This window comes from Anser brachyrhynchus (genome assembly GCF_964034855.1).
Source record: "Anser brachyrhynchus genome assembly, chromosome: 1".
Taxonomy (NCBI): domain Eukaryota; kingdom Metazoa; phylum Chordata; class Aves; order Anseriformes; family Anatidae; genus Anser; species Anser brachyrhynchus.
Window position 1 is genome coordinate 30,773,568 of NC_137694.1, and position 72,089 is coordinate 30,845,656.

Consider the following 72,089-nt stretch of genomic DNA (forward strand, 5'->3'; position numbering starts at 1 on the left):
GTGATCTTTTAATAATACTGAAAAAAAAATATTATTTACTGGGTCACAGTAGCTATGTCTCGCAAAATATAAATACAGAAAAATTCCTATGCTAATGAAAATAACATATAAGTAAAGAAGTATTTAATCTTCATCTGGATATTAGTCTGTTACTGCAAATTGTCTGGGCTCATCTGATTTCATTTTGTCACAGACTGTTTTTTAAGAAACAAATATAATCTTGTCCCCCTGACTGTTAGGGTGAGTTAATTCTAAAAACCCAGACACGGGCTTCTTGGAAACTTTCAATTCCAGAGAATGTGCAGAATAGTTGAGAACCATATTTGGTCTTCAAAAACCTACAGAGCAACCTTAAAATCAGATAATCATCAGTGAAAATGTAAATAATGGCTTTTATTTCATTTCACTGGGTTTTATGTAATTTTGGCTGCTGCTTGCATACTGCTGTGCTTCCACAGGCAAGCAGCTATATTTTTCTCATTGCAGTGACAATTTAATATGAATTCATGGTTCTTCTGCTGGACATCCTGCAAAGAAATGCTCTTCATGATGAATCCCAGTCATTTTTGACCCTCAGCTTTCCTCAGAGAGCCATATCAACAATATTGATAAGACTTCATATTACCATCTCAGGAGTAAAACAAGGTTAAGACAATTGCTGTGTCAGCAAGATGCTGAGCTTTTGATTCATGCCTTTATAACAACAAGGTTGGATTATAGCAATTTATTGTTGGCAGCTCTCCCAGACTGTTCACTGTGTAGGCTGTACTTCACACAAAACTCAGTAGCCTAAATGTTCAAAAGCTAATACAAAAATAACCAAACATGACTAGTAGTAACATCACCACCAGACACGTTATGGTGAAACCCTGATTTGGTATCAAAAAACTGAGAAACAACTACTTGCTGAGAAACTTGTGAATAACCAGGAACTATTTTGTCTGTATTACCTACTTGTTATTTTAGAAAGCAACATACTATTGCAACTGCTATGTCTCTGGCAATACTTTGTCTCTTTCTTTCATCCATTTTCTGTGGAATATCTTATGCTGAGCTCAAAGTTTCTCTTTTATTTCATTTTAGATTTGAATAAAACAATAGCTTGGGTGGATTGGTCATTAGAATAGCCTAATGCTTATTATGCTTTGTAATTTTAGATAAGATTTTTAAAAGAACAGTAATAAAAGGATGTGTAAGTTGCAAACTGTTTTTTAAGTAGATCACCTCTCACTTGAACAACATTAGATTTACAAATATTAACTCAGTGATATCTGAAATAGTTTAAATATATGTAAAACTTTTCATCTGAAGCTTTGAAAACTTTTTAAAAATTGGTATATATGTACCTACACATACTGTATATTTTTGCAAAACAGAGCCTTTAATAATTCTCTTATTGAATTATTTTAAATAGCAGAAAAATTATTAAAATCGTGAAGTTCTAAGACAAGAGCTGCAAGGTTAATAGGAAGGCAGTATTTTTCTTTGAGCAGCTTATGTAATTGGAAATGAACAAAATATTTCAGGAATACTGTCTTTTCATGGCATTTGGCATAGTAGCAAACTGAAAGCTCAGTTAAAAGAGGAGTTCTTTGGTTTTGGTTTAACCATATAACTAACACTACTAGACAATTTGGGACAGAGATAATAGCCAAGATATTTGAAGCAGAGAAAGATGTTTCCTGGGTAGAGGTGTCAGGTTCCTAATCCCTTCAGATAAGGAAGCTGTTATGCAGAGTAAGAAGTTGAGCAGCACTTGGAGTTCTCATAGTCGGTGGCCTCTTATATTAACGGATCAGCACCATCAGATATAGAGACAAAGCTGGTTCTACACAGATGTATAATAGCAATGGTATTAGCTGGAGTAGCAGAGTGTGAAACAGAAAATATATATATATTTAAAGCCTAGCTGCTCTATTTTGACTATGCTAGAGCAGGCAAAATGATGTAAGATGGCTGCTACTGCTATTATGAAGGGACACCTTAGTGCTTCCCCTTCCTGTCTAGGAACACTATCCTGAGTTCCCAGGGATCATAGAAACATGGAATAATTTAATTCAAAAAGGACCACTGGAGGTCATCTAGTCTGGCCTCTTGCATAGAGCTGGTCTAGGTGAGGTTTCTCAGAGCTTTGCCCAGTCTTGCTTTGAATATCTGTTGAGGATGGAGGTCCACAACCCCTGGGCACCCTCTTCTAGTGTTTGGCCCATCTCATGGTGAAAATATTCTCCCTTATTCATAAGCCATAATTTGCCATACTCTAACTTGTGTCCACTGTCTCTCACCTTTTCACTTTGAGAAGAGTCAAATTAGGTAGCTGAAGACAACACCAAGATTACTTCTCAGCCTTCCTTGCTTCCAGCTGGACAAACTCAGGTCTCCCGGCTTCTTCTTGTATGTCTTCTGTGCTCCATCCCCTTTTCTTGATGGATCCCCACAAGACTCACTGCAGTATGTCTATTTCTTTGTTGTACTGTAGAGTCCGAAAACAGACACAGTACTTCAGATGCAGTCTCACAAGTGCCAGACAGAGGTTCTCTTGACCTTGTGGCTATACTTGCTAACACATCCTAGGATATATTTGACTTTCTTCACACATGCTGTTTAGATCACATATTAAATCTCTGTCCTGGGGTTGCCACTTCCCACAGCCAGAGCAGAACCTGACTCCTCATGTTTGGATGACACCTTTAAATTTTGTCTGTACTCATGAGAAGCCTCAAACTGACTCTGAGTTGGGAGAAAAATAGTATACCGTAAAATTGTTCCATACATTTTAATACCTTTTAGAGTTACGACTTCTAGTTCCCAAGTTCTCCTTGCAAAGGTACTTTGTAGACTCCATAAGGATCAGGACTGGCAGTTCAGTGGTTATTTTTGAAAAGTATTCTCCTGCCAGCAGGCATCCTTTATTGACTGTCTGTGTTAGATCCATTCAGGTGCTTAGAGGCTGTATGATCTCAACTACATACTTTCCATGAGGGCATTTAGTAGAGTGGATGGAGTAGCTGATACCTAGATATAAACCCGTGTAAGACATGGATGTTAATGGTCTTGTTCTAAAAGAGCACTGGTGGTGGTGATTTCAATCCCACTGACCTGTCTGCCACAGATGCTAACGACCAATTTTCTCTCTGCCATACATCTCTAACAACCTGTTCCCTGCTGGTACCTCGCTCTGCTCCACTGGTGCTGATCGCTCCTTTTCTCTCAAGTTGTTACATCAAGGAAAAAAAAAATAAAAAAAAAATAAAGGAAAAGAAACCAGGAGCATCCAACTGTATGATGACATATATGTCCATAAAATGCGTGTTCTTGACTTTCAATAAAAAACTAACTTTCTGCTACATCATAACCTTAAAATTTGATCCTATGAATTTAGCTTGGTTGAAAGGTCAGAATATATGGCATTCTTTCATCCACTAATGCAGTCTTTCTTCAGTGAGGTAATGCTTAAACAGTTTCTGACATGGAAAATAGTTCCCTTTTAGGGAGCAGAAGACATTTGTAAAGGTTCAGGCTTGAATATTTATTTACAGAACTCTGTCTGTTCCTTATGCTCAAAGTGGTAATGATACAAAAATAAACCTCCATGGCTGGAACTGCTAATATTTCCAGGGGTTCTTATACCAGCCCAAGTGCAGAAATATAAGCTCTATACCTAAATATTCAACACCACAACTCTCTTCATCCTAAGTATACAGCGACAGCAATTTCACGTTTGAGTTATTTTAGTTAAATTCACATGAATTATCACAACACTAGAGAATAAGTACTTTTAAACCCACTTTACAATATGATGGTTTAATATTGAAGTTGTACAATGGCACCCATAGTCATTTACATGGTAGAAGCAAAATTATTGGGTAATCCTTTTATCAAAGAGATATTTATGGCATCATAAAAAATTATGGCCTTATTTTTAAAGAAAACATTATTATAGCACAAGTGAAATGATTTATATGATGAATTTCTGATGGGTAATTTATATTTTACAGAAGAAAATATGCTTGAAGATATTAGATCAGAAAGAAAGTAACAAAACCTTAAGTACTTCCACATATTTCTATATATTACTGAAATAAATTTCCTTCTTAATGACATTTATGACAACTTTTAACTTTGCAAAGAAAAATATTAGTTTTCCTGTTCCTCTGTCTTTTGTTGACTTGTGTAGATATGATAACCAAAATTTAAAATGTTGATATTTGCATTGTGCTGCATGAGTTATCAAATATCAAATAAAGATTTGACTCCAACTGAAGATTTTACTATCATCACTCTGATTTTCACTGTTGTAGGGAATTGCTGTTGTCCTGTGTCTAGCTAGTTTTCATTCAAAATATAGAAAATCAGGTGATTTATTCATTTGTCTGATATGCACAAGAGCTACTCTAGATGCTGTTAAATTGCAATGTCTCTCCTTTGCATACAAGCCACAGGGAATTCATGGCATTTTGTCTTTACCTACTTGAGGAGACAGCAATGATATTAGGATGGGTACTGGCCAAAAACTTAGATGCTACAAATAGGAAACCAGGTTACTGAAGGTAAATGTTTTTCTTTTCTTAAATAACAAGGAGAGCTCCTGATACTGAATCTTGTAACTGTTGTCCATCTTATGATAAATCCAGAGTGTACTGTAAATAAAAAGAAGTTCTCTTCACCATTTTATAACAGTGAGATTTTCTGAGATTTATAGGTGTTAGAACAAATACGTCCAGATTTCATACCCAATCTTTCTCTGACTCTGAGGTATTTAGTAGGTCTCTCAATGTCTTTCAGAGTCACCTCCTGTCATTCCTACAGCAGCTTTCTGCTTCACAAGGAACTACAAATGCCGGCTGGATGCAAGGCAAAAGTTAAGACAATTAGAATAAACTCTTTGACCATTTCTGACTCTTTTGTTAGACAAATTGCCCAGACAGTGAAATTTCAGTGTATCTTCCAATTGCCTTCTGGACAAGTTCAGAAATTTTATGTCAGTAAATCTTACTGTACCTTACCAAGCTCCAGGCAGGTTGTTGGACTTAGCAGAGATCATGTCACTGTCCAAATAAATCAGAAGTACTCACATCACAGGGGCAGACTGATGATGATATAAATTTAATAGCAATATGTGCTTTTTTGATCATTGTCAGTAGATACAAACAGTTAAAATATTAATCCCCTTCGGGTGACCAACATAAAAATAAAATAAATAAAATTTAAGTGAGATCAGATGACATGAAATTAAATGAAGTTAAACAATAAAATAAAATAAAATAAAATAAAACAAAATTTAAAAAACAGACCCTTACTAGTTCCTCAGCAGAAGATGCACTTCAGGTTCTTTCTTCAGAGCTGGAATTTCTGGAACTCTTGATTCATACAAAATGCCTAAGATAATCTGCATTCTGAAGCATGTTGTGACCTTTTAACTGAGACCATGTTTGATGATTTTATTTTAATCTTCAAGACAATTTAGTTTTATAACAGTGGCCATACAGTTAGACCAGTCAGCTGGTCTCTGAATTTATTCAATATGATCTTTTTAACCATCTGGACAAGTTCAGTTTTTATTTAATTTCTCAGTGCTAATGGGACTTTCTTTAGTGCATGCAGTTTTGGCAGGGTACCAGTGACTATATTCAAGTAGCACATTCTGTCCAGGATGCTTGGTAGCCTGTTAATCATCTCACATAATTGTTAAAGACTATCCTATGAATCCTGTTCAGAAATGATGTATGCACTCATTTGCTTATCTTCATTTGCACATTGCCCTTAACTCAAGCTCAGGGTATGTGAATGGTGGGTCTCCAGAAAGAAATTAATTTAATCCATGAAGTTCAAGACTAACTTTATATAATAATGGTGGCTGACAGTCTTATATATCAGGAAAGGGAAAAGATCTAAAATCTAAAGTCATATAAAATAAACAATATAAACACAAATCTAAATAGTGTATTTGTACTGGTTAGGTTTAAAATGTCAAGTGCATAACTTGAAAATATTTATTGTAGTTTTTAACTAACGTGTTTTAATTGCACTAATTACTTTAATCTCTTATTGAGTCTTAACACTGTGTTGCAGCTGGCATGATCTAATGGCACAACTAAAAATTTATTATGTATCATAGCCCAGCTTGGATTTAAAATACTATTAGCGGATTATAAAACTGTGGGGGGTTGGGTTTTTGCTTTTTGTTTTTTTGCTGTATCATAAATCTGCATTTTATGTATAAGAGGTGTATCTATTCCCTTTATGGTGTACTAAAATATTTAGAGTAGAACTCATGAATATGTTTATGACATTCAAAAATTTACTAGCCGACATTTATTCCTTATGTGAAATTTGTATATGATAATGGAAATATGAGAGGCATCACAGGCATTAGATGATTTACACAATGAAATTGCTAGGGCAGATTTCTTGTGTGTCTCCATGACATTTAAGAGACAATAAAAAATTGCAGGTTTTTGTCATAAATTATTCAATTTAATCTTCTGAAGTGATTTTTATTGGCAATATTTGGAAGCTGACCTTTACCTGCATGACACTTTCAACAAGAAATGTCATGAAAGTTTGCAAATTATTTTTACAGCAAATAGTTTATAAAATTTATTTTGGATCATTTAAGGAAACCAACATACTACGTAAACACCCGACTATAAAGGAACAGGTTGACCCTCTGGAGCACTACTCAACAGGAATTTGATTTCTTTTAGGACATAAAGAGATATGAGTAGTAAGGACCAAACTGTGCCACGTTACTTATTTTAAATTGAACTTAATTTCATGAATGCACAGACAATATAATGGAACAGTTGAGGGGTAAAATGCTGTGCAGCATGAGGCATCAGGTGGTGCCTCTAGGTAGTTTGTCCTCACAAGCCACTAACTACATCAAACGTTGATAACTTGGCTCAGGAAGATACTTCTGTGCATTGAGAAAAAAAAAGTCAGGTCTGTGCATTGAGAAAAAAAAAGTCAGGTTAAATGGATACAAAGCAAGGCAGCTGAGAAGGCTCTAACTCCGTGTTTCTTCTTTCAAAGTCTGACAGCTCTTCTAGAGAAGATTTGCCAGAGATTGAAGTACTGGATCTAATTTGGAGCCAGAAAGATGAATTGTATGGGATTCATCTGATCTAGCTGTGGATACTTTAGACCTCTTCAGCTGAGTGATTCATCCTTTCCTTCATTCACATTTGGCAGAAAAAAATGGACACTTAAGGCACAATTCATCTTGTCTTGAAAGAGGGAGCTAAAATAACTCGAATCGCATTCTGAAAACACCTTTTTTCAGTCCGTTGAATATAAAAGGGACCAAAGCTGACAAGATCAGATGTAGACATTTATACCTAGGTGAATGGAATCTCACTCCTCATGCTTACTTAATGGGAGAAGCACTAATGAATGCTTAGTATAAGACCTACTGCTTAGTATAAGACCTACTGGGTCATACAGTATTTTCTTTGGCAAAATAGCCGAACTGTCTGGTGTAAGAGATCTCTCAAGGTTCTCCTTTACAATACACCTTTTTTAGGTGTCCTCTTTAGTTCACTTTGAAAGAAGTTCAATTGTTGTATTGATTTAGCTATTAGGTCAATGTGATTAGATAGCATACATTTGTAGGAAATATGTCTCCTTCATGCTTTCCCTCATTTACTTCAGCACACAAGTCCTGTTTTATTGCATTTAAATAACTCTTTATAAATCTATGTTATTTCCTCTCAAGTATTGATATGACTGATAATTAGGATGAAATATTCTGAAAGAGAAGATGGCACTTATTTGGCTTAGCACAGCAACCAAAAAGTTCAAGTGTAGTAATCCCATTATTTTTTAGTATTTATAAATGGTAAAATTACATTTTTTTAATTCTAAATGATCTTCTGAAAAAAAAAAAAATAAAAGTACTGGTTGTGGTATTCCCAATGAAGAATTATTTACAAACATGTCTTAAACCTAACTTCAGTGCTCATACACCAGTCTCTCTTTGGTTTTAAAACAAAGGCTTAGTATAAAGAAGTATTTCCTTAAAATTTAATGTTACAGAGCAAATAATGGAGAACATGCTTTGAGTGAACAAATTCAGGGTGAATATTGAGCATTATAGCAGAAGCAGAATGATGCATAACTCGAATACAAGTGTGCAAAGCCTATCACCTTTGCTTGTGGAAATAGGTAATTAACTTTAAAATGCAGCTATTCCATACTGTTAACATGGAATAATAATAATAATAAAATAAAAAGCATAATAATAATAAAAAAGAGAGATTGTTATGGTGGATTTTATGGTAAAGTGAGTTTCTGCTGTGTTTGATGTTGATGTGTATGACATTTCATTTTTGGAATACTATATACAGAGGCTAAAGGTTACTCAAAACAGCTTTCAGTGTTCTCTGCTCTTAGAAATTCACTCCAGGATTATAATCAAGCATTTAGTTATAAGCCACTAAGGTTACAGTAGGATGATTTGGCATTTATAAGCAAGTCTCTTGTTTGCTCAATTTTATGTGTATATCTGAACACCCACAGAGTTTACACACGGGATATAATTTCCAGAGGTGATTTTTGGGCTGTGTAAAAAGGGAATTAATTTTGTATGGTAACTGCCTTTTCCCAGCGGCTAGCATTTCCACAGCTGGTTGCTGTTTTACTCACCCATAGTTTCCCATCACATACCATTCTTTCAGCAGCCATTTATTACAACCCGAGAGAAAGAAAATATTTAGACACCACAAATCAAAGGCACTAAAAAATTGCACTTGAAAGCGTGCTCTTGAGATTAGAGAATTTTTTTGCTCTTTGGATTTCACTGACCCAATGTTCTGGTTTTAAGACTTTCAGGATCAAAAATTTCAAATTCTGTTTACCTTAACAAATAATATCAGCACTAAATACTTTATTACAGTAAATAACAGAGAGGTTTTATTAATACAATTTAAAAAACATTGATTTAGATAATGTATCATTGTGCTTTTACTTTTTTGTTTATCACAATTTTTTAGGTATATCTGTAACTGAAGCAGCAGAGCACTGCCACTCCAGGAGAAAGATGACATTATTTCAGCAGAGAAAATGAGATTAGAAGAAGCCTGAGAAAGTGTTTTTGGGATAAAGCTCAAATATCAACACACAAAAGGGACTCTCTACCTCCTGTTGTTGACCCCTACAGAAAATATACTTTTAATAGATTTTTATAAAAAATTTTGAAAGATTGAAATGATTGACAGTTGTATTAATGTTTGAAGAAGTCTTGAATGATGAATCAGAGTAAAGAATTTGAAGCTTTTCTTCATTCTAATTAACTGATGGTAATGATAGATGTAATCTCAGGGCAATGACATCGTCCTTCAGGCAAGGACAAAAGTTGTCTTGTTTGTTCCAGTATAGGTAAAGATTTGATTTGCCTGTTTACCACAGTAGAATTGACACAAACTTTAATCATTCAGCTGATGAATGAAGAGATGCAAAGCTATAAGAGATGCATCATTTTTTTTACAAATTAATAAATGTCATAAGCATTGAAAATCACCCTGTATTAAATAGCCCATACTGCTTTCCAAACCATTTCGATCACCAAAAAAATGAAGATAACATAATGATTACTCTAACTTTTTATACAGGGGCACAGACTGAAAAGCACTCATGAAACCTGAGGTGTCAGTCCAAGGAGTCTCTTGCTCCTTCTCTCAGAAATGACTCCACCTGCAACAAAGTCAGCTGGAAGGATTTTGTGCTTGTGGTTCAGGTGTGTCTGTACAGCATCCTGTGGCTTAGCGTAAGTGGCATGCAGAGAGAGGTTTAAGATAGATGACAGTCTCTGTCTGCACATTATGGCAAACGCAAGCACAGACATTTTTTCTGTCTCTCCGCCTCAGGGAGCAATAAGAGCCAGCAGGAGAAAGGAACAAGCAGTCAAGAGTAGGTATCTCAGGAAGGCAGGTTAGATCTCCCATGGGCATCCCTTATCTTCATGCATGTGGCATGTAATACTACTTATGTTAGCAAGACATATCTTCTAAGGAAGGATGAAAGAGACAAAATGAAATTTGAGAATAATGTTAAAAACACTTGAAGGGCTGTGTTTATAGCTCTTTTAGTTTTCAGTTCTCCTTAGAGTTGCCATTTAGCATTATTTCAAGAACATCCTTTCTATGCTAATGGCTGTCATCGGTAATAACTTTCATTGGTGTTCATGCCTTTTATGGCTCAGATGAACACCACTGACATTACACTTTTCAAAGTCTGTAGTTTCTTTGATGAGAGAGTACAACGGGTCTGGCTGGGATAAAGTTAACTTTCTTCATAGTAGCTTGTATGGTGCTGTTCTGAATCTGTGGTTAAACGGTGTTGATAGTGCACCTACTTTTTAGCTATTGCTGAGCAATAGCCATCAAGGCACTCTCAGCATCTCAGCCTGCCCCCCTCGCAGCAGGTAGGCAGGGGTGGGCCAGAGTCAAGGGGACACAGCCAGTACAGCTGACCCAAATTGACCAAAGGGCTATTTCATGCCATGTAACATCATGCTCAGCAATAAAGACACCTGGGTTTTGTTCTTTCCTAACTGGCCATTGTTCAGAGGCTGGCTGGGCACCGGTCGGCTTGTGGGACGTGGTGAGTGATCACTTATTTTTTGTGTTCTGTTGTTGTTGTTTGATTGTTTTTTAATATTTCCTTCACCTATTAAACTATCTTTATTTCAGCCCACACGTTTTTCTTGTGTTTTCTCTTCCGATTCTCTCACTAATTTCACTGGGGAAAAGTGACCTAGCAGCTTGTGGATGCTTCGTTGCTGGCTGGGGTCAACCCACCAGAGACAGTCATAACCAAAGTCATTATGCTATCTCATATCCTGGCAGAGAATGCAGTACGTCATTTAGATTTACCCTGATAGCACCAATTATCTTTTCCAGCCACGTGCCAAGTGTACAAATAGGAATATGTGACTGACATGACAGGTCTCTAAAATGAGCTCCTACTCTTTAATGGAAAGCGTTAATTTTCAGTTAATTTATCTTTTCTTTATTTGTGGAATATTCTTAAAGGATAGACTGCACCAGTTCTAGATCTTTCTTTTTTTTCTTTCTTTCTTTCTTTCTTTCTTTCTTTCTTTCTTTCTTTCTTTCTTTCTTTCTTTCTTTCTTTCTTTCTTTCTTTCTTTCTTTCTTTCTTTCTTTTATTATTATTTAGTACATTTCTGACTTACTTCAGTTGTTTTGACTATGATCCAAGTCAACACTTGTTAATAAAGCTAAACTGAAAACAGCAATATGGTTAGAGAAGTAGTACTTGATTTTAACATTTCTGCTAGACTTAAAATATTAACAAGGGTTTATTAATTTGGATTACTTCAGATTTTCATTACGGTCAATAACAGAACACTTCAGACTAACTTTTTTCCATGCCTCAAATTTTCTGAAGCCTCTGCTTTGCCAGTGTTTACTTTAAGATTTAGGAGTGCAACCTTACTGTCACTTAGTAGTTGATTCCTAATAGTACTGAAATTTATTTATTTGGCACAACAGGAGATTAATCAGTGTATGCTTCAACTTTTAAAACCAGTATGGACCATGTAGTATTTTGCTCTGTTCATCTAATGGTTCCATTACAGTGTATGTGATCCTGGCACATAATTTTCAGGTTTAAGCTCCTGCTCTACATCTGTCATTTCTGTACAGAATAAAATGCTTTGAAGGTTTTTGTAATCACAATAAGTAAGGTTAAGATCATAGTCCAAATTTTACCATTCTGGTAATATATCTTCCTCATCTTAGAATATGTTATTTCATACCGTGTTCTCTGTTCTGTCATGGGAAATGAAGTCTACCTGTTAGCCTCCTAATCCCTCTATTGATGAGACAGATTCACCAGTCCTCCCCATCTTACCTATGTCAGTTCCTTAATCTTTATTTTCTCAGAGGAGAAAATCTGTACTTTTAGTATTATGTTCTCCAGCTCATAATGCTGTATTCTGACATTTTCTCCAGTCTCAAAATTACAAGCTATTTTCCCCTAACAGCTGTTTAGTACCATATTTCATAGCTCAGTTTCTCAAATTCTTTTTTTATATTTCACATTTTATTCCAGTATCACTGGCAAGGATCAACAGACATTTAATTGTTTTTCCCTATATTATTTCTTCTTTTTCCTTCAGATGTTGTGAGTCTACGCTTGACTTTTCCACATTAAAATTCTTCCCCACACTCTGCTCCTACTTTAAAGATTTGGTAACTATGCCATCCTTTTCTTTGCCTGCCAAAAAGTAACTACAAAAGTAAATTTCAAGGAACTGAAAAAGAGAGGTTAAAAAAGAAGCATCATACATATTAATAAGGCTGAAACAATATTCTACTAACAACCTACTATTATTCCTTTACATCAAAAGAAAATACAGAATATGAGCCTGAGAAACTACAAAAGTAAAGCTGAAAATTAAAAAAGGACACAAAGTTAGAAGCACACCACAGTGGTAAGTGGTATATACCTTTATACATATATATACACACACACACACATATATATATACATATATATATATTTATATATATTTATATGGGTAACAGATATATCAACCCTTAAACAACAGGTGTACAGGGTTGCTCAGCCTCTAAGCGACCATTATAATCCCATGTCAAGCTCCTTAGTTTTAACCACTTATAACAATGGGGGGGAGGGAGGAATGGATAATGACAAAGTTAGAGGAATACAGCAGGGAATGGTATCATTATTCCAAGAGCTACTTGAAAAACCAAATGCTGGCCCTTCATATATGCCAAGCCATTCTACACTTGGTTATAAAACACTACGGCATGTTACTCCACAAGAAGTTCCAGTGGATGAAGAGCATGTGTAGAAAAAAATGTGCTCTCAGTGTGGGTGATAGTATTGCAATCTGGTCCATGGTGTGTTAGCATGTATTTGGAGCAGATTGAGGACACCACCTGTTCACACTACTCAGAAGCTTAGCTAATAACAGCAGTCAATACTATCAGAGCGAAATTTAATGAAAAGTGTTAGGAATCAAATCCTTCTTTGCTTGCAGACATTTTGTAGTGTCTGTAATGTGAAGCAATGATACTGGAATTTCTGCCTAGCAAAAACACCATCACCAGGACCCTAGCACAATGCAAACTGAAATAAAGTGTAGTCATTCCTTTATTTGCAATCCTATTAGTTTAGAATCAGTATGTGACAAATGCCTAGAAGGATACAGTGGGACTGCAGCTCATCATAGAATTAGATCAGATTCTGCATTCCCTTATACCGCTGTACTGAATCACACTCAAAGAAACCTGTCTACATTGGTTTCAGCAGTTATTCTGATAAAAGACAAGAATGGCATAATGGAGAGTTGGCTGTGTAGCAACAAATAATACTGCTGAACACTGTGATCCCAAAAACTTTCGCATGTACTGTAAAAAGCTGTATTTACTTGGTTTTAGCTGAATTATCTTCTGTCCTCATGTATTTCTTTAATTTCATTAAATCACATTTGGAAGAATGAACCAAAAGCCCTTCTTGTAATAATTCTGTTATACTCTTTTCGGGTGAAACACCAGGAGTGATTTTGGAGACCACACCTGAGAAGTCTCCAGTTTAGTCCCAAAAGATCCAAAAAGTATGTTCAAGGTTACAAATTCAGAGTACTTACCTGAGTTCATGAACCATGGTCCAAGGTACTTCAATTTTCAGGGAGAAATGAAGGAAATAATCAAAGAAAAGCTAGGTGGTTTGGAAATTGTAAAATCAGTGAAATCTTTAATTATCAAACCATATTCTGCATCTATACTATTTTAATAACAGTGGGGATATAATTAATAATCACATTAGAGTGATACCAAAAGATACCAGATGACTGGATGCCTCATGAGTATCTAAACAAGAAAGAATTATTAAACCATAGAAAGTCATGTTTCTGTTATGAATACAATGTTTAATAAAAAGAGATCTAAAATTACTTATAAACTCAAAAATACTGTGCCTTTTTAAGGAGAAATACAGAACACTACCTACTGACTCCATTAAAAACAAGTCCCCTAAGGCACTACAAAACTAAATATTTTTGTACAACCCTTCACTGTCAGAACTCTTCTGTATGTGAAAATAGACCTCAGGGCAGTAACACACATCACCAAATTTCTCTCAGTGAATGCAGGTTTGAATTGTTCTTTCTGGTAGACAGATAAAAACGGAATGATTACTTATCTGTTCAGAACAGAAGCAATGTATTGTTTTCCTTTTTTTCAAAGACACATGCAACACATGGAAGTTTTTATAAATGATCAGCTAATGTCAGCATTGGTAATCTCATATCAAAAGAGCTCTGCTTGGATCTGACAATGGAAAAAGGAAAACTTGATGGAAGTAATATTTGTTGAGCGGTATGCAAAGAAATGCAGATCTTTGTTGTACTATTCCTACAGTCATCTATAAAAACAAGTCTGAAGAAGCTGCACTAACTCCAGGAGCATCATGCATATTAATCACGCTGAATCAATAGGAACCTAATCCTGCTTTTCTTTAAGTAAATGGTATAACTCCTGTTGATTTCAGTCACAGCTCAGTGTTGGCTTTCTAAACACAACAAAGTGAAGGAGCTTTAAAAATGAAGGAGAGATTTACTGTATGTCTTCTTATATAAAAAATAAGAATTTGTTTACAAACAGTATGTAGAAACAAGCTTATAGAAAAGTCAACAAGACAGAAAAGGAATTGTATATCTGTTGCAAAATACATGAACAAATTACATCTGTATGAAAATAAAGAGATTTTGTAGGTGGGATTGTTTTCTGGTTTCTTTACCAAAGGATTTTCTCTTTTGTTCTGAAGTTCCTGTTCTTTAATATTTTATGTGTCTGAAATCACCTTGAGGTCTGTAAGCTATTCTTTGCCTAGTTTCAGGAAAGAAAAAAAAAAAAAAAGCCACAGGAAAGAAATAAGGTGATTCTACATAGAGTTAGAATGAAACTTTACTTTTCACTTAGTATTCTCTATTTGGAGAAGAGCTTCATAAGAAAACAGCGTGTAAGTAATGATTTATTCTCACCCAGAATAAGACTGAAGACTGTTGTTCCCCTCTTCCTTTTCCTTCAAGTTATCAGCCTGTAAAATATAGTAATACTGAAAAGAGCAATTTTCCTTAGGCCTAATGTTCTTCCCCCTCCCTCCCCCCTGCCCCTCTGCTTCTCTCTCTCTCTCTTTTCCCGTAGACTTTGGATCAGACTCTAGGAGGAGGATTCTCATTCTACATCTCACTGGACTATGACCTTAGCTAATTTAGTATGCTGCTATAAGGCCATTTAATATAGCCCTAATCCCCCCTTAGGACTTTTAGGTCCTTTGAGGAGTCAGGCTAAATCTGACTACAAATATAAACCTACATGTATAAACCAAGGGAGGGCCTTGGAGGTCCTGCCTTGGGTCAGAACTTGAGTTGGTGCATTAAAGGTGTCATTTTGACATGCATGCAGACTGTGGTCTGTGCTCACGTCTTCTCTGGCACCGCTTCAACTTATTTCCAATGGCATGTGGTACACAAAATGTGGTACATGGGCAGGACAGGAGTAACAGTACTATCCAACAAGCTTTTTTTATCTAGGTGTTCTGGAAAGAAGGACTATGAGGCATACCACGCAGTGCACGTGCCCTGTATGTTAGTTGCATTATAAGAGCAAGTAAATTTAAGTTCCAGCTGACAAAGAATTTCATTGACCCAAAAGTGTCCTCTGAGAGACTTCCTATACTCAGTTAAAGGCCAAAAGTTAGCTGGGGAAACTATCCTTCAGTCTCTCATAACACCACCTAATACCACTGGGCTCCCTGGGAAACCAAGAGCAGAATGCATGTATTTAAAAAGCTTCTGATCAAAATTATACACTCTTTTTTTGTCATCTAGAATTAGGACCACCTTGGTTGAGATCTATATGATTATTAATATAGAGATATTTATGGTGTATAGTTAAGTAATCTTTAAAATTGTCCTTGTGTTGTTAGGAAGAGAGTCATTTAAATTCATGCTCTTGCTGTTAATTTTTGGTTAAAAAAAAAAAAATGTCTAGAGATATGAACAAACTAAAAAGGACTAAGTACATGGACTCCTACTGCAGAAATGTATGAAGATGAAAGAATAGCAAAACGCTCATGCTGTATAAGAAGAAATGTCAGTCTATGCATAGACTTTATCTACGATATTAGACAATAGCCGATATCAGAGAAAGATACATGAATAGGTCAAGTGGTAGGGATTCCTTCCCAGTAGAACCTCTAGCAATTAAAGTTCACGAATCCTAAATTAGAGGTGGCATTTTTGACTTTATTAACCTGCGATGATTTTTTTTTTTGGTCTACTGATTTGCTCAACTGCTTTCATAGTACAAATGTTGCAAAAATTTGGCATCCAGAGCTTTGTATGCCTAAATGGTTCACAGCTATACTTTGCACAAAGTTTCTTCACTTGTCCTGAATTGGCCTAAGTTCAGACAGGTTCATTCTGGTGTACAAAGAGGTAGTGACAAAACTCTGTTTAACTTCCTCACATCCCTTAGGAGTCTATAGACATTTCTCATATTCTCTTTGAAAACATATTTTCTGGGCTCAGTACTGTAACCCCCTCAGCCACGCCTCATGCTGAAGCCAGTCCATCTGTTTGACCATCCTTGTCTGGGAGACTGTGGTGGTTTTACCCAGCTGGGCAGCTAATGAGCTAGTGGGCTTCCTCAAAGGAAGAGGGGGAGAAAATAAAATGGAAAAGGGCTCAAGAGTTGAGATAAGGACAGGGAGATCGCTGACCAATTACTGTCATGGTCAAAACACACTCAGTGGAGGGAGATTAATATAATTTATTGCCCATTACTAACAGAGTAGAGCAGTGAGAACTAAAAGCAAACTAAAACCACCTTCCACCCATCCACCAACCTCTACCACCTCCCCCCAGCAGCACAGGGGAATGGGACGGGCAATGGGGGCTGCTGTCATTCCCTGATGTCTCCGCCGCTCCTTCACGGTCCCTCTCTGCCCCTGCTCCCCGTGGGGTCCCTCCCACGGGATGCCGTCCTTCCCCCACTGAGCCTGCGGGGGCTGCCCACAGGCAGCAGCTCTTCAAGAACTGCTCCCACACGGCTCCGTACCACGGGGTCCATCCCCCAGGAGCAAACTGCCCCAGCACGGGTCCCCCACGGGCGGCAGCTCCCCCCAGACCCCCTGCTCCTGCGTGGGCTCCTCTCCACGGGCTGCAGCTCCGGCCCGGGGCCTGCTCCTGCGGGGGCTCTCCATGGGCCGCAGCCTCCTCCAGGCCACATCCACCTGCTCCACCGGGGGCTCCTCCACGGGCTGCAGCGTGGAGATCTGCTCCGTGTGGGACCCGTGGGCTGCAGGGGGACAGCCTGCTCCACCAGGGGCCTCTCCACAGGCCGCAGGGGAACTTGTGCTGCGGGCATGGAGCACCTCCTGCCCTCCTGCTGCACTGGCCTTGGGGGCTGCAGGGCTGCTTCTCTCATGTTTTCTCACTCCTCTCTCCCAGCTGTTGTTGCACTGCATTATTTTTTCTCCTTTTGCCAATCTGCTCTCCCAGAGGCCCAACCAGCGTCGCTCACTGGCTCAGCTCTGGCCAGTGGCACGTCCCTTTTGGAACCACCTGGAACAGTCTCTGATCTGACATGGGGCAGCTGCTGGGCTCTGCTTACAGAGGACACCCCTACAGCCCTCTTGCCACCTCCTTCATCATCATTTAGATGGATGCTCTGTTTCCCCAGCACTAGCATGTAATTTTCTGATTTGCTTTTTGTTCACCTTTTGTGATTCACTTTATTTTGCTTGTTCCTGTTCAGCACTGAGTGTGTTTCCATTGAAACACTCCCTCTTTTTCCTTAATGCTAATATTTAGTTCATGGTCTATCACTGCATCTAGACAGTTAAGAGTTTTTTCACATTTTTCTATTCTTTTACACTGAATTCTACATAATATTTTCACTTGTCAGTTATTAATTTTTCAAGAGGCCCCTATAAAATTGTCAAAAAATCAGGTTTGGGTTTTGTTACATTAAAAACTTAGCATCATAGCCAAACTCTGAACTGATTTTTCATCTCCTTTCTCAGGATATTTATCAGTTAATTCCATCATTCTTTTAGCTTTGGAATGCAATGTATCTGTAAATCAAGCACTATATTTCATATTGAGACAGTATTGTTTTCAATATCAAATGAGTGTTTGACAATTCCTTGTTTAAGGAGTGGAGTTTTCTGCAGTTTCCCTCTTTGTGGGTCTGCAACATTAGCTTAGTATGTTATCAGTAACTTCTAAACCCATTGGTCAACTTTATACAAATTTAACACAGACTAAACTCCTCAAAGTAAGGTTCATTTTATGCTTGTCAGAAAATTACCATAAAAAATCATATTCTTAAAATGGCTGTTATATAAACACAGCTACATCTGAAGTGTATTTATCATTTTGTAGAATAAAATGGTGGTTTAATGTAACGCCTAGATCCTAATGCATGTGAATAGTGTTCCAAAGTGAGCTTTAACTGGAGGGAGAGGAAGTATGAAAGAAATGTCATGATCATTTCCAACTGCTTGTAACTCATTAAACCTATTGGTCCTTTTATAAGTCCATGAAATGACAAAACAGAAGAGAAAAAAAATCTTTAAATGTTAATGCCTGTTGTGTTGTGCCTTCAGAGCACACAAGTAATGGGAATTAATGGGTGCACTGAAAGCAGCAGACTCCTGAGTAATGAGTAATTAGTACTAAGCTATACCGCATTAAGGACCATTAGAGGATAATACTTCGCTATAGCTCAGCTTTACTGGGGCATTTCTTTCACATTAATTTGTTCTCTTTCCTGAAGGAAAAGAAAAAGGGAAAGGGAAAGAAAAAGGGAAAGGAAAATGGAAAGGAAAAGAGAAATGGAAAGGGAAAAGGAAAGGGAAAGGGAAAAAGAAAGGGAAAGGGAAAGATGATGAAACATTAAACAACAACACAAAAAAAAAGTAGGCACAAATTCCTTCTTTATATTCCTGTGCTAGTTGCCTTAAAGCAGACACAGGTGTGAAGTGGAAAGCCTATGTAGCTAGAAGGATTAGTGGAAGGGGGAAGGGAGAGGAAAAGTAGGTGTGTGGACAACCTGTTGCCTTCGTCACTCACATTGTTGACATGGATGTACCAATAGACTGAGAAGGATACTCTAAACTGGGGAGATACCTCTCCTTGTAAAAGAAGTAGGAAAAAGAATATGATGCCATTTAAGATTTCTTCTCTCACCTCCCCACAATCACTAGCCCCTTCCTTTGGAATTGTGAAAAAGGTGGCAAATGGTGAGATAACTTCATGTGCTAAACTCAGCTATGAGTTACATGTCTTTATCATGGGGAGACATTTTATTTTCACCTCTCAAATTTGTTACAAATCTATTTGGACTGTTGTGGCTCCTCTTCTGAGTTGTCTAAGCCTGAAGGTTCCCAGATAGCAATAAACTCTTCCGGTTGTGTGTAACTCTGGACAGATTCTGAATGCTGCTGCTTTTAAGTTGAATATGAAAGCATAATTATAAAATGCGCATTTGTGATTATTTCATTGTGATGGTGTTACCTTAAAGATTCCCGGGTGACATACAGTCAAAGTAATTTGCACCTAGTTCATGAAGTATTTCTCTCTAACCTTACAGACAATGAACCATCAGACTTTGGAATAAGAAATGCTCTTCCCTAGAGCCACAAGGACCTTTATATTGGGTAAATACAAAGTGTTTACAAATCTTACTTTACCATTCTAAATGTATCCATTGTAGGCATGAATGCTGTCCAATAAGCTATGAATTTAGATTCTAACTTCTCTTCCCTTAAACATGTACTTTTTCAATACCTTCTGGAAGTAGGCTGAATACTTTCTTTCCATAACTAAATTTCTGAATTATATAGGTAGCTACATAGTGTACGTTTCCATACACTGTACATATGCTTGTATGTATCCCCAGTTGCACTACTATGGAAACTGAGATTTTTGCAATCATGGGAATTAAATGCCAGAGAGTAAAAAAAATGTATATGTTATACTACAGCTGTGCGTCTCTCTTGCTCTCTCTCTCTCATACACACAAAATCAGAGAATCCTGATTAACCTAAGAAGAATAAAAAAGTTATGAGCAGGAAGGTTGATACTTTCAGATACACCTGAGTAATTCAAAAGCATAAGGCTTATTTTCAAGAGTGGATAAATGGGATTTTGACACATTCAAAACTGTGTTTTAATATGTCACTATTATGCTGGAGTGATGGAAATGGAGAAATTACTAGTCCCAATATATAAAATTCGCACAAGATAGTGTGACACGTTGTAAAGAAAGAGACTTATGCTACTTTGCAATGTCACCTTTTATTCACTTAGACCTCAAAACCAAAAAAATATATATATATATTTAAGTTGAATGTTCTACCTGTGTCCATTAAAAAGTAGAACTCCAAGTGCTAGAAAGTAAGGAAGATAAAATCTTATGATATTTCCTCTTAATGTAGGTTTTCACTTGCCTAGCATAGCTTTACTAGGCAAGTACACTCCTAGCACCCTTCAGTGTTAACTGAATTTGGAATTTACTTAGTGAAGATGAAGAGGAGTTAAAAAATATATATGTTCATACGTTCAAAAAAATCACCTTTTTAAAAAATAATAATAATAATAAATAAATACATAAAATCATCTTTGTCATCAGTTGCACTGAATGTCTGGCCATGCCTTCTATAGCAGTATACTTGGAGAAGAAGAGGCAATGCCCTTTTTGTCTGATAGCCAGCTCAACAGTTCAGATGGAAGAATTCATGAATACTAACACCCAAGAAAGTACCTAAGCTAGAATTGAATAGTGTTTTCCTGAAGGACCAGCTTCTCTTCTCACTATATAGAGGAAGCGAAGATAAGTGCTATATGCCTAGTATTCATGTAGCATAAGTTAGATGAGATCAATAGTTCTTGTCAGTCTGTGGCAGCTGCATCACTATATAGAAAGCATGACTCTGTCAAATCCTTCCCTGATTTCCTTCATAGGCTTAGGCTAGAACAAGTTCAGTAGTTGCATTTCAACTTTTAATGTATACATAAGCAGAATTTCCATGATGGAAAGTGTTTCCTATTCTGCTTTCATACTTAGACAAAGAAATCACTCTGATTTTCTGAAATTCAAAATTACAGTTAAGCATGAATTCAATTACCCTTATTGTCATAGATGGTTGAGAACATAGCAGGAGATTTGCTGATATCTCTGTATGTGTGGTACCTGACAAAACAGCATGTTGAGGTACGATTCAGAAATATATATTCCTCTGGAGCTGTGCCAACAGAATTCAAACTTTCCCATCACCTGAATATGTAGAAGACATATAAGACACTATAACCAGAAGTAGGACATCCTTTTTTTTTCTTATTTATTTATTTATTTTTCCCAGCATGAATATATTTTGTTATGTCAGGTAAGTCAATGTAACTAAACAGAAGTTTAGTCTTCTAAAGAGGACTAAAGCCCCTTAGAAGCAGAAGGTGGTTTTAGTTTGCTTTTAGTTCTCACTGCTCTACTCTGTTAGTAGTGGGCAATAAATTATATTAATCTCCCTCCACTGAGTGTGTTTTGACCATGACAGTAATTGGTCAGCGATCTCCCTGTCCTTATCTCAACTCTTGAGCCCTTTTCCATTGTATTTTCTCCCCCTCTTCCTTTGAGGAAGCCCACTAGCTCATTAGCTGCCCAGCTGGGTAAAACCACCACAGTCTCCCAGACAAGGATGGTCAAACAGATGGACTGGCTTCAGCATGAGGCGTGGCTGAGGGGGTTACAGTACTGAGCCCAGAAAATATGTTTTCAAAGAGAATATGAGAAATGTCTATAGACTCCTAAGGGATGTGAGGAAGTTAAACAGAGTTTTGTCACTACCTCTTTGTACACCAGAATGAACCTGTCTGAACTTAGGCCAGTTCAGGACAAGTGAAGAAACTTTGTGCAAAGTATAGCTGTGAACCATTTAGGCATACAACGCTCTGGATGCCAAATTTTTGCAACATTTGTACTATGAAAGCAGTTGAGCAAATTAATAGACACCAAAAAAAAAAAATCGCAGGTTAATAAAGTCAAAAATGCCACCTCTAGTTTAGGATTCGTGAACTTTAATTGCTAGAAGCTCTACAGGGAAAGAGTTAGAGCAAGAGGGTGGTTGTGGAGTTTAGCTGCGTGAAAGCACCACAGCTGGAATAATAATCACTGTAACGCTTACTTTAGCTGTCATGTAGAAAAAGTTCTGGAACTTGTATTCTCTTCCTTTTCTTATATGTCTCTGCAAGGTGGAAGTTCAGGCTTTAGTTACGATGATAATAATCAAAAATGCAATGAGAAACTGCTACACAAAGCAGAAATATTGCGTGCCAGTTTCATTCAGAATAAAGCAAAGTGAAGGGATTGGGAAATGAATTAAGTAAACATTATCATTGTTTTGTAGACTAAAAGCTCTTTCTTTAAAGAACCAGCCTACACATGGTTACTGCATAATAGATATTCTCTACATAGAGATTTCAATAGCTTCTATTCTATAATAGAAAAATAATTATGCGATCTGATTTAAAAAATATATATAGCTAAATATGGAGATATCAAAGATATTTTAAATGGACTTGAGAGAGCAAAGCTCAAGAAGCAAATTCCTTTGATTTCTTTGTGGGCTCTGTTCTGCACTGCCTTATGTACATTTGTAGTATCTGTCGTAGTTGTACTACAGGCTTCAGTGGCTGCAAAGTAGCCTCTGACAACTTCTGGCACTTGTGGAAGGGTAGAGTTGAGGTTTAAACTATTCCAATATAAGTGAATGAGTGAAAAAGCAGGTATAGGACACGTACCATGATTCTTAAAGTTATTGCCTCTGACTCTAAGGCTGCATTTACTCTGTAAAGCAGAAAGCATGAGAAAATTTATAGTCAATTTCTTTCTTTTCCCCTATGTTTTTTTTTTCCAGATTCTTAGCCTTTTTGCTGTTGGAGCAGAAAACATCCATGCTCTGCTTATGTAAAGGATATGCTCTTGTGGTCAGAGCTTTCATTTCAGTGCCACTTAAAACCAAAATTAGAAGCTTTCCTAAACGGCATGCTCCCACACAAACAAGAATTTAGTCAGGGAAACACAAAGGCCTCATTATGTGCATCCAACTGATTGCAGCAGTGCTTCTAACATGCCACATGATTCACATATATTAAATTGAGGCCCATGGTCACAAAGGACCATTTCTGTCACCTAGAAAATTTTCAGAGCTTTTTACGATAGACATTTCTAGATTTACAAATCTTAATATCAAAATGTTTCATTACAATTATCTAACTCAACCTCAAATGAAACGTGTAGCTGTTCTCCCAGAAATTTCTGGAGAATTTGGGGGTGCATTAAGTGTTCTTGTTGTCTGTAGCATCAATATGCTGAGGTACCTTTGCTTTCCAGCACCATCTATGTCAAGAGCTGGCACAGTTTTAAAACCCAATGCAAAAGGAAACAGGAAGGGAAAGCAAGGGAAAGCAAACAAACACTCTGGGGACAGTTTATCTCATGCCAAAGAGATAAAAGTTATCTAAAAAAAGTTATATGAATCACACCCAGAAGTGCTTTTTTCTTTTCATCAACTATAAAGGAAGCTTAGGAGGAATAGTTGAGATATACACGTCTATGTTATTCACATCAAAAGTCAGATTAAATAAATACCACCCAGAGAATCTTCTTGCAGACTGTAACTGGGTTGGATTTGGTTCAAACTTGTCTTTGCATTGCTGTTTTGTATGATAGGATTTCACAACATGACAAACATTGCAATAACCCTGTATATATGGAAAATATAAAATGTCACCTGTAACTACAGGAGTTTGATGGGTTTTGCTTTGGATAGCTTCTGATTAATAATAATAATAATAATCCTTATTTGATACAATCATACCAGATGAAATACTGGCTAAAGCAACCTTACAAAGCTGTTGCAATGAAGAGCACATAACATAGTAACCAATATGCATAAAAACTGCTGTTTTGTAGCAAGTTACAATAGAATTACCAATCTTTCACAGACTACAAAATATTTGTGCTTATGAAAGCAGTATGCTTTGAAGCAATATTTAACATCATGGAAGAAGTAGAAATGAAACTGTAAAAGGCATAGATAAATCACAACTGTAGCATCTCAAAGTTCTCTAGGTAATCTACACATCACTTCTCTAAACTGGAACATTTTTATTTCTTCAACATATTGACTATAAATGCTATGTAAGATTGATATTTTATAGTCAATGGACTACACAAGAAATAAAAAGCATACTGATATGGCATTCTGATCAAGAAATTTTCATTTTCATCTCCCTGTTGGTATCAAAAACTTGACTTGCTTTAAAACCTGGTAAAATTAACTGCAGTACTTCCTTTGTGTACTCACATCTCCATAATTTACAGCCTACCTGCCAAACTGGGAGAGTCATTTTACATCAGGTTTAGCTTGTCTGGATGTTAAAAACAATCTCATTTGGCTTTATTAAATAAAACAATCTTGTGCAAGAACTTCAGCTAAAATGAAGAAAAGTGTGCAGTTTCAGCATAACGTTAATAATGTCTGTTATCTGTATTTATTGATTTGAGGAAAAATCACTGTTCAATTTCAAAACCGCAGAGAATTAACTTTCTCAAATAGTGCTATGTTTTTCATAAGAACTGTATGTGGCTAAAGCCAATACTGCTAGATTTATTAAGAATGTGATAATCACTATTTCTAAGAACTTAAATCAACAATATTAATCTGATATTGCTAATTACAGAGCTATTTTGCAAACATTTTTTTAAGGATCAAGTTTTAGTTATAACACGGTAAGTAATTTATGCTTCTGTCATTTTTTAAAAATTAATTTTGAAAGGATCACCATCATGCAAAATTACATTCATAACTGTTCAGTATTACATTGATCCAGGGTAAAAATCCAATTTTAAAGAAAGAACTAGAGACTTAGGAGTGTGAAACACTTTCTGATTTACCAAGTATTATTAGTTCCAGTTTAACACTAAGTGACACACAGCTAATGTGACTATACTTTTTGTGCAAAGACCTAGCTTGCAACCAGTCAGTTCAGAGCCCAACACAATTAGAGGCGTCTGCAGCAGCCCATGGAGATAGAGTTCAGCACTCAGTATCTAAAGGTGGCCTTCAAAGCAGCCACCAAAACAGCAAGGATGGATGTTGGCTCCTCCTGTACCACATGCATTCAGACCAGAGATTAGCAGTTTGCAGTGTCCTGTTAGTCAGTTTATCAGATCTTGCACACGTTTTTCTCAGCCTTTTTAAACACATGCACCACCAAACATTTTTGGAAGAAGTGCATGAAATACCTTATACCTGTGTTTGTTGGCTGCAGGAATAGAACTGATAGATGAAATATTTAGTTTGTAGCTCAACAAAGGTTTTTGTTGTCATCGTATTTTTGAAGGCAGTAATCTCACTGTTAAAGAGAGAATGCCCAATCTCTGGAAATCACTGGTGCTTAAATCTTCTTGCAACCACTAAGATTTCCTCTAGGAAACACACCCTGTATCGTGGGTTTCCCTTCCATGAGCAACTTTGAATAGAGAAAGATTACATTCAGAATTACATTGTTCAGAAGGTGAGTCCCTTGCTTTGATGTCACACCTTCAGCTCACATTTAGTCCTAATGTCCCCCTCAATGGGAGTCAGCCTGTATTATTCACAGCTCTCCTTAACACAGATGCCTCAGCAATCATGATAACAAATGGCTGGGCATGGCCAAAAATTACTCCTAAAATGTGATTGACTAAAGCTGAAGACAAGCATCTATAGGAATTTTCAGAAGCAGAAAGACATCCTATCTCTAATTCCTCTTAGTCAAGCTTGAAGACATGTCAGTTGTTTGTTTATTTTAATTTAGAAATAAACAAAAAATAATTTTAATTTAGAATGCATTTAATTAAAATAAACTTGTAAAAAGGCTAAATCATGGGAAATGAGGAAATCAGTAAGAGTGGTTTATCCAACAGTACCACAGTTCCAAGAAGAAGAAACCAACGGAAAATAAAGTGTTTGTGAATATCATTGAAGTTTACCTGTGTGAGCCTTTCCCTCCACAAGAACTGAGCATATTCTTCTGTAATGACAGAGAGAAGCTGACTTCTACATCTTTGTTTGAAGGTATTGAAATCATACTGCTTCAACAAGAGATGAATTAGTTGCTAGAGGGAAAGATTAATTTGCCAAAACTGAGGAATTGGCTTATTTTTTTAGGGAATTAGCCAACTCCATCTTTTGCTTCAGTTATGCTGGGAAATCTCTCTTCTGTACAATCTCAAAAGAGATAGTGCAGTAGAAGATCAGTAACAAATATTTAATTGTACATATAAAACATGAAATATTTCTGGCCATTTCCTGCTAACCCAAATAATAATAGAAAATTTCCTGAAACATTTGATGGATGATCCTCTGAGTTATTAAATGCCTCAATGTGACACACATTAACTGGGAGGACATTAAGTACCAAGCAGAAAGAGTACTAATTCATGGCCACAGAGTAGTCTTTTGAAAGCTAAGTGATGCTGAGGGAATATGCAGAGAATGTATTTAAATAGTAAGAGTACACAAGAATTATTTTAATAGCCAATATCTTGATCTTAGGAAATGAGATGACGTATGGCATGCTGTCAGTGTTAATATTTAAGAAGAAGAAAGTGGTATTATTGGTACTCTTGGAACCTAGAACATGGATTCTTTTGGCCAGAGTTTTTAAAACTACTATAATCCAACTAGCATGGGTGAAGTAAGCAAAAGCGTCTTGTACCTGCCCTCAAAGGACTGATTCCTTCCTCTGGGTAATTGACAACTCCAGCCAAGGTTTTTGAATGTTAATGGGCTATTGATCTCTCTGACACAGAACAAACTAAGCTTCATATAAAATCCATACTCAAATCAAATAAGAGAACAGGTGAGTGACTCATAAAACATCTACCACTGTAGTGTAGAGAAAGAAAGAAAGAAAGAGAGAGAGAGAGAGAGAGAAAGAAAAGAGAAAGAAAGAAAGAAAGAAAGAAAGAAAGAAAGAAAGAAAGAAAGAAAGAAAGAAAGAAAGAAAGAGAAAGAAAGAAAGAAAGAAAGAAAGAAAGAAAGAAAGAAAGAAAGAAAGAAAGAAAGAAAGAAAGAAAGAAAGAAAGAAAGAAAGAAAGAAAGAAAGAAAGAAAGAAAGAAAGAAAGAAAGAAAGAAAGAGAAAGAAAAAGAGAGAAGGAAGGAAGGAAGGAAGGAAGGAAGGAAGGAAGGAAGGAAGGAAGGAAGGAAGGAAGGAAGGAAGGAAGGAAGGAAGGAAGGAAGGAAGGAAGGAAGGGAGGAAGGAAGGGAGGGAGGAAGGAAGGAAGGGAGGAAGGAAGGAAGGAGAAATTAAAATGGATGCAAGTCTCGTGACTAGGGAGGGAGTCTGCAGAGGAAACAGATTTTCCCACTGCAAATCTGAGATTCATCAAATTTCCCTTTTTTCAAAGAAAATCAATTTCTGTGTTGCTTACAGCTGTTTCCCAACAACAAAATAGAAATTCTTCTGTAACGGAGAAAAATAACAATAAAAAAATCATATCTCAAAGTACTGCTAGCAGAAATGTTATATAAGAATTCTGCAATATTTAAAATGTATATTTACAAGCAAATCCATGCATAGTATGACATATATCTACTTTTTGATATTATAATTAAATCTGAGAGATCATGTATTTTGTACAAGTTATCTGGCTCCAAATAAAGAAAGAATTTCTAACAATATGGTATATAAATATGTCAGATATTTACTCTTTTCAATAATATGACTTGCAGCCTATTAAAGTAGACTGAAATGAAGGTGATGTGGAATTTAAAGGAGGCTTATCAATATTTGATACCAAAATGAAGTGTTGAGGAATTAATATACCAACAATATAGCATCTTACTATTCTAGTGGAATATTATCACAGTAAATTGTTTGTGGTCTAAAAAGCAATGACAGTTCAAAAATGTCAGCACATATTAAAACAATTACTATATTTCTCATTTTAGATGCATATTATTTTCATAGAGCACTAGAAAGTCATTTTCCCTGCTGTGATCACAGATTACAGAAAATAGAGGATGTAGATTGTCATGCTTCATTGATTACATTTTATTACATTTAATGTTATTTAAATGATTGCAGAGCATACTTGAAAAATTGGTGTTGCATCCTTGCCCAGAACCCTTAATGAAAGACTGTGACTAGAGCAGTGAAATATATGCTGAAGGCTATCCAGTTATTGGCATAGATTGTAATAGTTCCTTTCTATTATTATCGTATTGTACTTTCAGCTAGTAATATTTAAGCACAGCTAAGAAAGTGATGAAATAAAAATAATGGTGTCTATATGTTTGCCAAAAATAAAAGACATATTTTGCAACATAAATTTATAAGTATCAGAAATGTAATAGTCTTTCCTATGGACAGGTTGTATTTTCCAGAAGTCTTCATCTGAACAAAAAAAAAAAAAAAAAAAAAAAAAGGCTACACTTTTTAGTGGGCCCAGATAATCAAAAGAATAAAGGCCTTTACAATCACCTTCCACTATCCTGAATGAAGCCTCCTGCAAGGTACCAAAAAATAAATGAATAAAATAATAATTAAAAAAAAAAAGAAGAATTTCATTGGCTTTTGGTTTGCAAACTTAAATACTTATGAAAGAAAACCCAGAAAAACCAAAAGGCCTGTGAGAAAAGGCAGCAAGGAAACCAGTTCTGAGCAGACAGGTGATGTATACCAAGCAAAAGCCATTTTGTGTTTTAGTGAAATAGGATTTGGGCCTGGATGAATACAGAAATAGATTTCATTGAACCTCCAATACTAACAAAATCGACCTGTACCACCATCAAAACAGCACAACAAAATGCTGCTTGAGCATATGAAATCTTTTCACATTGTTTAAGCACAGCTGGATCACTTTGAAGTTACCAGTACACTTACAACATTCTGTTCATATGTGGAAAACAGTGAAAAGAAAGACTTAGTTTTATATATGTACACAGCAAATTGATTCTTTCATTTTAAAACTTACATTTTGAATGGATTTTTTAAAGTGGAAATTTACATTTTTCATGTATCAATGAAAAAGGAATGACATCTAGTGGCAGATTAAATTAGTTACTACTCTGTAGCAGTAGTGAAGGACACTATAAAGAAATCCATCATCTGTGTGTGTGGAATTAAATGGAATAGATCCTGGTAACATTTATCAGTGTGATTCAGTTTGCTCCTGTAAGAGCAATTACTGACCAAGTCTCTTCCTTTATCAAAGTTAAGGGTATATCTGCAGGACTGGATCTGAGAGAAAATATAATGCAGAAAGGGTACTTTCTCAAAACAAAATATTTAAACTATATTAGAAAGCATGATCCCAGGGAAAAATAAATAAATAAATAAATAAATAAAAACAAACATAAAATATATGTCTTTGTACTTAGGAGAGGAAAGAAAAAAAAATCAACAGTCCAAGGAACTCACATCTTTTTGCAATTTTTGCTATTTTGTACTGTTTTTAGGTTACTCCAGGTACCCTTTTTGAAGATAAGGTAAGTAGGAATGTTTTCTGATTCATTATTCCTTTTTTTCTATATTAGGTATTTCTTTTCCAGCCTTATTTTGCTATGGAAATACAGCACTTAGGAAAGTGCTATTTTTGTATTATCATTTTGTTCTTTTTTTGTTGGTTTGTAAAGGCTACAATAAAAAATAATAATTAAAAAAAAAAGATCAATATAATAAATAACATCATCCAATGATATTGGCCACTTCTGAAAATTTAGATCAGAATATTGATGAGGTCATGTTTTCTTCAAATCTGATGTTTTGGGAGAATATCCATTATTTTAATGAAACTGTATTTGTGGCCTGTTCTCAAATATGCAGCGATTTAATAGGGTAGGTCTTGAGTTAAGATTGGTAGCATAGGCTACTGTTTCATGGCCATTTTAGATAGGAGAAGGAAAGGCAAAAGGAAATTTGATGTAGTATCAAACCACAGGTAAATTTATCAGTTGTGATTCCACTAATTTTTCTTTGCCTCCTGAAAGCTGCAGTATTAATAGGCAAAAATCACAGTCTTCCGCTGATGCTGAATGAAACATGATATGAGTAGATATCAGATAGCCTCAAACCTCATTTATTACCAAAACTTGACTTGTGTTGTAGCTTTGATAAATTACAGCAATTTCCAAATGCATGTTTGGGATTTGGGGAGATATGGCATGTGTTATCATGACTGATATACAGCTGAAGACTATCAGGAAAATGTAAATTCATAAATGGATTATTTTTTGTTCTTGAGTTGATTTCTACATAGAATATTGGCAGGTATATTTTACTTGTCATTTTAATCTCTACTTTTATAAATTAGAAGTTTTATGAATAGTTCTTTTGTTCTTGGAAAAGAAACTAATCAAGGCACAATGACAAACTTTCCAATAAGACTAGCTCATAAGAATTATGTTTGCATTGCATTTTATCTAAACACTATTAAACTTTTACATTGAAATTATGTCAATGTAATTTCATCCATTTGGGTCTAACTTCATCAAACACATTGGATGAAAACTAACAATTGATTTGTCAAACACTTCTCTGGTCCTGACTAATGGGTAACCTGCAGACTAGAACAATAAATTCTCTGTATCCCCCATTCAAGAGCTACACTTAATAAGTATGTCAGTTCAAGATTTCATAGGCCTTTAAAGCTTGATAACTCACTTGAAACCTAGCTATTGGCTGCACATGAAAATCCCTATTTCTGCATGTGGCCACAGCATGAATGCCTAAATAGGGAGATTTGTTAATACCGAGTGATCATAAATAATGCATACTTAGAAATATCCCTCCAACAAAAGTCCCATAACAAATTTAGTAGTATTGTTTTTAAGTGCTGTTTCATATATAATTGAAATTTTTGACTTACAATGTAATCCACATTCTTTACCATGTAAGACCCTTGTAAGAGTCTTGATGTTACCCTTGCCTGGAGCAAAAAATATTCCAGGATCTCTCTGCGGAAGCAGTTATAACTTCATCTCTGAATCAGTGATCTCTGATCAGTGCCACAGTTGCTGTTACAGCTCTCAGGTGGGCTCCTGGATGTCACTTTTGCTAAACAGAAGCAATGGAAAATGGAATTAAATTCTGAAAGTCCTTATACACTGACAAATTATTTTCACGCTAAGCCTCTTTCCTGTTGAACTTTATTAATTCCTTCATATCCTTGGTTATCTCCTTTTGTCTCCTTATCACCTTCCTCCACAAAATGCTAATACAGTTCTGGTCTTTTTACCCGCCTTCCATTTCTCCTCTCATCATGTCACTTTGAATCTAAAAATTTTTCTCAGATAGTACATCACATTTCTAGGTGCTCTGAAGTCACTTTGTTATAGGAGAGATATTAACCTGGAATGATGGGGGCATAACACCTATTTAGGTAAGTCATTACCAAGCTTCTGTGTGTTCCATTATTGATCTGATGATTCTCATATGGCAAAACTGCCTAATTCTCATCCAAAGTAAGGAGAGAAAAAAAGAAAAAAAAAAAAAAAGAGGAAAAAAAATACAGATTCCATCATAAGAGGAAGCCTATCAACAAAATACTGCCTTCCCAATCTGAAAGCAGAAACACACTGTCTAAAGGTTTGATCCTCTCTGGCTGAAGTTAATGCCAATGTTCTCCAAAAAATTAATGAGAAAAGGCTAAGCTTCAAATTTCAAGTGCTGAAGAGCAAAGATGACAGAATTAATCAGCATCTCTTTTAATTTATTGCAGCTATTTTGCCAGAGCAGGTGAATCCAAGTAAGATATTTGGCTGCAAACCTTTGGTTTCTGTTAGGTAATGGTAAAGCTTTGACTGTGCAGCAGTGCTAGCCCAGATTAAGTATGCCGGCATAGATGTTCTGATGAAAGCTAATCCCACGCATTTATTTTATTGAGAATTTCTTACAATAAAATTAACCGTTACACTACATCAGAAACGTGTAAGTGGCCCACACCCCAGTTTTGCAAAAGTAACTACCTCCATATTTTCTTGCAATTTCCAAATGTTCAAAGTGCAACACTTGCTTAGCTGACAGAAGCAAAGTGGCAGTCAGGCATGCTGGAAACAAAATTGTTTCTATAAAGAATAGTGCAGATTTCCAGATATAATGAATAGCGTGGATTTCCAGATTCTGGAAAGAATGCACTTCAGTGAGAGCAGTCACTAACACAGGTTTAACAACTGACTTCAAATAATGACTTCCATGCCAAATAAGTGGGGAGTTACTAAACAACCCTTTCTCTCCCCTCTGTATTTTGCTTTCAGCTGGAGGTATAGGCAACACTTGGGAAACAGCTCTTTTCATACTATTCACAACTACTGTACCAAGTGAGGAGAAGCAATTTATTTCCACTATCACATTTTGTTCGTGTTGCAAAGATGATCGCTTTTGAAGATCTAAATAGATACATACCTTTTTACCCTAGAGGTAAGACCTGTCCCGGATACGGTTATGATGTATCGAAAACGAAATGTAAGCATCTCATTTTTACCGTGGTTAATGTATTAAAAAGGCAGAGATAAGTTTGTCCCTGTAATGTTTTCTAGGGTTACTTCACTGTTCCACATTCAGAATGAATTTAAAATATATATATATATATATTCATTTGGAGTTAATGTGATACTGGAACAATCTTCACAAACTGAAAAAAAAAAAATAAAAATGCTGGTGTCTATGGGAGAGAACAACAAAACATATGCTGAAAGAACTAGCTTTTATTCTTGTATCTGCTGCTCTTTTCTCAGCTGCTTGACTTCAGCCAAGTTACTTCACAACTTGTATCATGTCCCATCTCTCTTGTCTGTTTTGCAGATATTCTAAAAGGCTGAGATTCTGGGCTGCTAGAAAGAAAAATTTCCTTTGCAATAATGCACCGAGAGCAGTTCTGTGATACTTGGAAGAGAGAAGTTTAGTCATACTTCTAGACTTTCTATTTCCTCTTGGCTAGCTACAAAGCAGCTCACTGCTCCACGTAATGGCCTCGAAGACAGGGCTTCAAAGGCATTTAACTTTCTCTATTAGGGAACCCAAACATCGTAACCCCCATGCTTTATATCAACTTGCTGAGACCAGGCGTCTCACTACTAAGTATTGCAAAACATAAGCTGCAGGATCCTCAGATAAGTGCCCCAAATCTCTCCTTTACTTACATCATAAGTAGCATACTTTATTTCTGGTCCCTGTGTGCTGACAACTGAGTTGCTTATGGTCCCAGTGCTTTAATGGTTCAACAAAATGTTTATCCCCTTTGCAAAGCTTAAGTGATTTCTTGAAAATGAATTGTGGTATCAAGCCAAGTCTGTCAAAAGATCTGTAAGTCAACACCCAGAAGTTATTCTATGTCTGCTGTCACCTGTCCCCAAGTAGATTGTTATGGGCATACTCCAACACATGGACCTGTTCCATGGCCCTCAGAAATCTGCAATGAACTGTCCTTCTCCTGAAAACTTTGCCTGCATATTCAGCCGCAGATCACTGTCTTAAAGCACAGTAATTCAATAATAATAATAATAATAACAAAATGGTTCCATTTGAGTTTTATAGTTTATTAGCTACATGCATATTCTATGTAGAGACTTTTAAAAAACACATAATTTACCTAATAGGCTATAATGACTCCTTCAGCGCCTTTATAGTAGACTATATAATTTCTTCTTACTTCATGGATCATTGACGTGATAGATGTATTCTCTTTTCATTCTCCTGCAGGCACATAACTTCCATTATCATTAATGAGACTTGCAAACACATACTGAGAAAAGAATCTATCCCTTTTTGGTGTTTGTTACCCAAAGCACCACATTTGAATTAACCTCTCTGCTATGAAGCAGCCAAGGACAGATACTAAGAATCAGATTGCTCCATGATATCCTCTATCCATTGTGTATTTAGTTTGTTATTTATTATCACCATCATACAAAACAGAATAGTGAAAGAATCATTAGAGCACAGGGCAATTAATTTCTAATTCCATGTCTAGAACTAAATTGCTGTGTGACTTTCAGCAAGTTGAAACCTCTTTATTATTTGTATAACAAGGAAAATGCTCCTTACCATATCTCCCTCAAAGGGCCCTTCTGATGCTTAATTAATATATGTTTGCAAACCTCTATTAGATTGTTAAACAGAAGGCAATGTCTATGTGGTAAAAGAGCATCTGACTTCCCCTCATAGACATCTTCATAATATAAATAGAAAGAATTGACGATTCCCCAGAAAAAATCAACGACAATGGAAATTTAAAAATTAAAGCATAAGCTGTTTTTTTCCTGAACATGTCAGGAAAAGAGTGTAATAAGAGAGCTACTCACTGCTTAAGAATCAGTCCAAGTCATTTTTGCTGACTCTTAAAAGCACATGGTCAACTTGTGAGGACAGGGAACTGGAAGACATATGGAAAGATATTACCTATTTGACCTCACATTAGCCTCAGATTCAAACATGACTTCTGAAATGTTCTCCAAAATCTCCATGTGAATCCAACAGGTGCAAATATATTTGCAACCAACTTAAAAAAAAATAAAAATAAAAAAAAAATAGATGGGTTCACAGACAATTGCTGAAGCCCAAATGTATCAATGTATCACTAGTATAATAACACATCAACATACTCCTGTGATGATGATTAACAAAGAGTATGTGTGACTCAATGGGAAGAGGTGGCGCTTCAACTGTAATATAATTTTTACAACGAAAAGAAAAAGAAAGCCAGGAAAAAAACACATGAAATCAGGTTCAGAGAACTAGATGCTGAAAACGAGTACATTCTTAAGCAGAATTCTTCATGGGGATCTGACAACCAGGTACACACCCTTGCTAAAATTGTTCCAGAGGATGATTACATAGGAAAAGTAATCATTATTGAATAGGATGAAAAAAAAATAGAGACAAGTTTCCATCTCTTGAAAGGTGAAATATGTTTTACACACACTTTATGTAGTGGGTTAGTTTAGGGGATGGATTAATGCATTTATGTGTGGAACACTGCCTCTTGCTTCCCTATCAAAGATCCTGGAGAGAAAGTAGAGCTAATATAATTTGTTGTCCCTTCTGAAATGGCAATCCTAATTAGCCTCTGGGGCAGAGTATGCATACAAAGTTCTTCCTCTCCCATTCTATCTTCAGTTCATGCACAGGCAGGGAATATCCACAGTCTTGTCTGCAGTGAAGAGAGAAAAACTGTATTTTGTAAGATCTGACATTTATTTAAGAACCAAGAAGTTTAAATGCCAGAGTTTCCCCATCAGGGAAACAGCTTAATGGATTTCAAGGCATTCAGTATACATTCCTGTTTCTGCTGAGTCTTTGCTAAGATACCTATCAAAATTACATTGGTCTAATAGTGATATTGCTAGGCATGTGTAAGATTCAAATGAATTGATATTTAATTGGTTGGGAAAGCCTGCTGCCTATGCTATTTTACTGAAAGAATGAAAGATAAAATATCATTACCACGGCAGATCCATCTCCCAAGAAAGGAACACGACTATTATAAAACCTTTTCAGCCCTGCATTAAAGTGTCAGTGACACAGAATTATTCAGAAGTGTTGTGTGTCTATAACCAGGCTGAAAAGTTTGCTCATTTATAATAAAATACTCATTAAATGAGCATCCATCTTCCACTCATGTTCGGAATTTAAAAAAAAAAAAATAGTGGATGATATTGTGGGAATGGGTAGAAACATAGATGGATTTCCCTGATTAATGGGAGCAACTGCATTCCTTTCCTCATTCCTCAAGCACAGCTACCCTACATAATGCCTAGTTTTCCATGACAGTATGTTTGTTGCATTTCTGATGTTATCTTTGTATATGTATGTACTGAACATGGATTAAACATTTATATTTTACTTTTGTTCTTTCATTACATTTGAGCATACAAAATCTTACATTTTCACTTATAATTCTCCAGCAGTTTTCAAGTATTTTTTTCTTAATATTAAGCAGGATTGATACTAGATGACTCTGACATTTTATGTAGGAAGAAAATGGAACATCTTTATTATCTCCTCAGGGATGTTGCCTTCTTCACATATACTCTTCCACCTCCCATTTTCTTTAACGTGATTTCCTCATGCCAATACACATGAGGACAAATATTTATATGTGTAATCCTGTGTTCAGGGCTGTTCAGAGGACCACAAACTTTAAGATGAATTATTCTGACGACGTTTCAGCACATAAGTACATACAGTAGTATATCCTTCAGGTCTAAACATGTGTGTTTTGACACCTTCTTTTTACATGTGTTGAAAAATCCTGGGGAGATGCAGGATAAAAAAAAAAAAAAAGGAAAAAAAGAAAAAAAAATGGTATTCAACTAACCATCTTCCTCACTATAGTATTACTCACTACATCTTTTTCCATAAGGAGTCAACAAAATCAAAGAAATACATCAAAGCGCTAACATGGAAACTGGTAAAGAATGTCTATTGTTCAACATAGTTATTTTTATTACTAATGGTAATAATAATTCATTCTTATCCAGAATCTTACATCCAATGAGTCTAAGCATTAATCCGTTAATTTTTACAATCCTTCACTGAAGTTGGTGTCAGCATCCTTATTTTACAGAGGAACTAAGGGTATGCTATTCTCCCCCTGAGCTACCTAAAAGGGCATCTGAGTATTGAAAGTTTCCCATGGGGATTCTCTCATATGCTTTTCCACTGATTAATCTACTGGAGGCAGGTCTGCAGCTACAGAATCAAGAAGGTTAAGATGTGTAGAGATTTGCCTGACAACCTTAGAATAAAAGTGCAGGTGGCTTTTCTTTATGTGGGATAATGTCCTTAAAAAGAGCACTATCTTGCCATGTAAGTGTTACTGTGGTATTGATCAGGCACAAGAGCATAAAATAAATTCTTACCTCAAACTGTAGGTATTTCTTCATAATATATGATTGCAAAACACTGAGGCAATGATATCTTTTCTTCTTTTTAGGTAGACTGGCTAAATACCATGATACTTTGCTAACAGTACTCTTACAGAAAAACTGAACACTAACATGTTAGATATAGGCTTATCAGACTTGCCTAAAAGCAATAGCTGATTGCTATATAATTTACAGTCGCCTGACGGGAAGAATTCCACTGTAACCAAAACAAGGCCTCACAAAATAGTTCTATAACCTCCTTTTAGATAAACATAATTTATAGACACTATCTTTTCTTCTTTCTGCCAAGAAACAGAAATTTTGTAACTTCAGTACTCTATAACAAGCTATGCAAGGTAGCTCTCTAGAATTAAATTTCTTTTTAACTATTATTAAAAATCAAAATTTAAACATATTTTTATTTCTAAATTAGTTACATCTTCTTAAGATAAACTCTCCCGCTCTGGATAAATACTAGTGGCATTTCCCAAACTTTATATAATTTAAATCCTTCTCTCATAAAAAAGATTGTATATTTATTCCTAGTCACTGTAAAGACCAACATATACTTGAGAATGTATCCTATGTGCACACACACACTAGTGCCAAAAATATTTTTAGTCCTATACTTTACCACAAAGCACTTCTCAGTATTTCAATAGTCAAGAATAACTAAGCTTCTGAAGCTTCGCAAGCCAAAAAAAAAAAAAAAAGTACACATATAACTGCTGTCTCAGCAGTGCATGGATATTCATGAAAACAACTCTGACACAATTAATTTTAGAATTGTTCTTAAAGGCAGATTATGTCAGAGGTGTTGTAACAGTTTTATGGAATTTAAGCTAGCAGTGCGCACTTGCAGCCCAGAAGGACAACTGCATCCTGGGCTGCATCAAAAGAGGTTTGACCAGCAGGTCGAGGGACGTGATTGTGCCCCTCTACTCTGCCCTTGTGAGGCCCCACTTGGAGTGCTGCATCCAGGTCTGGGGCTCCCAGCACAAGAAAGATGTGGAGGAGGGTTGCAAAGATGATCAGAGTGCTGGAGCAGCTCTCTTTCTCTATGAAGGCAGGCTGAAGGAGTTGTGGATGTTCAGCCTGGAGAAGAGAAGGCTCTGGGGAGATCTTATAGCAGCCATTCAGTAATTAAAGTGGGGTTATAAACGAGATGAAGATTGACTTTTTACACAGGCAGGTAGTGATAGAACAAGGTGGAATGGTTTTAAACTGAAAGAGGGGAGATTTAAATTAGATATTAGAAGGAAATTCTTCACTCAGAGGGTGGTGAGGCACTGGCACAGGTTGCCCAGAGAAGCTATGGAAGCCCCATCCCTGGAGGTGCTCAAGGCCAGGTTGGATGGGGCTTTGAGAAATCTGGTCTGGTGGGAGGTGTCCCTGCCCACGGCAGGGGGAGATTAGGACTAGATGATCTTTAAGGTTCCTTCCAATCCAAGACATTCTGTGATTTCGATGATTGCTATTCTGCAGTATTCACTTACAAACAGTTATTTACACGAATGCACCTGCCAGTAAACTTAACTCAATGCATTATTTAGGATGCACATAAAGGATTTCAAATACAATCGCTGTACATCTCTGTTTTTAAGACTGGAATTGCATTCATGCAGAAACAAATGAAAACTATAGGCACAAACTAAATTGATTTCTGTGAATGTAAAAGCATCAAGAAGCAGAGAAAAACATATTGTCATGGTTTGATGAGCCCACACAGCAGGCATCTTGAAACTCAACAAGATTTTCAACTCTACACCTGTGCAATGACAAGAATTCAACAGTATAATGTTAATGAGGCCAATCATACCAACATAGAGAAAGAACTTATAGATGAGTCAAAGCAATTTTGCACTGTGGTAAGTGTGATAAGCCCTCTAAATTCAGATGATAGCTCTGCTGCTGAAAACTTCAACATTCAGATAAGTACCAGAATCATGATATTTCTATAGCATTATGTCTTGCTATTACTGCTTCTGGAGAGTTTTAAGAATTAATTTTTGCATGTAAGTGCACACATGCAAATTTTGAAATAATAATTTTAAACATTGCTAGCAGTGGCAATTAAGCTACTAAAAGCTAACTCTGATGGAAAATTTCTATCCTAAATTCTTTCACTAAAAATACATTTACCACTGAATTCAAATGTTCAAACTTCTTTTCTATTCCTGCCTGAATCCAATAATCAGTCTAGGAAATCTTGGTGGGAAGTCCAGCAATCTCATGTTGCATTAGAATATTGTATTTTAAGTTTTCTCCGTCTTAATCAGCTCTTTAATCAGCTCTGTCTTAATCAGCTCTCTTCTCCAATCTGTTGTAGAGCTTCAGTGAAATATCATTTTGACCTTGCTGTCATTTAATTGTTTTGCAAGAGTATATATAACCATCCAGACTTATACACATCACAGTGTACTGGTCTTTTCTTCAATCTGCAATGAGGTTGCCATGTCCCTATCCATCATGGGCGACAGAGGTTGTCCTGAGAGCCCAGTCCACAAAGAATAGGATCATGGTACATACAAAGAAAAATTCCCATGAGGTAAAGCTTCAGCAAAACATTAAGACAAAATCTGAGACAAAGACAAAGAGTAAGCCAGGAAGAAGGATTTAAATTTGGTGGGAATTAAATGTTTCAATTAAAAAGTGTAAAATCAAAAGAATATGAACTCAATTTTTTCAGAATTTTCCAGTTCATGAAAAAAAATCAAGTGCTTTGGTTTTTGTTTTGTTTGTTTGTTTGTTTGTTTGTTTTGTTTTGTTTTGTTTTTCAATTTAGAGAAGAGAACATTTCTGAAATATCAGATTTTCCCTCAGGATAGATATTACAGTTTTTAACCAACACTCTTAAGAACCAGATAAGCACAAGATCTGGATCAGTAGAGAAGTACTCTCCACAAATTGTGGTAAAACACCTTTAAGTGGCAGTATGCTTTTAGCACTAAGGTCTAAAATTCCTCTTTTAAGTAAATAGAGACTCATAACTGAGGTGTGTTTAGTATAATAGTTTCCCCAGCAAACCAGTCATTGTTCACAGTAACCACATAAGAACATATTGGACCCCCCCCAAAAGAAAAAAGTCATTGACAGTTGTGAATAAGAGATTTCTGGAGATCTGTAATTTGAATATATCACCTCAGAAGTACCAGTTTAAAAAAAAAAAATGTCTTAGAAGACAAATCCTATAGTTTTAGGAAAATTGAACTCCAGGTAGCACAATGCCTCCACATGATTTCTCTCAGAACTGTGTGTGCTGGATGACCGCTTGTGCCATACTAACTAAACTCTCAGCCTCTTGTGCCAATAGACAATAAGGTTCCTCTAAAGTTTGGACTGGGGTCGCCAGCAGATGCTGGCTCTCCATCTCCCACTATCGCAACCAGTCATGAGAGCAGGATGTCAATATTGCAGCAATGATCTGAGGCAGCCAGTGTCTACCCAAAGAAATGGGGTTCTCTGAGCTCCTATCTGGAGCAAGCAGAGTGCTTCTGGGTGATGACCCTGGGGCAGAAAAAGCTTGTAAACAATTAGAATTTAAATTATATTTCATTTTAATTTTCTTTAATGACTTTAATGATCTTTTTATGATTTTTAGAATTATTTTAAAGATATTTAAAATAAATTAATGATTTAATTTATCGATGCTCAAATTCTTTCAGGATTACCTAGATATCTCTAACTGAAACATTAACAATAATAAGAATATTAGTTTTACTATTCTATACAATCACAGGGAATTTTAAAATGTGAGACAGAAGGAGACAATTAATTTAAGACGGCAATGTGACTTTGATTACAACATTAATGCCTTGATTTCAAGCTTTCACCTGACCAAAAAAAAAAAAAAAAAGTCTCCTAGTACACAAGTCAGGCAGAAGCCACACCTTGAGGAGAGAACTGAAACTTATTCCTGCCACCCAAACCCTTTCTGACATTTTAATTAACAAAATTAGTAAGGGAAGAGCAGAGATTCTTCCCGCAGTAACACATGGTTATGGGTCCCCTTCACCTTCACTTGGGGCCCACAAAAACTTAGATTGCTAAAGATTTCAAACATACTTATTGAAAATCAAGACAAGATGATAAGCAGGGTTGGTATACCTGCAAGATTCCATGTATACTTCAGTACTCATGAATACAGCAGAAATATTTGTCATCCTCCTCCAGGATAGCCACAGAGCCAAAAGCCAAGGAAGACAGAGTGGACCTGGCTATCTTCTTCCCAGTTCATGTAAGGATGGAAAAGGAGGGGTGGATTTGGTTTCCAGAATGGATCAAGAAAAGTCCCTAAAGTCCTCAGATGAGGTCATTCCAAATACAGCACATTCTTTGCATCTTTCCCATCTTCTGGCATAACCAAGACAAGGCTATGTAACCACTGAAGTATTCTGTAATCAATTTATCTTTTATGTCTTGTACTATATATTTATATAAAATACTGTAATGGTCAATTGGTGAGTTACAGTTAAAGAATACAACTTCTTAATATGAGACCTTCAATTAAAATAGTGTTCATTGTTTTCATGGATAAATGTTTATAATACCTCACTACTTTTTGTATCTTCATATCTTTATATGATGGGTTTCATATCTTCATTACAATATGTACAAAATGTACATAATTACTTAATTAAAAAATTATTACTTAATTACAAAATGTAATATGTCATTACAATTGTGTCATTACAATACAGTGAACAAAATACAGAACAGATACAAGTTCAGGCGGAATTCACCTCAATAAAGATGTCTTTGTTTACAATAAAATTCCAGATTAAATGTACGTGGAATTCTAATCTGGGAAAGAGGTCCCTGCAATTTTATAGTTAAATGTATTTAAACTCTAAGCAATAATTTAATAAGAAAATAATTTAAGTAATCAGTTAAAATAAATCTATTTTTTTAATTATGTAAATTCAATAGTATGTACGGATGGTATCATCTGGATACAACAACAAAAAAAAGATAAAATGTTTAATAGGTATTTTGTGTAAAAAAGCAAAATGGTATATTCCTTTGCAGCCTTAAAGTAATGAAGTATCTTTATCTCATTAGTTACCATTATTGGATGAATAAATCCTAATTTGCTATTATTACCAGAAAACTACTAAAAAGGTTTTGTTGTTTGTTTTTTTTTTTGTTGTTGTTGTTTTATAATCTAGAAGATCAGCTAAACTAACAATCAAAGGTATTAAGAGAAGTCAAAACCCATATGAAGTATGAACCCATCATTGATAATGTTCTTATAAACATTAAAATAGCAATTTTGCAGTGAGACTTCAGGAGAGTAGACAGAACAAATAATAAATTAACCCCAGATTTGTTTATCACATGGCCTGTCATGAATTCTAACAAAGGATGCAAGCAACAGTGCATTCAGGGATAACAACACAATTAATGTCCATCTGTGTGCTCTGGGGAAAGCAAAGATTCTCAGACGTGGTTAGTTTTTTTGTTTGTTTGTTTGTTTGTTCTAGTTTTATTAGTAGTAGTATTTTTAATATCCCATATTTGATAAAAGAAAGTATCCATAACACAATTTATATCTGGATGTTTCAGAACCAGCAAACACACAGATTTTCTTGAGAAGATACTAGGTTTGCATGCAGCTGCCCATGACTAAGGTACAACCTCTACATTTATCTCTCTTTGTCACTTTCTTGTTCCTTCTAAAATAGCCAGGATATGTTCCAGATTCAATGTTACTGACTCCTTTCCTAGTCTCCCCTTCTTCAGCTGCCTGCTTTCACCATCACCTGGGTTGCTATGTGAGAAAAAGATAGAGGAGATTTTCTTTGTATTACACCATGCTGAGTCTTCCAGACAAATGTTTCCAATGAGAAAGGACTGAGGAAGACTAAACAGATGGCCTTGGACAGATAATCAGATAATTTTCAAAGCCATTTCCAGGAAAGGATCTAACAGAGAAAACAGAGGAACTCAGGTTTTAGAAAGAATAACAAGGTTTTGCAAGGGGAGCAAGATACAGGCCTGCATTCTCGGAAGAGTGAGAGTGCTCACAGGCAACAACCACTTGGTACTACTTGTCCCTGGTGGCTGCTGTCTGCTCCCTGCAGGGTCTTTAGCAGTGTAGAAAAAGCCAAATATCTCTTTGTCGACACACTTTGTGCAGTTTCTGGAGAGCAACAAGGCACTGACACCGTAAGAGTGCTGTGCTTTCAGTAAGGTCTTTGGCTTGCCTAAATTGTTTGCCCAAATTGTTTGCTAAATTTGCTCTGCAAATAAGAGCAAAGACAAACAGTTTGTAAAGGTGTGTCTTTTGCTAGAAATAATTTGTATGGCAGGTATACTCTTGCTTGCTGACTCAATGTCCTGGAAAATGGCCATACCTCATCCTTTCATCTTTAACTCAGGGAAGATCCTCTTCCAGGTGTGTTACCCTGTGCTACATAGCTAGGTAATCCTTGGCCAACCATGCTTCCAGAACAAGGGTGTTCAGCTTGCTCACATCACCCACCAAGAACATGGCAGAGGAATGCTCTAGTAGCCTCTGGTGAAGGGGGCTGGTACTCAGGAGGCACTGACATATGCCAAGCCTACTTAATGTTGTGTCTCATACAGGCCTGCAGGGTCAAAGGGGAACACTGAAAGACAAGCAGTCATTATCTGGCCATGGAGCTCCTTGAGTCAACCTTGAGCTAGGATCAGGGAGGGCAGGTGAGTTCAGGGATATGGTGGGTGCTGGAAGAGTCCTGAGAGCACACACAAGCTCTGCAACCTTTTCTTCCTCCCAACAGACTCAGCTGCTGGTGCTCAAGGTCAGCTCTGACTGCTGGCTTGGCTTTTCCTCAAGGGCTCTTGTGAAACAGAGGTTAACAGCGAGAGCAACTAAACAGCATACAAAGCACTTTAAGGGATACAAAATAATTTCTGCATGCTACTATCCTAATACAACTGTGCAAACTGTATGTCATAGAAACATCTCATGCTGTCAGTTTTTGTTACTGAAATTACAGTTATTGGCACTTGACCAGATTAATAAGGACATTTTCTCTTTTCATTCTATTTTTTATTACAAAAAATCAGATGTCAGATGTTCTTCAAAATATTAATGCTTCACTAGATAATAGTCAAAACGAAGTTTATAAAGACTTTTCCTATTATCTTTTTAATTACATGCCTTATGATTGGCTGCATATTCCAGCAGATAAACTTAGTGCTACACATCAAAAAAGGAAAAAAAAAATCAATTATAATGAAAATCACATAAAGAAAAATCCTAAATCTATTACTACTTTACATCAATAAAATCCAATTAAATATGTTCTTGAAAACTGCTTTTCGTATAGAATTGCTTTTTGGCTTATAGCTTTTATTTCAATTTCTTCGAAGAACTATCCAAAAAGAATCTGGGGAAAAGAAACTGATAGTGAAGACCATTGCGCAAAGGCTAGTTAGAAAAGGCAAGGACAGCTGGTTAAACTATCTAAATTCTTTTCTTCAGGCAACAGAAAACCAGTTAAATGAAATATGTGAAACATACAGGCACGGTTCAAAACTGAAATTACAACATTTTTAAGATGGAAAAAAAAAAAAAAAGTAATTGAAGGGTAAGAGTGGCATCTGGTGTGTCTACCTCAAGATTAAAATTTCCTAGAGGAAAATTGTGAAGTTGTGTAAGGTTATTGATTAAAATAGCCAAAGATACTTCTCAGAATCTCGGTCTTACTGTGTGTTGAAATTTTGCCCATGGTAGAAGTCCAAACTCAATACTCTAAGTAATTAAATTACTGTGTGCAGTGGTTCTCCATACCAAAATGTCCTATGCCTTAATGTAACACTGTCTTTCAGTGAAAAGAATACAGTGGCAAATTGTTCCTGTCATGTTAAGAATTCCGAGTCTAGGAGTCTATTAGCACTGCACACCAAAAAATCTAATAGATAACAGGAAGAAGCTGTGTTGCATTAAACCAACCAATACAAAGAGAAGCATATATCAGTGAAAGATACTGCATTTCATCTCAGACCTTGACTTGTTTATATTCTTCAACAGTCACAGCTACCTTAATACTTTTACTTACTTTAAAAGAGCAGCTAGCAGACATGTCTACGGCTGAATGCTGACTGCTCTGAAAGGGCATTGCTGCGCACAATGGTTCTCACACCCACCCAGGATATTTGGATCCACAGCACAATGACAAGGGCTACTCTCTCTTCAGCCTCCCTACTGTTATGTCTTACCAGTAAAAATATTTGCTGGGTTCTTGTTTTAGTTTGCCTTAAATCACCCATACAAAGTTAGTACAAATTTCTTGGTAAGACTGCAATTACTTCTCCTCTCCAAAAAAAATGATCTAATTGAATGATTAGCCTAGTTAGACTGTCAGAAATAAATATTGAAAGGTGTTTAAGGACTGGACGGTGTTTAAAGACTGGAAGGTGTTTAAGGAGCAATTCCTTGTTTTTAATGACAGCAGTAAATGAGGAAGGAGTTGTATTTTCTCATAATTATCTAGAAATCTTAAGATGACATCAATAAATGGATTTCTTTTAAAGCACTTTGGCCTAAATTTCAGAAGCCATTTGAGAAATCAATTTCTTCACACCATTTTTTCCTCATTTTAATCCACTGTTCTGAATAAGCTTTCACACTGTTTTGTAACATCCTTCACCTGAATTGCATGATAATATGTCATCGTGTTGCGAGTTGCAAGACCTCCTATCTTGGAAAGCCTATTTAATACTGATATGCAAATCCTTGTACGCTGTTTTCAGAGGAGAACCGTGCTGAGTCTTTGTGTTGTCTGTGATAAAGCACGTGAACATGGAGATAGAAAATGAAATTTAGAGAGTGTATATATTTTAATAGTAGCCATTTTACCACTTAAAAGCCTCCATACTGTCTTCTTCAAGAGTTTATGTTTTTTTTTGTTCTGGCTTGGATGTTTTTGTTTGTTTGTTTGTTTACGCTAGATTAACACATTTTGCTTTAAAAATCATCATGATCTTCTGTGGGATTAATAACTTTTTTTTTATCATTTAACTCTCAAAACATGTAAGCTAACAATATGTTTTATATACCAACGGGATTTTTTTTTCGGAATTTAGGATTCCCTGCAATTGAGATTTAGTTATTTATTTCTGTGAGGGAGTACAAAGCCTGCATGTTTGTAGTACTGTTAGTCTTCAGAGGGAAAATTACTTAAGTCAGCTCATTAGACAGTTGTCAAATGTTCTGTGACTTTTATGACTTTTATTCTTTTGATTTGAGGTCCCTAGGTGGCTAGAGGTTCCTTGGCCACAGCCAGCAGTGGCAGCGATGGGGAACATCCTTCCCTTGTTCTCCTCACTAACCTACAGCAATGATGGTAAGAGACTTTCCAACATGCCAAAGGCCAAGGCACATTGTAAAGAGAAGGAATTCAACAGCCCAATGTCTTCCAAATGTTTCTAATCAATACTCACTCTGTTAAAGACAATGGCTACAATCAAAAGCTTGTTAGACTATAAGCATACGTTCATAGCATCAACAATCTTAAGATCTTCCTTTGTTAGCCTAGAATAAATCTTAATTAATTTAGATGTTCTTATGTAAATAGACACCCTAGTCCACCAGCACTTGGGTAAGGACATCTGAATCAATGCTTTTCACTGTAATGGGTCCTTGTAATCAGCAGTTTGTTCAGTCTCTTTAGGTGCAATTATCCTTGTTTCCTTCCAAGAAATGAAATCATAACCTCCCTGTGTGATCTTATTAAATAAATCTATTACTGTGTAGTATGTAATGTTATAAAATACTGACTGAAGCTTTCAAATTTCTTCTGAACTTGATATGTTTTGTGGTTTTTCTTTTTTTTTTTTTTTTTTCTGAGTAGCAAGGCTGCTAAAGTACCCATTTTCTTTCAAGCCTTTCAGCTAGAATAGTATCTGCCATAGCGCCTTCTGGAGTACTTTGTTATATATCTAAGAGTTCATTCTGCTTTATTGACTTGTCATAAATCCAGTTAATCTCAAACCTTCTACACTTTTTTAAAAGTGTACACTTTTTTTTTTTTAAATCTGTTAGTTTATGTTTGAATTCCATGCCTGAAAAGATAGTCAGATGTTGTTCATCCATATATCCTCAGTTGTTTCCTTTATTTTTGTGGGGAATTTGTTTTTTGTTTTTTTACATTTGGGGAATTTTTCTAAAACAATATAATTTATTACTGCATTACCCAATTGTCTATACCATTTATCTTCTTGATCTTTTACATTTTCTTTAAAACATTTTTGAAAATTCACACATAAATCTTTAATTTGTAAGGGAACAGAGGCAACCATATTAGTTTGTGTCTGCAAAAACTGAAAGTTTTGATCCACAGTGTTTTAAATTAAATATACCCTAAAGTATTCAGAGCAAGTGACTACTCCTATGGACAGAGGTAACTTGGCTTTCCTGAATATTTGACTTACAGGATAAGCCAGTCCTGAATTTGTCATGATAAATCAGTTCTTGAAGCTGAATCATATGACACAGGCTAGTAAATATAGTCCATAATTTTCAAATATCATTTGGATCTTCCCCTGCACTTGAATCAAAATAAATTTCTTTTCTAAAAATTTTCCCCAAATCCTAAATACCTGCATAACAATAAAGAAACAAACAAACAAAAAAAGACAATCATGAATGTACAAGAGCAGGGTTAGAGTAGCTATTCCTATAAATTTTCACTATGAAAGATTCTGGATTAGAATATGTCTGCTCTTGTCATCCATCTTTTAAAATAAAATAACTATGTTTAACTAATAAAACTGCAAAGTGGCTGGCTCAGAGACATTATGGATCTTGACTGTTGTGTTCACGTATTTTTCATCATCATCCTGCAAACTCAGTGCAATATCTATCTTTCATTATTGCTTGTTAAAAAAAAAAAAAAAAAAAAAAAAGCCATTTAATAGTATTTATTTTATTGGTATGTATTTTTTTTATTGGTATGTTTTTTTCCAGTATGGTTTACCAGTTCATATTCTTTTATTCATTTTTATTTAGGGAACAAAATTACATTACTGTGACATATGCCCTGTCAGTATTTTCATGAACTCTTAAGAATTTATTATAAGTTGTAATAATGTGTATGGATATTAACACTTTCTTCAACTCTTTTTCAGACCATAACTCTGCTCTGCTCCACTGGGATTTGTTTTTCAAATGTGAAACTTGTGAGCCTTTTCATGCAGATTTGACTCTCCCTGCACGTCACCAAAGTAATACAGCAGAAAACTAAGGTTTAGCAGTATCCAGAAGTGAAAGATTTTGCTTAAACAAGAGCTTATTTTCCCAGGGAGGTATGAAATGAAGTATTTTTAAATATTTCTAGAGTTCAAAAGAGAAGAATTTCCAGCCTTCACTGGAATGGCAGTAGAAAGTCCAAAAGTCATCAGACATTAGAAAGTCTAAAATCCACACAACCAGTGGTGTTCAGGAAAAAAGTTTATTTGACATTTATCTTAAAAAAAAAAAAAAGGACTAGATTTCCACTCTGCAAATGCAGATGGCTTCATGCATATCTGAAAGTGAGAGATGACACTTTACTATCTACTCAGTGAACTTCTCTCTTTATCTTTTATATTACAATACTTTACTACCTATTGTGCTGTGTAAAAAAATTAAAATTTAACCAAGGCTAGTGCTTGAAAATGTCTTAAAAAAAAACTTTCCAGCTAAGAAATGATTTTCCAAATCCAAAACAAGAAATGATTTTGCACCAGACTATATTTCTATTCTCTACTCAGATGTTTTATCATAACATTTATATAGTGGCATTAAAACAGATTTCATAAAAATTTTAAAAGTAGTCACTTGTAAATACTTTTTTTTGTTTTGCCCATGTTTTCCAAACTTTGTTGATTCAAGTGTAGAAATTGACATTCATAGAGTCATAGAATCACAGAATCACAGATGGCATTGGAAGGGACCTTAAAGTCCACCCCTGTCATGGGCCGTGATGCCTCCCACTAGACCAGGTTACTCAAAGCCCCATCCAGCCTGGCCTTGAACACTTCCAGGGGTGGGCATCCACAGTTTCTCTGGACAGCCTATTCCAGTGCTTCACCAACCTCATAGTGAAGAATTTCTTCCTCCCATCTAATCTAAATCTACCCTTTTTCAGTTTAAAAACATTCCCCTTGTCCTATCACTTGTCCTATCCCCTTGTCCTAAGACTACCTCCCCAGCTTTCCTGTAGACCCCCTTAAGATACTGAAAAGCCGCTGTAAGGTCTCCCCAGAACCTTCTCTTCTCCATGCTGAACAACCCCAACTCCCTCAGCCTGTCCCCATAGGAGAGGTGCTCCAGCCCTCTGATCACCCTGTGGCCCTTCTCTGGACTCATTCTAATATGTCCTTGTTCTTCTTATGCTGGGGTCCCCAGAGCCGAATGTAGTACTCTAGGTGGGGGTCATTAAGGCCAATATTTTAATATATCAAAGTTCACAAGGTATACTATTTAGCAAAATTAAGAATAGTGTTAAACTTTGAATGTTTAGAGTTTCAAGAAATTTTTTTTACATTGGTAATTTCTGTTCTTTCAATAAAGACTCAGATGTCTAACAGCTTCATTTTGCAGTACTGTTTTTCAGTCATCATTTTTATCTTTGATCCAGTCACCACAAGACTGTTTATTTCTGTATGATAATGCAAAATAAGCCTTGATGTCAGTTAAATAAATTCAGATTTGTTATTGTCATGCTGTCAAAGTGGTAGATAGAGAGACATGAATCAACATTTATCTTTGCCAGTTAAATTCAGAAAAAAAACTAAGGTGCCTATGATAGTTTCTCACTATCAGCTCAGAATATACTTTGTTTTGATTGAAATATAGGTCATGAAAGAGGTTTGTTAGCTAAACATTTTGCTACAGTCTAACTCCAAAACATAACCTGAACAATGTGTTTGGCAGATTATTAAGAATACACATTATCCTTCCAAAAATACTGGCAGCCCTTAGATATGTTTATCTTTGAATTTTGAGGAACTTCTTCATTTTTTTTTCTCCTGTAGGCAAGATATGTTCACCGCTGTACTTGAGCAGACTAAATTCTGAACAGCTTCACAATATAAAACCTTCCCATTAAATATTTTTGTTCCTATATGATGAAATGCACATACCAGATTCTTCCAAGTTAGGTTTATAGTACTGTTAAATAGTGCTAAAACACTGACAAACCAAAAAATAATAATAATTTTGAAATAAGTGCAGAAATTTGCTACTTTACAGCATCCTCAATTATAAATGATTAGTTTACTTTACAGCATATTTCTTCCAGAAATCTTCATTACTAGCATTTACTAAGGGTGCCACTTAAATACATTCATTTCTGAAAGACATCTTTACAGTGAAAGTGAGTACTTTAATAAAAAATTGAATGTTTACCAAAGAATGCAGCAAAGAAACAAGCAAACACAACTAAAAAAGATGGAAATTAGTAGTTCAGATAAAACAGATTTTATATGTTCACAATTTATTTAATTATATAATATTTCAAAGTCATTGTTCAATTCAAGACAATTATAAGATCCCAGCCTAAAGTTTTCTCTCAAAGTAGTCATAAATCTCTAACCAAAATTCAGACTCCTTCCATCTGTTCACTTTTGTTCTGTCCCACATATCTTGGAAGTACAGCCAGCCCTGGACCCTAAAGTAAGGTAGGTCTCCACTGTGAGCAAGAAACATTAATGTTTCCTCCTTTGGTTGCATGAAGACTTAAGTTTTACCAGCCATGATTTCTAAAAGATGAATCACTGCATATGTTGAGCATGATTTCTTATAGCAAGCCACTACTACTTCCTGGTCAGTCTACCAAGATACAAAACTCGAAGGCTGACCACAAAACTCACAAAATTATATTAGGAACTCCTTTTATTATTCAGGTTTATAATTATGATTTTTGTACTGCAACGGGGCTATAATCAGAGAGTCATATGTAGACCATCACTTATGGTCAGTCTTCTCACTGTTCATGTCTGTGCAGAACTGTCCCATCAGCTTTTCTTCTTCTGATATTTTCTGAAAGATCCCACTTGCTCAAGTGACCAAGATGGGTAATCTGCATTGCTGCAGAAGTATTAAGATAATTTTGGCTATATCTTCTTTAGTTTTGTTTTACAGGTATGTGAAAGAAACAACAATAACTCAAAATTCCTCTTTTTTTGGAAAAATATTTAACTTTCAGAATAACTCCGGGAATGTTTTCTGACTAATTTTCAAAATATCGTGAAATAGAAGGGAATAGTCTTGCTGTCTTAACAATAGAACAATGACAATAACTTAATTAAAAAACAGTGGTAAAGTATAAGTCATTGTAGTCCAAAATTACTGACTGTGATGCCCTCATTTTCTGCACAACTGAAGAACGCATATGTTTTCACATTTCATTTGAGAACATATTTCCCTCTATTGCATTTTATTAAATCTTGTCATTCTATTGTTGTGCAGGGGGAGTAAATTGCAAAGATATCACACAGAACAGAGCTGTTTTTGCTCTCCTCAGGGGCAGATATCAAGTTCAGTTTCTGTCTTGATAAATTCTTTATTTTTCCTTTTTGAGGGGGAACTGAAACCCATACATTGCTGCTATAAAATTCTGTTAATGTAGAAATGAGGTAGCATAAGGAAGTTTAGTAATGAGCTGCTTCACTGCTATGAAAGAAAACTAATGACTATCAAATGAAATGGGTTGGAGTGAGTCTATTCAAACAGCAGTTTGAGGAAAATGATTAAGTGATCAAACTCTTTTTGTAAGAGTTTAATTCTGTTTTCCATTTTTTTAATCTCACTGACACTAGTGTTGACTTCATTATTTCTCTTTATCAAAGGCTAGTTTAGCCTAGCATATCTAATCAGCATGCTCTATTTATTTAAGCATGCTGTTGTCCAAGAGTTATTGGGATCTAAACATGAGCTTAAATTACTCTGTTGAATTGAGGTATACCCATTCTCTGTGCAGTGGGGAAAGAGAGAGGTGAGGAAAGAGAAGGAGTGAAGAGGGAGCTATACACACACACACACATGCACGCACACACAAAAGGAAAGATTATAGATCCATGAACAGAAACATCAGTGTTAAAGACACTAACTTTTCCTTTTTTTTTTTTCCCCAGTGGGAAAAAAAAAAAAAGCAGCATAATTTTTCCCAGTATAGCAATAAAAAAATAAAATAAAAATCTTGTCTCTGTAGCACTTTGCCACATCAAATTTCTCACTGGATTTTTTTTTTCTTTTCTTCTAGCTCCTTCCCTTCTGTGGATGTGCTAAGAACCTACCCACAGCTTTCTACCAGGGCTGCAGCAGCTGCCTCTCAGCACTATGCAAACATTCAGTGCACCTGGAGAGGCATTTGGTTTCTCTTTCAATAGGAATTTCAGATTTAAGAACAAAAAAGAAAAAAAAAAAAAAAAGAAATCTTTCTGGAAGTTGTCAAAGCCTTTTGATATGAGAAACAGAAAACCAACCTGCTCATTGCAAAACTGGTAGCCAAGCTATTTGTCTGAAACAGAGAACAGCAAGATGCGAACCCCAGCTCTGTGTAGTCCACACCAAGGACATGAACGCTGATGCTACTCTTTCTCTAGCTGGCCAGAGATAAAAATACTAGCATGATTGTCACAGTTAGGTCTCTGAGTTTGAGAAATCTGTCTGACTCTGAGAAAAAAAAGCCCTGAATTTGTTGTCCTACATCCTGGTTTCTTATATCATACCCTAGTACTATGTTACTGGATACACTAATAGTGCAAGTTCTCAGTGTGACTGGAAATTCTATCCATCCATTTCAAAACATGCATACAATCATGACATGAAAGTTTCCATTTTTGACTTCTTCACCTGAAAACTCCCACTTAGCAATATCTATGGCACTAAATACATACTGTTTAACATCTCCTGCTTGAAAATTCAGCCAGTGCCATATCTTCAATAAATGCAGATATGACACAAACTAAACAACAGACTTCTTTATACAGTCATGTGCACATATGTATCTTACATCCCTCAGAAATGTTAAAGATTTTTTGAAAGTGACACTTTCTACAGAAGCTTCTGTTTTCTCAGGAGCTTTTTAGAAACCCCGTGTCTGTTGGCTTTCAAAGTTAAGCAAACTATTACTGGTATAGTCTTGAAAGTCTTTAATTTCATGCTGCTTTGTCTTCCTTCTAGCAGTCCTTAATTAAGGACATTATTCTGAAGCATTAGTGTCTGAATACACCAATGAAAATTCATTTAAATGACTCAGCTTCTGAGAACAAGTTTCTTTCTTTTTAAACAAAGAAGCACTAGACCTTCATGACTGCAGAAAAGCAGTAGGTTTAGCACAATCTGTTCAAGTTTTGTGAGCTACTTCCAAGCTTTACTGGCTGCCAGTTAGTCTGTAGCTTTCTCAATCTGCTGAAAACTAAGTGTAAGTCAATCTCTTTTGCTTTATACCCCACAAAGTTCATAAATCACAACTTTATTTTTGGCTTTTTTCTCTAGAGCAAACTGAATTCCTATAATGCTAATTGCTTCTCAATATCCTATGGAATGCTTACATTTTCACACTCAAAAAAAAACCAAAAACACTTTTAGTGGTGGAGTAATTCCCATGTAAGCAGAAAATATGGCTAAAATAAACCATTAGACAAGGTTTGTAACAACTGCCTTCAATCCATGACAGCAACATAAGGAAAACATTAGATCCACAAAGCGCTTCTCTTGTCGCTGTCTACAGAGTCTAAAGAGAATGGATTGTTTCATTTCCTGGATTCATGGATCCCTAATGAAGTATAATTGTATCTCCATGATGGCTTCATGGTAAGTGAAGAAGAATACAGAGGAAACCAGCTTCTGAAAGGAATGTTTCAAAATGGGCTGTTAGCGAGGTAGTTAGAGATATTCTTCTCACCACCATTTCTATCATCAGTCTCATCTTTTCAGAGTATACAGACATAGGAATAACAAACACATAACGCAATTTTTCTAATATATAAATATTAATCTGTTAATGTCTTGTTGCAAGCAAGTCATATTTTAAACATGATTACAGACTTTCATTAGCTTTCCTGAACTAGCAAAAAGTCAGCCTCAAATTCTCATGTTCCAAGTCATATTTTCTATGCTATCTTTCATTTTCTTCCTGAGTCCTTATACAATCAGAAAGGTCCTATATTGATCCAGACCAGGAAACCACTGTGTATTGAGGAGATATACACAAAGCAGCTAACCTGAGGAGGCACAACCCTGTGCTGCTCTGTGTTATGCTGCACATCCAGTGTGGCCTTCAGGCTATGTTGTGCTGCTCAAATCCTCAGCCGCAGGATGAGCTCAGCTCACTACAACAGAGGAGCCTGCAGGCAGCTCCCACTGGAGCCAGTGATCACACCACATACCGGGCCTTGTCTCTATGTGAAACTTTATGTTCTCATTGAAACATCCTTTATGAATACAGTTGTTTTCTTGTAAGATGATTATATATAGCTCGAATAACCAAAAATGCAGGGTTACCATCATCTGAAGAAATGTGAGATTTAGTCACTATCTGTATTCCTCTTCATATTCTGTCTAAGCAGCTATTTTATTAAGCCATTTACTTCTGAGCCTTTACTGTTGAGATCCAGAAAGAACCCTGCACTGCCTTTCTCTCTCTAACCCCTTCCATGTTGTTCTGTATAGAGCAGGCCCATTTATTAGTTCTGCTTCTGACTTATTTTTTCATTTCAAAATTGTAAATTATGGATGCAGAGAACAAAGCCAGGCCTTCTCTAACTTTTTTTTGGTTGTTTTGTTTTGTTTTGTATCTCCTCAGACAAATTAATTATTCTGTCTATGAGGCTATACAACAGATTTTGGAACTGAAACGAAGAAGCTGCAAAGCAAAAATGGTGTAAACTAGGTTGCCTTCTTCGTGACAGTGGATGATTAAGATCTCACACACTCACTTCGCTAACTGTGGCTCAGTATTTTCTTATACTGTGATAACTTAACCCCTTTTGATTACATCACTGTAACCTCAGACCCTCCTTTATACTGCTGAGGCAACATCAGGTAGCCTTAATGTGCCTCTACATGTAATTCAAAGGGTTTTTTGGACTCCCTTTACTTGACCACAAAATATAAGCAGACTCTAACATGAACTAAAGTCTGTCCTGAAACCTATTCTAACTGCACATTTTGTTTTCCTCTGGGGAGGAAGAGATCTCACAGAATTTTTAATAACCACAGCTCTTCCTTCACTTTATTTTTTCTTTCCTGGAGAAGGCTCAGGGAGATTTTATCAATGTGCACAAATATTTGAAGAGAGAATGTAAGGAAGAGAGAGCCAGGCTCTTCTTAGTGGTGCCCAGGGGCAGGACAAGAGGCAATGGGCACAAACTGGAAAACAGGTGGTTCCCTCTGAACACCAGGCAGCACTTATGTGCTATGTGGGTGCCTGAGCACTGGCACAGGCTGCCTAGAGAGGTTGTGGAATCTCCCCCCTTGGAGATCTTCAAAAGCTGCTTGGGCATCGTCCTGGGCAGCCTGGTCTGGGTGTCCCTGTGTTTAAGAAGGGAACTGAAGCAGATGGTCTCCAGAGGTACCTTCCAACCTGTGATTCCTCATCCTTGGCAGAATGCCAGGCTAGTCCCTGTCCTTCCTGTTTTACCTATCTTTTTCCAAGCAGAGCTGAAGAGCCTCAATGACCCTCTGTGGCGGGTACCCTCTGCTCCTGTACTTGGCATAAGTCTTGCTCAGGCTTGTGAGGCACAGCAGGCCTCAATGCGATGTCTGGGCTAGACAGCTTGCTAGCAACGGGGCCCCAGGGAGAGCTCATCCACATGAAATCTCTCATGGCCAGTAATGAAGGATTCTGAGCTTGACTACAAATCAATCACTTTATCTAATAAATATAGCTCCTCATCTCTTTTCCTGTCTATAATCAAAGGAAAAGTCATCTTGACGCCATCTGTGGAGTTCTGTGAAGCCTGACTTCTTGTCCCACTCCCTTTAATGGCTGTTGTTTATACAATATAGGCCTCAGATGATCAGGCCTCCCCTCTGATCACACCCAGGCTCTGTGGTATGACTAATTGACAAGGACATAATTAAGTGCTAACGGGAGGGGGACTGCACAACCCTGGCCTGAATTCTTGAAAATTACTGACCAAAGGACAGTAACCATGCAATCCTATAAATAGGAATCCCAAACAAGAAGTCTGAAAACTCCAGGGACTGCAGTGGACTGCCCCCTCAATCTCCCCCTGAGATGAGACGTCTCTCAGGGTACCCACAAGGGGATGTGCAACTCAGGGATGATTCCTCAAGGAACAAGCTCATCCACAGTCAAACCCCAATGAAAAGTAGGGATATCCCTGAGAGGATGTGCATCTCAGGGCTGACGCTTTGAGGAACAAGCTCACTCATGGACAAATGTCAACGAAGGAGTAGGGTGAGTAATTCATTTTAGGGGGTACTTTGGAAGCATGCAACTGGATTTAGAAAACCCCCAAGACACTGCAGTAGGTCTCAGGTGAACTTTGCCATTTGTGAATCTTTAACCAGTTCACTGTTTCTATTGTAGCAAATGACTTTAGATCATTGTGTTAATTGACTAATACTTACATACTGATTAAGTGCTATTAAAATTATATGATCTAATTTTGTTACTTGCTATAAAGGTATATAATAAATCCTTAATTGCTGCTACATTAGAGTTGTGTAAATCTAATTCCACAAAACCCTCACTCAGCAACTTATGGGAAGGAGAATCTTTAAAAGTCTGAAATTTAATGAGTAATGGGTTATCACAGTAAATCACAAATACATTTAGAAAAACTCATTATATTTGGTAATTGTTCCTAGCTACGTTGCCCAAGTATGCAGGAGTCACCTCTCTTGTCATGAAAAACAGCTACCTACTCCCATCGCAATAAATATTTTCTCATTTACCATTTCCTAGAAGCTAGATAAACCTGGTAGCCATTTTAGGGTGTTAAAATGTTGTTAGGTTCTAGGAGATGATCCCTCATGTCACATATTGCAAAAAATACATATGTATAAATTTCTTATGCAAAAATCCCATACATCAGTCTTGATGACAGTCAGAAGTGTTACAGGTTAAATGACCATAAGAAAAAGTATGCTCTCATCTCCCCACTCTGTTTAGAGTCACTAGAGTGAATACATGAAAGTACTATGAAAAAAGCATCATCATTCTGGCAACTTAGAGAAAACCTGCATTTAAGAAACAGCCACACCCTTTCAAAATCTTTTTGTTATACAGCTATCCCATATGACTGGTTATATTGAGATTCTTAAGTGTACCTGAAAAAAAAAATATAGTGTCATATATCATTTTATTATTTTGACTTTTACTTTTACTTTTTCAGAAGAATTATGGTTTAGTTCTAAGGACAAACCATGCACACTAACCATCCTGTTCTTTGCAATACTTCTTTGTAAAGCATACTCTGCCTAAACCTCTCCAATTGACTCTGTAGCACAGTTAAACTTCACTCCTTTTCAAACACTTTGGAGTTTTCCTTATTTTGTAGAGAATTATGGAGGTGTCTCTGAGTGAATCAAATTATGCTCCAAAAGCTTTTGAAGAGAAGTTCAGTCTCTCCAGGCATTCCAAATTCTCTTCTTCAGGCTGAAAAAGCTAAAGGAAAGGTTTAATCAGGTTCGATCAAAAGATTTCTCTTCCAGTATCCAGATTTCCCTAAGCACAGTAGAACTGCAAGTATGAACATTAACACTGTCAGTAATGTATATATTTAAAAGGAAAATAATTCAAGGGGATTTTTTATTTTAGGAAATATGTGTATAATCTACATTTATAAATCCACACATCTAATTCAATGCCACTATACATCATCAAATTACTAAATGCTTCTATAAATCATGACAATTTCAATAAAATGTCACACTTAGAATTCATAGTTCAGAGACATAAAATGGAAAATAATAGAAGTAGACATCATAGCCAATCATGAAAGTAAAAATGTGAACAGACGGTGATGGGAAAATAAAAACCGTAAGTGCTTCGTTACAGAAGGTAATTTTTGCATTTCAATTTTTGTTGGCTCAGATCATTTTGACGTCCCTCAAGATGCTGTTTTGCTTCATGAGATTCTGGTTCTATGGTTAAGATCCTACCATGCAAACCCCAGCACCCCACTGAAGTCAAAAGTGAACACCACAGCTCATGTCTACAGTTTGAAGAGTTGGTACCTTTTTTGCTGCCTCGTCAAATAAAGCAATTCCATTAATCTGAAGGAAAAAGCTTCTTAGCATTGTGGTGGTTTATTTATTATTTATTATTACTTATGAGTAGATTTATTAGTGAGCTGAAATTTTGTTTTAAAGGATACAGAAATGTCTGAAAAAATGTTCCTGAAATATTTCAACTACGTATTTCATACATCCATTTATATGATCAAAAACTTTGACATCTTAATGTTCAGGGTTTTTTTTCAAACTATTGATATATCATCACGCCAAGCTTCTATTGCAGTGCTTCCACTCTCCCCATGGAAAGATCACTATAGCTAAGTGTTGTGGTTTAACCCGGCTGGCAGCTAAACACCACACAGCCGTTCGCTCACCCTCCCCCCTCCCTCTCTGGGATGGGGGAGAGAAACGGGAAAGTGAAGCCGGTGAGTTGAGATAAAGACAGTTTATTAAGACAGGAAAATAATAATAACAATAATAATAATAATAATGATAATAGTATTACTAATAATAATGCGTATGAAACAAGTGATGCACAATGCAATTGCTCACCACCCGCTGACCGATGCCCAGCCTATCCCCGAGCAGCCGGCCCCCCACCCCGGCCAGCCACCCCTATATATTGTTTAGCATGACGTCAGATGGTATGGAATACCCCTTTGGCCAGTTTGGGTCAGCTGTCCTGGGTCTGTCCCCTCCCAGCTCCTGCTGCACCCCCAGCCTGCTCGCTGGCAGGACAGAGCAAGAAGCCGAAAAGTCCTTGGCCTGGTGTAAACACTGCTCTGCAACAATTAAAACATCAGCATGTTATCAGCGCTCTTCTCATCCTAATCCAAAACATAGCACCCTACCAGCTACTATGAGGGAAGATTAACTCTGTCCTAACTGGAACCAGTACACTAAGTCCAAACTCTGTTTGTTTCTCCTCAATCCTGCAATGTTATCGATTCATTTCTGTACCACTGCCAATTATTTGCACTAAGGTATCCATTTTCAAAGAGCACATAAACTTCAGTCTTCAGATTCTCTTTTGTAGCAAGATCTCTCTGGCTATGTGTGGGAGATGCTTTCACTTTTAGCTATCTGGTTTTAGAAATGTCTAAATCTGAGAAGAGCAGAGAACTAAAAGCTTTATTTTGTGTCAGTGAAGGCTGTAAGTTACCAACAAAGCTGAAAATTCATTTCAAGGTAAATCTCAAAACCTTAGCTACCAAAACTGGCATTTATTTCATTAGAATATTATTGACAGGTGTATCCTCTTGGTGAGATGAACTGTTATCTGCCTGCCTTTACAAACCAGTTTGAATGTAAACCAAGCCTTACAACCAGCTTTGAAACTGGATTACAGTATACATGCTATGTTGGTCTTCATTTTACACATAAAGTTGTATGCCCTAGTAAGCCTCTTTAGGCTTTTAGCACTCCCATCCAAAATATTAAGTAACTTCTACTCCTCAGAATGATTATCAAGGACATCATATTCTCTGAACTGGTAGGGCTTACTTAAAATCTTGACCTTTCCCTTTCAGCTGAAGCAATTTTTTTTCCAATTTTTCAAGGTCTTCTTCATTGACTGGCTTTTAATTATTTAAGTAATATCATGACAACTAACAAATCTCATGTGATGGGGTATCCTGGTTTTGGCTGGGATAGAGTTACTTTTCTTCCTAGTAGCTGGTGGTATGGTGCTGTGTTTCGGATTTATGATGAGAATAATGTTGATAACACACTGATGTTTGAGATGTTGCAGAGCAGGGCTTACACATAGCCAAGGACTTTTTAGCTTATAATGCTGCCCTGCCAGCATGGGGGGTGGGTGAGGGGACGGAACCAGGACAGCTGACCCACACTGGTGAAAAGGATATCCCATATCATATCGCATCACACTGAGTGATAAAACTGGGGGGCCGCTGCTCAGGGTCTGGCTAGGCATCATTCAGCAGGTGGTAAACAATTGGATTGTGCATCACTTCGTTTGTATATTCTTTTATCATTATTTCCCCTTCTTTTTTTCTGCCCTATTACTATATTTATCTCAACCCATGAGCTTTTTTTTTTTTTTTTTTCTGATTCTTTCCTCCATCGCATTGTTGTAGGTGGGGATTGAATGAAAGGCTTTGTGGTATTTAGCCAGGTTAAACCACAATGTGAAGAAAAAATTAGAACATTTTCCCCACCACATTTCATGTTGTAAATAATCAAATTTCTGTAAGCGGAGTTGGAGCATGGCATATCTAAAGCAGAGATGATTAGTAGAGCTCCAGTAAATACTGATCATCTCTGGTTTATATATGCCATGCTCCAGCAACAACCAACGTCTCTATGGCTGAATGATTGGAAGTCTGGGACCTAAGTGAGTATTTCCTATTTTCATTGTTACTTTTTTTTGCTTAAGTAATGTTTCGTTTTTTTTTAACATCTATTTCTTCAATTTAAGTGCCACAGTTTTGGTTTTTTTGTTTGTTTGTTTGGTTTTTTATATTTGTTTTGGGGTGGTGCTTTTTGTTTGATTGATTTTACATTCAAGATACTTTGCAGATATTATGGAATAACTTCATCTACTAAGCTCAATAATTTCACTACTCAGCCAAGATACTTACAGCTTTTAAAGTAGACACAGGAGAGTTCTCTTATCTTTTTTTTTTTTTTAATCACAACAGTAAAATATTGGAAATTTTAATAAAATATTCTATGTTTCCTTTTAATTGTTTCCTCTCAAAACATGCTGCCTTACTTAGGTAAACACTTAAACCCTGCTAATAGCAGAATTTCCAGAGAGTTGTCCATGGTTATGAACCTGTTCAAATATGCTATAAACACAGAGCAAAAACATCATTGTTTTGGATTGAAAGCTTGATTTAACATCATTGTTTCAAAAATATATTTCAGTGTCTTCAGTTTGCTTTGTGATGGAGCTGGAAGGGAGAGAGATGAAGATGGTATTCCCCTCTGGATGGGGAACTCAAGGGGCATACAACCTGCTGATGGCACCATGTGACTTGGAAGGTTACCTGTGCAGAAAAACTGTGTGGGATATTTTCTGTATGGTGTTTCGCAAAGTAAAGTTTACAATTAAATGTGGGTGACAGCAGTCACATAAGGCAGTGTGTAAATGCCAGTTACTGCCTCATCATTTTTTCACAAAAATAACTCACAAATATTCTGGATTTGCATCTATAATATGAAATAGCTTAAGTAACTGCATGGCATTCTTCTCCATTAAAATTCAGTTGAGAGACATGAAGTGTAAGAAAAGGTCATGGTAACTTTAAGGTTATTTATCCTGCTACATTACATGCAGCATCAGCATGGATACTTGCTCTTCAGTGTTATTGAAAATAACCATGTTAAGCTACAGGAGAGAAAAGAAGATGCATAAACTCACTAGAGTATAAACTACATCTGAAAGTACATAGAGATGAACTAGTTACTCCCAGGAAAGTGGCAGAGCCTACACAAACATATCTTTACCCAATATCTGATTGAATCCATAACCTTATCTATTATATTCCATAAGAACACTGTTCATCATTTAACTATATTAATCCAGAAGTGATGTTATTCAGCTATGTTATATTTATATATTACTGTGGAAGTATATTTTATATAATGTACAAGTATAACCTAATTCTTATTTGCCCGTAACTTGTTAGCGGTTCAGATGCATACAAAATATTTATAGTTGCAACTAATACTTCATGAAAGCTCTCTGCATCTGACAAATTCTTAACTACTGAATGCAACCAATTTCCATATTTGGTTCAATTTTTACTGTAGCTGACTTTTCTAGCAATTCCCTAAATTAATAATAAATATTAAACTTGCTGGATTTCTTAAAGATTCTTTCTCGGTGTTTCAGCTATGAGTACTTCATTTTGTTTGTAATTAAATTAGCATGAAAAGCTTAATAATTTCAACCATCTTGTCCTCTGAATCATAAAATAATATGTTTTTAGTAGAAATGTTAGATTATGAATCACTGAAGGATTTGGGCTCCTTTTCAATTTATATACACTGCTTGCACCTGGAATATCAGGTAAGGTACTTTTTCAATGCTCACTTGTCTCCTTGAAAACACCTGTATATGCCAAAAGTTCTGCTAAGTAAAAAATGTTCTTTCATATTTTTTTTTTTAGGAAATCTCCCTTCTGTCAAATGGGCCAAGGAATGACAAATTCTCTTGGATTTTAAGCAGTCATGCCCTCACTCTTTTTTTTTTCATTAATACTGGAAATTATATGTAACAATAAGTTATGTGAGACTTCATTTCAACTGAAACTTGAGGAAGAAAGTGATAATCATTGGAACTGCAAAAAGCAAAGTGCAATGACTGCCAAAAGAGTTATATATGTTACATGTTTGCCAGAACATAAAATCTATCTAAAGGCAGTGGGGATGAGATGTTTAGCTCTGTGAAAGTGAAGGCAGGTCTATACAAAGATATCCTTATCTGAAGCTAACTGAACTGCCAAATGTATCTCTATCTTTTAGTGTTGTTTTATCATATGTTTTATCATATCTTTATGATATGATATATATGCAATATATACATGAATATATATCTATACAATGATATTTTATATATGCATACAATAAGGTTATTGTACCTCATCTGAGCCTAGATCTCAGTCCCATAAGTAGCATCTCTTTACTGTTACTAGTGTTTCAGCCATGTGAATAAAAATGAGGAGAACATAACTGTCATTGTGCAGGACATTAGTCCAGAACCTAAAGGTGTGTTTCCTTCAAACCAAAAAACTCTGATGTATTTGAGGTAAGCTAGATAACACATCTTGATAGCAGATGAGAGAGAAAAGCTTTGACATCAACTCTCTGAGGCAAAAGCCCATCAGGCAGTCATGACAATCAGCTCATCAAGCAATATTTCTATTTTGTGACTTCTTACATGTACTGAAGAAGGAAAAGAAATAAAATAAACATGTAAGTCCCACTGAAGCTGGGTGCTCAGTTCCTTAGGTCTCTAAGGGAAACTCTATCCACAAACAAAAATAATATATATATATATATATATATATATAAACATTCTGACTTTGTATTATGCAAATGAGATAAGAAGTGGCATTCTAACTGGTCATGGCTAGTAATAGTATTCTTCTCTTTCTACAGTTCACCAATTTTCATGATTATTCCTTTTTTTTATTAAACACACACAAAATATTAATGACAGAAAACAATTGATGAAGCAGGGGAATGAGATGTTTACAAATGCAGCTGGGGGAAAAAAAAAAGGGGGGAAAAAAATAAATTCTGTCTGATAAAAGTCAATCCTTGCATTTCATTTTGAAGCAAAACATGTGAATCAGTGTGGCTGAACTGTCAGACATTAATTGTTCCAAAAGTCTAATGACAAAGGGGGAGAAGTGCCAGAAATTCACATGATTTATTATCTTCCTACACTTCAGTTTCTAGCAAATGTACAATCCCAGAGAGATTCTCAACCACTTCCTGACAGCCCCTCAGCAATGAATTAATACACAAGGTAAAAGGAAATTTAATGTAGAGTATCAGAACTGATTAATGGAAGTCGTGTCAGCTGTCAGTCCTCTGCAAACTAATTAGGCAAAGCACTCCAGAAATCTTGGTGATGCATATTAAGGCTGCCAGAAACTTTAAAGTGGATTGTAAAAAATAACGGTAGGTGATTAAAAAAAAATACTTGGAAAATGTTCCTTTGATGCTTAATATAAATTTATTTGACCAACTGATTTCTGCAAAGAAACCAGGACATTAGTCCTCATACAATTCATTCTAATGATTTCTGATTTTCCTAATCTCTGGAGTAACTTTTTACTTCCAGGTCTTTGTTTATATCTTTAACTGAGGGTTAAAACACTACCGCAGTAATAAAGCCCAAACAATTCTAGGTGAAATCCACTGTTTAAGAACTGATGCCAGGATAAACCAATCCATTCACCACATGCCAAGACCACTGAAGATTGAACGATTCTGTCTTGAAAGAGCTCCCCTTTAATCAATCTCAAAATCAAACTTTCTAGACATCGACATGCTCTTGGCCTTGAGCCATGTCAGGGATGTTATGTGAGAGGACAGAGTATGCCAAGGGAAAACCTTAAAAATTCTTCATATAGACAACATATAACATCTTACAAATGTTTGGATGTCCCTATATGCAGGAATGTCTAGACCTGGAGCAGCCTTGTTGTTGTTGCATGTCCTATAAAGCATCAGTGAATCTTTATCTTTGTTGGAGCCTTTGTCACAATACAGAATATTCATGAGCATTATTCTGTCAAAAATAAGGGGACTCGGTTCAGTTCTACCGTCTCTTGAACAGTCCAAGCTATTACAGTTGTACCAAGTACTTCCATAGCATGACATCACCTCTGTTGTCAAACAAAATCACCTAAAGACATTTTCTGTAGGGAAAGCTTATCCATGGGGAAGTGTGAGACGTCAGACCTCACTGCATGTGCTAGCTATGAGACAAACTGGTGTCTACTTATTGCCTTTATTTTTTGATTTTGTTCTACAGATAGCCCAACAGGGGGCCCTTACTGCACTACTGGAGACCAAAGCCAAATTCAGTGCATCCAGGCAATCTGTATTCTTCTTCACACCATGCTTCCCAATGAAAAACAGTTGAAGTTCATGGGTGTTTTGAGCTAGTCAGGCAGATGGCCACAGGCCACTTCCATCGCTCTGAAAATATTTCTTGATCTGTTTGATATTTGCTCATTCCAGGCTTGGCTCAGCTCAGCCCTTGAATAGCCAAATCCATAACTTTTCTAGTGTCATCCACTGCTACAGAATATTCCCAGGATTTCTCATGGAAGATTCTTCAGCCTGTTTCCAGTCCTTGCTCATCAGTCAGGTTCCAGATGAGACAAGGCAGCCGGCATATGGAAAACCGCACATGCTCCTGATGTACTTAGAGACAATGAGGGACCATACCTCACACCCAGGTTCCAAAGCAAACATGCTCATCAGTCTGGTCTTGCATGGTATGTCAAGCCCCATTTCTGCTTAACCTTCTCTAGAATGTACACTTTATGTTGCACATTTGGGAAAGCTTTGAACATAGAGAACATACCTCAATGAATGAGCAAAATATTTTCTTGTAGCTCGTTTTGTCACACCCCTTTTTTCATCCCCAGATCTCAATCCTTTGTTTATGCTTTTAGTCCTTCTTAAAGAGATGATTAGACCACCCCTTAAAGCTATAGTTTGTGAGCCCAGCTCCAAATTCTATTTCAGGACACCTCAGGTTCACAGTCACTGTAGATGCCAGTCTAGAGGAACAGAGAGACTCCAGTTATCAGCTTATTGTTCTGTGATTTTCAAGGGAGCTTCTCACACAGACGGGGATTGTCAGAGGAACTAACTTCCATGAGGCGGTACTCTGGGGACACATCCCATCTGCCTGCAGACATTTCGGTCCATAGAGAGTCTGGGGCTGACAAATTAGGTGTCTACTGTGTTTAGTGTCTACATGTCTATGAAAAAGACAAGGAGGTGTCATTTGAAGGCCCTTTCTTTGATCATGGTATCTATGAGTGAGGGGAAGAAAGTCCTAGAGTTAGGACTGGGGAAAACTGCTAGAATTACATCCATAGTATCTGATAAGCTACATTCTCAGGAAGTAACACAGATCCAGATTCGTCTACCCACATAAAATTAAGGATCAACATCCAAGCCAGCTAGTGCCATATCCATGTGAGCTGGTATGCTCCATTTGGATAATAAAGTGCCCAGCTGATAAGGGTAACTCAACAGATGCCAAAGAGCCCTTCAAGACCTTAGGTCTATGGTAAATTTAAACTTAATTAATCCTCATAAACTTTGTTTACAATTCCTCACATCTTTGTGGCAACTAATCTCTCTCTCTAGCCAAAATACACTCTAAATAAAAACTGCCTACCATGGTCACAAAAAAATGTCAGCTTGAAATAATTAAACAAACAATAGAGCAGTTATTAGCTGTTCTGTCTGCTGATGGATCATTCCTCATTAATATTAAATATAAAAGTATCTTGGGGTTACAGACAGGCCCTGCTCTCCCACCACAGCTGTCACATTCTGCCAGTGCCACCTGATCCCTTCCCAGCTCCCCTTGGCTGTCCTTTGGAGAAAAAGTGATGGATTAAGAGTATAATAAAAGGGCTACAGCCAGCTCAGATGGCTTTCCTGTTTTGTGATTGATTGACATTGAACTTCCCAGGAAAGAATCATTTTCATGCTCAGAGGAGAGTCCCACACATCCCATCGGCAAAGGTAACTTGGCAGGCATGGGGAGCTCCTTCTGGCCCCAGGCACCCTGGTGGGACATCATGCCGTTGAGCAATGAGTGCCAAGCTGCAGCCCTACAGCTCTCAGCAGGCAAAACTGAGCACAATAGCTTCCTTAAGCCAGCTGAAAAGTTCATTTTCCTTTAGTACATGGAGGCTGCTCTTACCAGATCAGCCTTTAGGTCATGCCAACTGCTGGCAGAGTCAGCAGGACAACGGGTGTACAACTGCCATACATTATACCACCCTAAATATCCTACCAGACTTGCTCTTGTGCATCCAGACACATTATATTCCTCACCCAACACATCAGATGCTCTCAGGGTAATTATGTCAGTGAAACTAAGCAAACACTTCACAGCAGAATAAACTCACCCAGACAATCTATAAAGGATTAGGCAGTTGCCAGTGGAGGAACATTTCTCACAGAATAATCAATCTGTGCCTAATCCTCAGCCCTGCAGCTTAGGGAAAACCCACAAAATACCTTCCAAAAATGAGCACGGGAACTCAACTTCATAACTCTGCTAGATACAAAAAATGCAGACGCAGCAGAGCTAGCAGCTGTACAGTCCATAACGTCCCTCCCCCTTAGAAATGCAATCAACAGCCTGATGACCACTCCTCTCCCTTTCAAAGATATAAATATCTTTTCACCATTGTCCTTTTACCCTTTCTTTCCAAGATGGTCCGCTTGCTACATGAACTAACTCTAAGAAATTGTTCTCAAATTGTATTTGGTTTTGAAGACTTCTGCTTTTATTTCAGACCTAAAGAATGGCCAAATGTTTGTCTGTTTTTTCTGACTGAGAAAATAAATTGGTCTCTACCTACAAACCAGAGATTATTCTTGAGAGATGATGATTTATTCTATTAATAATGTTTTAACGTCCCTTAAATTAAATACAGGAATCAATACTGACTAGAAGGCAACTGAATGAGGACCACTAGACTTCTATCATTTTAAAGCTATTACAAGATCAAAATAGGATTCATAGGCTGTCTCTTTTGACAAAAGAGGAAGCTGGAACATTTACTATCAAAAATATTTTCTGAAGCCATAGTGTCCAGATGCAAATGAGCTCTGCAGGCATTTAATTCCTTACCAGGCTGGATACTTGTAATTATTTCACCTTATACTGACTTGATAGTAGGCTGCTATCTTGAAGCAATCTGACAAGGAATTCAGTACCATTTTTTTCTTCTCTGCTGCACCAGTGGAAAATTTTCCATCCTGACTATTTCAAAGGAAAATTGGATTTTTGACTAAATAAATTCTTTCCAAAAAAAGGGGTGAGGGTAACACTGTATGCCTTGCAAAATGTCAGCTTCTAGAAAAAGCTCTTTCAACTTTCCAGGTGAATACTCTCCAAGCAAGAAGTGACAAATACTCAGCTTGCTGTGAGATCTTTCTTTGTTTTACAAAGGTTTGGAATTTCTTTGGGTTAAATAGTCTGAGCAGTTCTGTTTCTGATCTTGGCCATTTTATGAACTTGTATCACACTGTGGAGGAATACCTAACAACTTGTTTACTGGTTTAATTTTAGGGTATCTGTACAAGCCAGTGAAAGGGCATAAATACCTTTTAAATAGCTGACCTGAAAAAAAAAAAAAAAGGAAAAAAGAAAAAAGAAAAAAAAAAAAACATTACAAACTGTGGATACATTTGGCAGCATGAATCTCAGTCAATATAAAAAGCTGGAGAGTGCCTAATGAGCTGTATGAGAACAAGATTTGAGGGAATATGTTAACTAACACAACATCAGCTATGACTCTGCAGTCGGGGCTGACAGGGATGAGTCTGTGGTTTTAGACCAGCTGACTGTTACCCTGCTGGCTGCTGCAGGCTTGTCTTCAGTGGCATTTCTGAGCCAGGGGTCAGCAAGGTAATGAGCAGAGCGATGCAATGCTTGCACAGCTAACACACAGCACCACTCCCTTTCCCTTCTATATGCAAGGAGGATGTACGTACCCGACAGCCCCAGAGCCTGCTAGCCTGAATCTTCTGACACTCTTTTGAGCTTAATAGGCACTTTATTTCATCCTTGACATGATAGCAAGAAACCTCAAGCAGAGTTTTAATTTTATCTTCTGCCTGCTGGCTACTTAGGACATTTAACCCTCCTGCACCTCCTAATGCAGCTGACTGAAGCAGATCACAGTAATAAGGCAAAATGTTTCTTTCTGTGAGGAATGTGTAAAACACTTCTTCATCCATATTTTTAATTTTGCACCAACAAACAAACAAAACAAAACAAAACAAAACAACCAAAAAAACTCCACAAGACCGAAAGACTTTGAAACTAAATAATGGCACAGAATACACAAATAGAGCAACAGATGACAGGTCTGAAACACACTCCGCTGCTTTGAATTTTGTTAAGCTTTGGCTCTGGCAAAGCTGTTGAGTTGGACAGGGCAGCCTACAAAGCCAGAAATGAAATGGAATTCCAGTTAATTTTATTTCATCATCTACAGTAGATATTCAGGTATTCTGATGCAGAGATTCATGCAAAGATGTTTAAAAAGTATGTACCATTACCACAGAAGCTCATCACAGAAGCCTACTATTTACAATGGGAGTTAAAGCTGTTAACATGTATCTAAATAACAAGGATCAAAAAAGCCAGAGGAACAGAGTAACTAAATCATTCCCTCTTGATTAGTGAGACATGACTTCCATCCCTGCATTTTATCACAGTTTATCTCAGTCTCATTTTATGTCCTTTTATCCTAGTCACTAGAAGAGATCGTATTTCTTTCTGAAACTATTTGCTCATTTTAAAATACAGTTACAAAAATATCCATAAAGAACAATGAAAGGGACAAGATTTTATTCAGAGATCACTTAACAAAATTTATAGTAATTTGCTATTAGTGGAAATAGGAGCGGTTTAACTCCAGAGACAACCCTATTCACTAGATTCCAATACAGCCACCAAGAGAACAAGCATATCTATTCTATATGATGCTACGATACTTAAATTTACAAGTCACTTGTAAATGAGTTGCATGGCAAATAAACTCAGAGCATTTGTATATTTCTTTTTTATCCTCTGAAGGGGCATTTAAATACAGAGTATTAATCTCTGAAAAATAAAATCTAAGTTTATTGACCTAAAGCAAACCAGAATGGCCATCTACACCCTACCCCCCACCCCTTTTATATTCTTTTCCTACTATAAAACCATTTACAGCAAATTCTTCTATCTGATCTACCAGGAACAAGTGAACACTGCTGGCAGTTCAGCATATCCCAGAGGAACCGAACTTCAGTCAAAATTGGCTACACAGGCCTCAGAGGAGGATCTCCATCCACAAGCAGTAATTGCACAGTTTTCCTAGTTGGTTACTTTTATTGCTGCTCAGTATGTTACAGAAGATCACATTGCAAAAAAACAACTTGGGTCATTCATCCCATCTTCTGCACTTTACTAAAGTACTCCATACACCAGCTTCACTAACACCCTGTTACCTAGACACCGCGGTGCTGCAGCCATCCCAGCTATCGACTGGCTTCCCCCTTAATACATGGCTTTAGCAGCACTCTCTGCAACCCCCCAGCACCCTAAACATGGGAAGGGGCAGCACCTGTCCCTGGCCATGCCTGTTAGCCCATGAGCCCCACTCAGGTGTAGTCTAAATGTAAATGAGATGGTTTGCTGGCCCAGAGCTCTGCAGTTGGATAGCATCTTCCCCCATGAAGCAATGCGCAGTCCCTTGCGTCACCTGCCCACACACCTGCTCTTCTCTTTATTCTCAACAGCCAAGCAGAGGAGCTGACTTTTCCAAGTCAACCTACAGATTTTTCCATCAAAGATCCACTAGCTTTAGATCCTAGAGAAATAAAACATGCTGCCCGAACTGAGAGGTTTAATGTTCAGTACATTACACAGGCATTGGTATAGGAGCTTTATACCACTAAAAATGCAGATTCCCCGTTAGAACAACCTACCGCATTTCTGAAAGTGATTAAGTATCAATACAGTGAATCACTTTTAGAGTTATTTTAAATACTTCTCTGGTTTTATTTCACTCTTGGTCATTTTCTACAGGTAAAATCAGAGGAAATTACTTAGATAGATTTATGGAAGAAAAGATGTAGAAAAGAATACTTTGCATGTTTTTAAAATAAACTCAACACTTATGTGTCTTCCAGAAGTTTCATTGGCCCTGAACTAGAATGAAATTACAATTTGATAATAGCTAATGATTGCTCTCTAATGCAAAATAGATGTGGGGATATTGTTTGGCGCATGCCCTGGCAAGATTAGTAATACCCAAAGATCTAACTCATGTTTGCATAAAAATGTTGTGCTGTCCAGTGTCTTCTTAGTACACAGGCTCATTGCTTAACAGTGTTTATTACAGACCTTTTTTCCTGCTATACAGCTATAATCCCCCTTGACACCATTTAAAAATCACCACCTCTCTTCTTCATACTAACAGACATGAAGACAGTTCATTCCTTTTTTTCTTTGAAGGTTCCTTTGCACATCTGTAGAGTTACCATGACACCAGTTCTACTCAGCTTTCCCAAATCTTCCCTCATGGGCCACGTTTTCTGTTCCTATTGCTCTCTGCTGGACTTGTATTTGTCCACATCACGACACACCTTTTGTATTTTTCAGACCATGTATCCAATTTGCCAGTTATTCTGAATTGCAAATACTGTCCACCATAGTTCTTCCAGCTGCTTCCAGTTTACCATCTGTATATGAAGTAAATACACTTTTTAATAATGTCATTAATGGAAGTAGTGACTGATACTCGAAAACCCATTTAGGAAATAAATTGAAATATTTTCTTAATTTGTCCATGAACCATTTATCCAGTCCTTTTTTCTCACATAATGGTAGTTTCATCAAGACAGATTTTGCCTAGGGTTTTTTTAAGAGAACAGGATATGACGTAGAGCCAACCACCTTAGTAAAGTCACTTGACTTTTTCCCCATCTGAAAAGCCTACTATTCTTTGTGGAAAGAAATTTAGTTGATGTGATGTGATTTTTTTCCCCAAATTTATTCTGGCTGTTATTTGTTGTTTAGCTATGTCCCTAGCTTTTTGACTGTTTCTTCTGTGACCATTCCAGACATTCAAGTTGAGCTGTCTGGTCTGTAATTTTCTTTTTCTTCTTTACTGCATTTAAAGATAGGTAAATATGTTTGCCCTCTCTAGAATGTCACCCTTTCTGAATAATTTTCCAGAATAACAGCTAATGACTTTGACATCGTTCGTGTTTGTTCTCCAGGTACTCTTGAAGAAGTTTCAAGTCCATTCAGTGTGAAGGCTCTAACCCACCCAAACATTCAAACACATTCTTTTTAATAATATCTTAGTCTTCCCCTTACTATTAGTGTACTCATAAAATGTTTTCTCATTACATTTTACATCCTTGCTCCCTATGTCTCAGTTCTTGCACTCCTGGTGCTATGCATAAAATGTCTTCTTATCCTCAATACCAGGCTGTCAGCTCAAGATTTTGTTCAGTTCCAGCATGTACACATGATTTAGTGAAGTTGTTTCCTTATCCATCCTTTGCACAGACAGTACACATTTCTTTCTTTTCCAAAGCTGCTAGCTCTCTAGAAATCTTTTTGCTTGACCTACCTTCTATATGAAGGCTATGACCCAACTTTTTAAAGCCTGTTCATTTTCT

At 36.5% G+C, this 72,089-nt stretch overlaps 1 protein-coding gene and 1 long non-coding RNA gene across 8 annotated transcripts; one reads left to right on the forward strand and one right to left on the reverse strand.

Moving 5' to 3' along the window:
- Positions 1-6,974: 6,974 nt before the first annotated feature.
- LOC308178440 (uncharacterized protein) lies at positions 6,975-58,747 on the reverse strand. 7 transcript variants are annotated; one of them, XM_080557110.1, is made up of 6 exons: positions 30,979-31,070; positions 26,097-26,195; positions 22,859-22,904; positions 22,243-22,302; positions 15,035-15,090; positions 6,975-13,667 (listed from the first exon to the last, which is right to left on the reverse strand). In XM_080557110.1, exons 1-6 carry the CDS (start codon positions 30,990-30,992, stop codon positions 13,646-13,648), a joined length of 297 nt encoding a protein of 98 aa, XP_080413236.1. In that variant the 5' UTR covers positions 30,993-31,070; the 3' UTR covers positions 6,975-13,645. The 7 variants fall into 7 exon arrangements, 3 of the variants coding, with proteins under 3 accessions (XP_080413236.1, XP_080413235.1, XP_080413237.1); XM_080557109.1 differs by having other exon boundaries at positions 6,975-13,710; XR_013939763.1 differs by adding exons at positions 33,700-33,803; positions 34,412-34,482; positions 58,716-58,747 and having other exon boundaries at positions 6,975-15,090; positions 22,243-32,742.
- Positions 31,441-58,222, forward strand: LOC308178468. The gene is made up of 3 exons (XR_013939785.1): positions 31,441-31,491; positions 32,366-56,379; positions 58,021-58,222. It is a non-coding gene; the product is annotated as an uncharacterized lncRNA (long non-coding RNA).
- Positions 58,748-72,089: the final 13,342 nt, after the last annotated feature.

What these genes read in the sequence shown, in the direction of transcription:
- LOC308178440 (XM_080557109.1), bottom strand. An exon ending in GGAGGGAAAGGCTCACACAG is followed by an intron (nt 22,905 to 26,096) that starts GTAAACTTCAAT and finishes TCTGCTTTACAG; the next exon opens with AGTAAATGCAGCCTTAGAGT. An exon ending in AGTCTTCAGTCTTATTCTGG is followed by an intron (nt 13,711 to 15,034) that starts GTGAGAATAAAT and finishes CAAACCACCTAG; the next exon opens with CTTTTCTTTGATTATTTCCT.